At 40.3% G+C, this 72,089-nt stretch overlaps 1 pseudogene; it reads left to right on the top strand.

Annotated features, from left to right (window-relative positions):
* The first annotated feature begins 12,666 nt into the window (after positions 1–12,666).
* Positions 12,667–50,971, top strand: LOC109418588 (uncharacterized; annotated as a pseudogene).
* Positions 50,972–72,089: the final 21,118 nt, after the last annotated feature.

Raw genomic sequence — 72,089 nt, forward strand, 5'->3', positions numbered from 1 at the left:
TTTCGGATGTTGTGGTTGATAAAACGCAAATTTAATATGCACGAAACGCCCATGGACGTTACCTGGAAAACTTGGAAAAGAAAAGGAATGAAATGGCACAAAAGGACGACGAAGCATCAAATAAAAGGGCAACCAGCTATGGCGATCAAAGAGTTGGGAGTCCAAAAAGGCTAAGATCCTTGCAGAAGCCCACATAGAAGCGGCTTTGCTTGATGACCAGATGAAAAGCTTAATTAAGTAATGTAAATGGTAATATAGGGGCCCATATAGCCGAGGCGGTAAACGCACGGGTATTCAGCATGACCATGCTGAGGGTGACGGGTTCGATTCCCGGTCGGTCCAGGATCTTTTCGTAAAGGAAATTTCCTTGACTTCCTTGGGCATAGAGTATCTTCGTGCCTGCCACACGATATACACATGCAAAATGGTCATTGGCAGAGGAAGCTCTCAGTTAATAACTGTGGAAGTGCTCATAGAACACTAAGCTGAGAAGCAGGCTTTGTCCCAGTGAGGACGTTACGCCAAGAAGAGGAGAGGAGAGGAAATGGTAATATGGTGTTAGCCTTCCACGTCTATTAATGTTATTAAAAAGAATTTCAATGACAGAATATAATCTTTTATTCGTATGATCCAAAAAGTTTCTTGAGCGATTCCTTTCGAACACGATACTGGGCTTATCAAGAAGAATGAGTGAGAAAGAAGGAAAAGCTGCGCACGCTGATGGTTTGAACGCCAACATGTTTTAATCCTTCCGAAAAATTATAGTATAGGGCAAAAGCACTAGACTTCGCCACTGCTCTAGTCTTCGCCCCCTCCATACAAATTCCATTTTTTATTTATGTATGAAGTGGCGAATATTAGAGCAGAATTATAGAAGTATAGTGTTTTTACCCTACCACCGTGAAAAAAACGGGAATTTAAAATCTTGAATTGAGTGGCCATCCTGATTAAATTTGAGCGGACAGTTTTGAAACACCACTGTCACGTCGGTTCGTCGGTGATATGGGTGTACTTGGTATTAGGAAGATGATCGGAGATCAAATAAGGCAACCAGAATATCTAAGATGGCGGTCTAAAATCCAAGATGGCGACTTCAAATGCAATACGGCGATTGTTTAATGCAGTTTTTGGCTGTAAAATCATCTAATTTGGCATAATTGGTATAGGGACGATGACTGGACTCAAAAAATGGCGACCACAATATTCAAGATGGTAACTCCAAACTCCAGATGGCGACTGTTTATTGGTGTATTAGGCCCTAAACCATGGCATGTGCAATATGGGTGTATTTGGTATGAGGAAGATGTTGGGAGTCCAAAAATGGTGACCAGAATATCCAAGTTGGCGACTCCAAATTAAAAATGGCGGCTATTTAGGCCCTCAAACCTTGTAGTATGGGCACATTTGGTATGGGGAAGATGTCCAAAGTCCAGAAATGGCGACCTGAATATCTAAGATGGCGGTTGTTTAATGGAGTTTTAGGCCTTAAAACTACTCAATATGGGTATATTCGGTATGGGGAAGATGGTCGTAGTCTAAAAATGGCGACCAAAATATCCAAGATGGCGTCCCAAAATTTAAGATGGCGGCTGTTAAATGGTATTTTAGGCTAATAAGTCATTCAATATGGATATACTATTTGGTATAGGGAGGACTTTTGAACTCTGAAGTCCAAAAATAGCAACCAGAATAAACAAGATGGTCAATATCCAATATCCAAGATGGCGGCTGTTCAATGAAGTTTTAGGCTCTAAAACCATTCAATATGGGTATATCTCGTATGGGGAAGAAGTCTGGAGTAAAAAAAAAACAGCGACCACAATTTCTAAGATGGCGAACTTGAATCCAAAATGGCGGCTCAAAATTTAAGATTGTACCTTTTTTACGAGGTTAGGGCATCATCATCAAAAGCCAGATAAACGATATGACTTCTGGTGCCATGAAATGGATTCTTGTTGAACGTATGAGAGTGCGATATTCATCAACATGCCACTTTAGCTTTGTTGAAATGGGATTACGATGGCACGAGAAAGGCACCATCACCGCTAGGTGGATCAATTGGGATTTTTTTTCTCTAACACCGTTGAAACGAAGAAAAGAGTGTTGTACAGCGCAGTAACATGGTTGCTAAACAACGTGAAAATTCAGGATCTACATTTGGCATGGAGAAAACACCAAATTGATTACGTTCGATGTTATCATACCTCATATCCAGATCTAGATCCATACTCCGATCAGTCTGACGAGGAATACGTTGGGCATTGGCGTATCTAGGATTTTTTCCTAGGGGGTGCTTAGGGGGTGCCAGTTTCAGAAGCTTCCAGTTTACTTTTGTTTTTTTTTGTAAAAGGAAACACCGATATACCCTCAATTTCCTAGTATAATAATATACTGCGCGCGCGAGAAGAACTAACCCGTAAAACTGATCGCAATCGCAAATAGATGTGCGCGACTGCGTCAAATCGTGTTGGTGGCATCAACGCATTTTTGTTGCGCCAAATTACAAACTTTTTGTAAAAGACACCAATACAGATGAAATGCTGTATGAAGCTGAAATTTTAACTTTGGTAAAATTTTGATTAGTAATCAGTGTCAAAATTGCAGCTTATTACAGCATTCTGTTAGCAAGTCACACGTTTTAGGAAGTTCCAAAGCTTGACCGAATAATTCGTCAATTTCTTTGGGAATTAGATTTTTCACAAAATACCTTTTGACACATCCTTTGACAATTTCATTGATAATTATCATATGGAAACTTCTTCGGAAATCCCTTGAGAAGTTCGTTGGCTTTTTTTTAATTCCATCAACAAATCATTCGGATTTATTAGGTATTCTCTCAAGCATTTTTCAATTACCTCAGCAGTTTTTTTGGTAATTCATTCGACAATGACACTAAATAGTAACTAAATAGTAATGTCCATTGTCGAATGTTTGTAATGTTCAGTCTGTAGAGGCCGCAAGGTCGATGGCGGTGTAATTGTCTTTAAATCCCTTTACAAATCCATCGGATTTTTTTTAATGTTTCAACTGTGCTATTCAGTTTTACTTCGCCATTTTCTTCTAGATTTCTTCAGTAACAATTTAAGGAATTCCTAAAGCAGATTCTAATGTTACTTGTTTCGAAAACGTCTTTAGAATTTCATTAACAGTTCCTGAAAAATTATCCGGCAATCCGGCAAACCTCTCCGATTATTTCTCAGAGCCGTAGCGTACGGTTGGTCAGGATGGCCCCGTCAAGGGCGCCGAAAGAACCTAAAGCTTGGAGGAAACAGGAGTATGCTAATGTTTACTTGAATGTTATCAAGATTTCTTCATTAACAATATCTGAGAATGATCATATGTTTTTACGTTCTTCCGCATTCTTCAAAAAGTCAGATTTCTCTAGATTATTTTGAATATTTATATAACCTTAGAATTTAGATGCTTTTTAGTTTTTTTTATTGAGCAAAACATAATCAATAGGCTTTCGACAGTTTAGTAAAAAATCCAAAACATTGTCACTGGGGAAGGTCTTGACACAGAGAGCTGTGGTTAGGTGTGTGATCTTGAGGTTAAGCTCGAAGATTTTTTTCGCATTTAATGGAATATTTTTTAGTATTTAAAAAGTACCGTAAACCGGGGTCAAATTGATCTCCGGGTCGAAATTGATCAGACGATTTTCCGTTGGATAAAGTTTACTTCAAATAGTTTCCAAGCAAATATCGTTAACCTTTCAGTACTCGCGCCAATTTTTGTAACGCGAGCAGTCGCGCGTTGTACTTTGTACAACACCCATACATTCTGAAATATCTAAGGATCCTGATTGTTTAGAGGAGAACTGTCTTTGGCAAAGTTGTTGTAAATTTCATGGGCTACTTGATGCTGACAAAGTTGATTCGTAATACGTCCACTAGGCGGCGCTAGTGAGCAATATCATGTTATATCTTATATCTCAGGATCCTGATGTCTTAGAAAGATGGTGTCTTCGGCAAAGTTGTTTGGTAGGTAAACGGCTTACAGATTATTGGCCGTTTAATTGGAAATTCCACCACTAGGCGGCGCTAGTTATTTTCTATGTACCGTGATTTCGGGTGAAATTGATCAGTGGGGTGAAATTGATCGACGTGAGGACAATTTTTATTTGTCAAAAATAAAGCTTCGAACTTAAAATAATTTGTAGAAAATGACCATCATCTGGCTCAAGGGTTATTGAATGATGAGATTACATGTTTTACAACTAATTAGTCACATATTTCTGTATTAAATTTAATATTTTCCGAAACTGCGTGTTTGGCGAATTTCAAGGACACTTTCAAACTTTTGTTACCCTAGCTGTATCGCACATGGAATTAATATTCGAATGAATGCTTATAGCTGCCAAGTGTTCGCTAAACCCGATTTCGTCATCAAAAGTTCTATAAATATTGATATTTATGCATAAAATTGTACTTTTGCTAAAATAATGACTTGATTAGTTTGGAAATTGCATACTTTTAGGCGTTTTCTTTAGATTTATTAAACTTTTAACTTAAATAATTAAGAATTTACTAAACTTGCAGAAGTTTAACAGAGCTCGCTTCGCTTTCTGGAATGGTTAATTCAGATGGAAAATTGATTTTCAGCACTTACAAAGACATTTCACTGGCTGATCAATTTCACCCCGAAGCTAAAATTTCTGATTTTTTATTTTAAATGATATTTATTGCAATAAAATGATTTGCAGTAAAAGTTTCAACCTCGTTGAGTGATGAGACCCGTGGTCGTACTTGTTTTAAAGCATTGAATTTGACCATATCGATAACTATTCAAAAAATAGTAGTCAAAATCTGTGAAAAGTGATCAATTTCACCCGAAATCACGGTATCTCGGGATCTTGATTACTTAGAAAGATGGCGTCTTTGACAAAGTTGTTTGGTAGGTCAAGGACTTACGGATGATTCGCAGTTTAATTTGAAATTTCACCACTAGGCGGCGCTAGTGAGCAATTTCATGTTATATCTTATATCTCAGGATCCTGATGTCTTAGAAAGATGATGTCTTCGGCAAAGTTGTTTGGTAGGTAAACGGCTTACAGATTATTGGCCGTTTAATTGGAAATTCCACCACTAAGCGGCGCTAGTGAGCAAATAAACTTTATATACTATGTATCTCGGGAACCTGATAACTTAGAAAGATGGTGTCTTCGACAAAGTTGTTTGGTAGGTCAAGTACTTACGGATGATTCGCAGTTTAAGTTGAAATTTCATCACTTGGCAGCGCTAGTGACAACGTAAATATTATATATTATGTGTCTCTGGACCCTTATTACTTAGAAAGATGGTGTCTTCGGCAAAGATGTTTGGTATATCAAGGGCTTATAAATGAGTGACAGTTGCGCTAGTGAGCATGTTAATTTTTAATCTCATGTAGCTCAGGATCCCGATTAAAAAGGCACGCGACACCGTCTTCAGCCAGAGGCTGTACAGACTGAACAGAACTTAACACTAGACCATGGCACGACATACATTACATGCACCAGTGGATAGCATGGTGCGGTTACATGCTTGGTAACGCTAACCGAACGGCCACGAAGCTCAACTTTACTCAGAAAGATGGAGTCTTCGGCAAAGTTGTTTGGTAGATCAAAGACCAAATGGAGGAAAAGTTACCTCTCGTCCCGACCTTCTAAGAGATCGAAAACTTACAGATAGTTGTCCGTTTGAATCGTAATTTCACCACTAGATGACGCTACCCAGACAACCAGGCATCGCATAAGGATGCACGCTGTACATCGTATAAAGTACTATTTTTAGTCACTATCGCATATATGTACGGCTGAGGGACAATTTTCATCGCATATGATGTTATTTTTGGAACTTACTGCGATGTATCTGGTAAAATCATATAAGAGTGCAAATTAACTTTCATAATGCATGACTACATCGTAGTAGACGATATTCCGATGTTTTGTTGCGACGAACTTTGCTTATTCACAAAAGCGTGCGAGTGAACTCGCAAAGTGTCAAATGAATTCGCATAATTGCGTACTACGATGATTATACGACTTCGCTTGGTGCTTTTCTGATTATGTCAATTTAACTCGCATTGGTGTACAAACTAAATCGCATAAAAGTGAAAATAAACTCGTTCAAATGTACATATAAACTCACATAAGCTAGAATCGTTAACGTTGGCATATTGCGATGTGATACGTGATAACAATGAAAGAGGTGCTGTTGGAATGCAAAAAAGCTAAAAGAAAGTTAACCGTTATGTGGCCGGCAAACTTTTTGCTTTTTTCTACACCGTGTATTTTAAATGGGTGCTGGGTACCCGGGTACCCTGCCGGCCACATAAGGGTTAAAAGTCATCATTATGGTTACAAAACAAGTAACAAAGTCATCATTTTTGTTTTGTTGACCTTATTATTAACAATGAGTGGTGCTAGCAAGAGAGGAATAGTGGTAACGGTGCGGGAAATCATGCTACATCATTTTGATTTCCAAAGAGCCTGCCGAACACGTACAGCGCACGGAAACCAAGTGCATTCCAACAAGCACTGAGGTGAGTTAGAATGTCATGACATTTAATCAGTGTGTTTCATAAGTAGTGTTTGGTGCTGAGTGTGAAGTGCAGCTCGATAATCCAAAGGTTCTTAGTTCGATACTTAAATGACAAGATTTTTTTATTTCGAATATTTTTAAGTCGCATAAGGTGCTATATTACATCGCAATAGTGCATACCGTACATCGCATAAGATATCGCTTCAAGTCATATAGCGTCATTATTTTCCCGTCAATGCACGTATAGCGCCTCCACTTTTGCACGCATAAGGCACTTTTACTGCATCTTATGCGATGTAACTTAACCGCATAAAAGTATGTATAACATGAACATAAGCTTCATTATACGTGCAAATTGGTAGTCTGGGTAGTGAACATAAAAAATGTATATGCAATAGTTCTCAGGATCCTGGTTACTAGAAAAGAGATGGTGGTTTCGGCAAAGTTGTCAAATAGGTCAAGTGCATTTGGTTGATGGGTCGTTGAAATCAATATTTCGCCAGTAAGTGATGCTAATGAGTATGCAAATTTTATATCTTATATATCTCCGAGTCTGATTACCTGGGAAGTTGATATCTTTGGCAAGGTTGGTTGGTAGATCAAGAGCTTTCAGTTGATTGACCATTTGATTCGTGCTTCTGCCACCAGAAGACCCTAGTTGTAAATTTGCAAAAGCATGAACGTGTTATTATTCATCTAGAAAAAAAAATCAACGAACTGTAAATTTTTATACTTCCGAATGTTGTCAAAATTTGAAAATTACACAACTAGTTGATTATAATTTGTTTAAATTTGCACTTGATTGATTAATTTTACATGAAGTTAAAGCGCTTAGTAAAATATTTAATATATGACCGTCGTATTTCAATATACTCTATCTTAAGGTTGTCAATGTCACGGGATGAGTACATCCATCCTTTATCCACCAAACAACAATGTCGAAGACATCATCTTTCTAAGTAATCAGTGTCTTGAGATATATGAGGTACAAAATGAGAATGCTCACTAGTGCCACCTGGATGTGAAATTGCACGTCATATTTGTCTTCATCAGTTAGTGTTTGATAACTAAACAACTTTTCAGAAGACACCATCTTTTTAAGTAATCAGGGTACTGAGACACATGAGTAATAAAATTTGGATACCCACTATCGCCACCTAGATGTGGAGTTTCAAATCATACGGCTCTGCATCAGTTAGTGTTCGATCTACTAAACAGCTTTGCTTAAGACATCATCTTTCTAAGTAATCAGGATCTCGAGATATATGAGTTATAATATTTGAGTACTCACTTGCGCCACCTGAATGTGGAATTTCACATCATACTTGTCTTCATCAGTTAGTGTTTGATCTACTAAACAACTTTGCAGTAGACACCATCTTTCTAAGTAATCAGGGTCCTGAGATGTATGAGTTATAAAATTTCAATGCCCACTAGCGCCACCTAAATGTGGAGTTTCAAACCAAACGGCTCTCCATCAGTTAGTGTTTAACCAACCAAACAACTTTGCCGAAGACACCATCTTTCTAAGTACTCAGGATCCTGAGTTATATGGGATAGAAAAATTACATGCTCACTAGCGCCGCCTATCGGTTGAAATCTGAATTTCTCAGATCACCTCGCGAAGGCCCTTGATATCCCAAGTAACTTTGCCGAAGACACCATATTTCTAGATCATTTAGATTTTGAAATACACTAATTCACATTCAACTGTCTATCTTATCTTAAATATAGTACGTTCTTCATATTGCGATTTTCAATTTTCCGCATTATAAGGAGTTATACTGTTTTCAAAAAAGGTCTGATAATACTCCAAATAAGATTCCTGTAGAATACATTTGGGGTTGACATCGATAGAAAAGATGGTTTCAAAGTAATAGTCGATAATTCTCATGTGTTGTACAAAGTACAACAGCGCGATTAACGGAAGGTTAAGTATCGGTTCACAACTGCACGATAGTTGAGAGGAAAATGTTTAAAATATGCTAGACCTAACCGAAAAACGTCTGATCAATTTCGACCCGAATATCAATTTGACCCCGGTTTACGGTATTTTAAATGAAAAAAAAATCAACTGTTATTTCCAGTGAATGCTTGTTTGCGCTTAATCTTTTGCAAATCTAGCAGATTTTTTTAGGTCGTTTTCAAAAAAAAAACTACCATTGAGTTTTTTACTCCCAGCCCCCAAAATAAAATTTTTATATTCCAGAAATTACTTCATCAATTTTCCCGAATATTTTTTTAGAATTTTTTAATAGGTTGCCATCAGAAAATCCTACACAAAAAAAATCAGAAATTTTCTCAAAAGATTTCTTTAAAAAAATTCCTCAAGAATTCCTCTAAAAATCTCTCAGAAACTCATTCAGAGATTCTTAAAAAAATAAAGAATTCTTCTGCAGATTTTTCTTGATATTTCTCAAAGGAATTTCTAAATACCATCAGAAATTCTTTCAGGCAGTTATCTAGGAGTTTATCCAGAAATTAGCCAAAGGATTTGTCCCGATATCTTTCCAAGAATTTTATTGAATAATATTCTACGATTTCTCAGAATTACAAAGTTTTCTTTGGAACTCTTCTAGAGATTCCTGCAAAAGTATCTTTAAGGATTAGAACCTAAGAACCAATGGAAATGGAAAATCCTGTACAGATTCAGTTAGAAATCCAAAGATTTCCTTCAGAATTTTTCCCATTTTTTTTTTATTTTTTTAACGGCTTACTTTGGAAATTCAGCTAAAGTTTTCTTCTGAAAGTCATTTATAGATTTCTTTAAAAACAAGAAATCTATCACATCGCTTAGAAACTCGATCGATCGATAGAAACTCTTACTAAGGATTGCTCCACATATTTCTGCTAGAATTTCGCTAAGAAACCTTTCATGAATTTCCATATAAACTCCTCTAGAAAACCGTAAATTTGGAATTCATTTAAATTTTTTCTCCAGATTTGCCGTTAAAAAAATCGCATTTGATATTATCCAAAATATCTCTAAATGTTTCTTTTGAAAGCCTTCCATCGACTTCCTCCAGGGATTTCTTCATAAAACCTTCTAGAGATTTTTTTCTAGATCTCCAAAAAAAATACTTGAGAAACTTTTTCAGGGATTCCTTGAAAAAATCTTCCAAATACATTTCAGAAATTCTTCCAGTTGTTTTTTACATATTCTTACAGGCATTTCTTCACAAATTGCTTCAGAAATTCCTGCAAGAGCTACTCCATGAATTCAATTGGAAATTTTTGCTGAAATTTCTCCAGGATTTTCATCCTGTATTCCTCTGGATATTTTTGCTGAAACTCCTTTAGAGATTCTTGCATAATTTTTTCAAATGATTTCAGCAGGAATTCATCCAGAGAACACCTCTGTAGAGATTCCTTTAGAAATTTCTCCTGGCCGAAAATTAGTAAAATTGTTCGTTTGACGATTCCTGAAATCCCGTGAAACTCAATTAAGTACAAAATTAACAAAACTTTAAAAAAATACTGTAAGATTTCCTGTAGAAAATTATGCATAATGTATTTATATTATGAATTTGAAATATTATTTCTAATTATTGAGCTGGTCTTAGTGAGATTCTTGAAATGCAAAATGTGCAAATTTCGGAGAGTTTATGGGTGACTCCAATTGAAATTCCTACAGAAATTACACGAATGAAAAAAAAACTATAAGAAAATAAAAACAAAATCGAAGGGAATGTGTTTTTTTTTTCGAAACATCAAAATATAACTTTTGAAGAAAATTTGAACAAAAAGAAAAACTACAAATTTAAGCAAATTAACAATGTCAATTTGTCGTGGGGCGCCAACATGGACGCTTGCCAAAGGCGCCATGGGACCACGCTACGGCTCTATTATTGCTTTGGGAACTTTTTCGGTAATGCTTTGGAAGTTTCTTCGGCAAATTTCTTATAGATATCCCTCGGGAATTTCTTTGAAAACATCTTCGGCAATTCTTTCAAAATTACGGCAATTTTGAAACTCTTTCTGAAATTCCATCAGAAATTCCTTTAATGGTTTTGCCAATAATTCCTTTAAGAATTTCGCCGACAATTTCTTAGGAAATTCTTCAAGCAACTTTTTGAAAATTTATTCCAAATTTTTTTCGAGAATCCCTTCGAGAAAAAAGTATTTGATACTTGTGGAAAGTTTCATGGAAATTTCATCGGTAACCCCTTTGCAATATATTTCGGCAATTCAATTTTGCATTGGTTCAGATCGCATTTTTTTCGAAAACCTTCCATAATTTCTTCAGGAATGCCTTTAATAGTTTTTCTCAGAGATATTCCCAAATGAAAAGCTGGATAAATTTGGATCAAAATTACCTAAGAAATTTCTAAAACAGTTGCCAATGTTTTGAAAACTTTTTATGTAACCTTGATGGAATGTATCCAGCCATTTCTGTGGGAATTTTTCAGGAATTTGTTTTGTTATATCTTGTTTTTTATTCGAGAATTCTTTGCAAATAGATTCCGAAACTCCATTTTTTTTTTAATTTTTCGGCTGTTGTTTGGGAAATCATAATTCCGTTGTAAAATGTGAATTTTTGAGTTTCCAAAGGATCAGAGAATTTGCAAAGGAATGGCCGAAGAAATTCACAAAGAAATAGCCGAAAAATCCCCAAAGAATTTGTATATTCTTGTGAAAATGTGAAATGAATTCCCATGGAATCCCCAAAATAATTTTTTGAGAAACTTCCAAATTAACTGCCTAGGGATTTTACAGAGGAATTAACGAAAAAGCTTGAAATAAAATTGCCGAAGATGAGAAAGGAATTACTGTAAGATTTCCCACACAAATAACAAATGAAATGTTCAAAGAAAGTGCTGAACACCGAAGTAATTCACACAGGAATTGCTGCAAAAATTACCGATGGTGCAGCCAAAGGAATACCCTAAGAATTTTCCGAATAAAATAAAAAAACAATGCAGAAAAAATATAGACATATTGCCGAAGCAATTTTTAAGAGCAACAATTATAAATAAAATGAAATCATAAATAACTACAAAAGATATCACCATGGAATTGCCAAAAAAGTTTGCAAGGAAACTGAAAAACGAATTGTAGAAGGAAATTCAGATGAGTTGCCGTTGGAATTTCAGAACAAATTTTCAATGAAATTGCTGATTAAAAAACCAAGCTCGTCGTATACAGCGCTAGCGCGGTGAAGTTTTATTGTCAATGGTTATAGTTAATCACCCAGACCACTGCCAGAACCGAAAAACTGATACACATTTCATATAGCGTCTCAGGATAATCCTAAACTAATTAATCAGCAAAAACGTAATTTATAGTGCTTTAATTATAGAACATAAGTCCAAAACGCTAATACGTAAAATGATTAATGAAGTCATTCCATTTGTAGCTTTAGTTTTGTTCAAATGCGCCATTAATAAATGTTGGAATTATCATGTGAAGTTTTAGTTTTAGGCTAATATCAAGGAAAAATTCTAGGGGGTGCCAAATTCATTCATGGAACCCCCCCTAGCTACGCCAATGACGTTGGGCGAGAGTAGGTAGTTGATCTTGGTTTTGAAGTTTAACAGCATTGTATTAAGTCTATTCTCAACAGTACGCCGACATCGTGAGGTTATTTTCTAAAACAGTACAGGCACAGAGTCGGCAGAGAGTAATGATTAAGCTAAGTGAAGATTTTGCTGTAAATGATGCTTTAGTAGTCCATATAATTAGGAACAAGAAGTACTCTTATCAGTAACATTAACTGGAAATAGTAACGAACAGATCCTAAGAAATGGGGTGTCAACAAAGTGATAGGCGTTGGCTACACATTCACCTATCAATATTTGAAGAACATTGTATGAATACACTTACTTCATCGAATTTCATCCGAGATACGAGCGGACAAATAATTCGATCATCTTCACAAATCAAACAAATCACAGATTATCACGATTCATTACAAATTACGCCTCCAATCGGACCACCCCCATAAGCCCCATCATAATTCATCATCATCGGGATTGACACTAATCGCACCGCAAAATTTGTTCCAACTGTTCGCAGAAAAATGAAAATCCCCTGCCTCAATCCATCTCTTTCCAAGGCAGCTAGTGCTAGCTAGCAGCTCAGCCCATTACAGCGCACAAAACGGAAGCAATTTTTCTTCGATTTTCAGAGAAAATTTGTGCTAATCATGGCCGGTCCGTTCCCTTCCGCCGTCCGCCTGGGCGACATTTGCGTGATCGGAGCATCTTACTCATCGGACTCCGGTAAGGTGACACGACCAGCAGCACCCTATTGGTTTGTAAGAAATGGTCACCACCCGAGTAGTAGACGCAAAAAGGTACCTTTCTTCACCTACAGTAGAAGATGACGACGGTGACAAGCAGCACGGTGGTTCCCCTTGGGGTCTCAGTAATCGTTCCCGGTGTCCCGGTGCGGTGGTTGAAAATCCCTTCGTCATTATGGTGATTAGCGGTGACTGATTGGAAATGCGAACGTTTCCTTCGATATTGGTTTTGCCCAGCGTGTAGAAGTAGGGTGGTAGAACATCTAGTGGACTACCACTGTTACAGGGGTCATACGGTATTAGGTTCACCCTAGCGGGGATGTAGACGAACCTTTGGCAGCCGGAAGAAATGGAGGAAAAGTTATTTGAATAATTTCTTCACTTTGGTGGACGAGTCGCGGTTCGCTTTGTCGCCAGTCGTGGATTGTGTTCCGCGTGACTTGCTAATGAGGTGGCTGACCAGAGCAAGCCATACCCATAGCATAATAATGTAGAAACTCATAAATTGAGCGATTAATTACCTTCCATTCCGGTGTTGGTTCTGTGGAGCTCCAAAGTCTTAGATTGGAAAGCCAAACGCACTGATAAACCAGAGGCAGTTCACTTTAAGTCAATCTGATGGCTGGGGTCAAATCCCAGGATCCGGAGAGTCTTTTCTTTGTGTAGGTTCTCCACCTGTTAGGGCGGTGAAATTATGCATACAAAAATGAGCTAGAGAAAATTACTTTCCGTGAGTTGTTTGCCTGGCGGGCCATGTCTCATTGTAGTGGTTGAAAGTTTCGTGAATTCATATGAACTACGCTGGCTGGTAGACCTGTGCGCCGACTTTATTTTGCTCGGCGGCGGCGTGAGGGCCTTTTTTAGCCGGCGGCGGAGGCGTCATCGGCGTCACGCCGGTGGCAGCTTTCGGCGGCGGCGGCGGCGGCGTGAATCGGCGTGACCAAAATTTGACCGTAATTTCAACATTGGCGAATCGAAGAAGTTGTATTTACGCTGTAGAATTTGTAGTCCAGTCTTTGCTTTTTCATAACCATTGATGACATGAATTGTTATTATGTCAGTACACAGGATGAAGTATTTGACCAAAAAGAAACCAATGCTCAAACATCTTGTTTGACTCGATCTAATTTTCATTAGTGTCAAACAAATGTTTTTTCTCCAATTCATTTGTCAAATATTTGAGCCTGTGTACATATAACCTTAAGTTTGAATGAACTCCTTTTTATTCCTGTTCGGGTCCGTCACTTTGGCCAGTTATTAGACCTATACCCGTATCCGTATTAGTGCATGTTGCATTACTCCATTGCATATGTAGTTCAAGGATTTCTCTTAGAGAGATCCCTGGAAAAATTTATGAAGAATTCCCTAAGGAATTCCTAGAGGATTCCTCAAGAGAATTTCAACAGGAATCCCTGGAGGAATTTCAGATGGAATCCCCAATGAAATTTTAGGAGTACTCCCGGAAGGAGTTCCAGGAGGAATGCTCGTAGGGATTCCATGAGGGAGCCCTGAAAGAATTCCAAATGAAATTCCCGCAGAATTTGCACAAGGAAATCCCAAAAGAAATCCAGCACGAGTTCCAAGCAAATTCCAACAGTAATCTCCAAAGAAATGCCAACAGGAATTTCAGAAAAAATCCTCTAAAGCATTCCAGTGGGAATTTCAAAGTGAATTCGAGAAAGAATCCGCTAAGGATTTCTAGGAGGAATCAATGAAAAATATTCAAGAGGAATCTCGGAAGGAATTCCAGGAGAAATCCATGTGGGATTTCTAGGAGGAATTACCGAAAGAATTCCAAGAGGAATCCTAGAAGGAATTCTAGGAGGAATCCTCGAAGAAATTTGAAGTGAAACCCCAAAAGGAATTCAAGGAGAAAATCTCAAAAGAATTCCAGAAGAAATCTCTGGAAAAATCATGAGGAATCCTCGTTGAAGTCCAGGAGGATCCCTGAAAAAAGTTCAGGAGGAATCCACAATGGAATTTTAGGAGGAATACTCGAAGGAAATTCAGGAGAAATCGAAATTCCAGAAGAAATGACAGAAGAAATTCCCGAACGAAGTCCAGGAGGTACACCCGACGGAATTCCAGAAGAAATCCCTGCAGAAATTCCAGGAGGAACCCCCTTAAGGAATTCCGGGAGGAATCTCCGAAGGAACTCCAAGCGGAATCCTCGAACGAGTTTCAAGAGGAGGAATCCCTGAAGAAATCCCCGAAAGAACTCTGTAAGGAATTCCCGCAGCAATTCCAAGAGAAAATCACGAAAGAATACCAGCGCGTATCTCAAAGGAATTCAAGCGGGACACCAAAGAAATTCCAGCAAAAATCCTTAATATAATTCCAGTGAGAATTTCAGGGAGAATTCAAGAAATAATCCCCAAGAATTTTGAGGACGAACCAACGAAATATATACAGGAGGCTCGACAGGAGGAATCTTTGCATAAATTCCGGGGAAAAATCTAATAGGACCGAAGTAATAACAAGAGGAATTCCCGAAAGAACTTAAGAAGGAGGAATCCCCGAAGGAATTCTAGGAGAACTCACCGAAGGAATTCCAGAAGGAAATCCCGTAGACATTCTAGGAGGAATTCCATGAGGAATCTCCGGAGAAATTGGAAGGGAAAGCTCCAAAGGATTTCCAAGAGGAAACACCGAAGAAATTACAGGAGGAATCCCAGAAACAACTCTAGAAGGAATCTCCGAAGGAACTCCAGGAGAAAACCCCGGAGGAATTCAACGAGAAATCTCTGAAAAAAGTCCAGGAGGAATTTCCGAAGGAACTCTAGGAGGAATCTCTGGATGAATTCTATGAGGAATCCCCGAAGAACTCCAGAAGGAATCTCCAAAGGATTTCAAACCGAAATCTTCGATAGTGAAATTCAAAGAAACAGTAGGGTAATTTGCCAATTGTTGCACGGTTAAAAACTTGCCTATTATTGGACACTCCATGCTTTTCTTATGGGGTGTGCAACAATTGGCGAATTTTTAGCCGTGCAACAATTGGCAAATTACCCTACTTTACACGATTTTCTTTTAACTTCCAAATTAATTCCAGGAGGAATCCCGAATGAATTTTAGGAGAAATTATCCAAGGAATTTCATGAGTAAATCCAAAGGAGTTCTAAGAGGAATCATCAAAGAAATTCCAGGAGAAATCCACGACCGAGTATCAAATGAAATCTCTGAAAGAATTTCTGGTGGAATCCATAAAGTAAGTCTAAGACGAATCCTCGACGGAATTCCTGAAAAGATCTCCAAAGGAATTTCAGGAAGATTTCCTGAAGGAACTCTAGCAGAGATCCCTGAAGAAATTGTACGAGGAATCCCTGGAAGAATTCCAAGAAGGAAGGAATTCCAGGAGGAATCCCGAAAGGAAGTCCAGAAAGAATCCACGACGGAATATCAGAAGGAATCCTTGAAAAAAATTCAGGAGGAATTCTTCAAGGAAGTCTAGGATGAAACCCTGAAGGAAATCTAGGATGAATCCCCGTAGGAATTCCAAGAGGAATCCTCGAAATAATTCCAGGAGAAATTTCCGTATGATTTCTTTGAAGAATCTCCTAATAAATTACAGGAGGAATTTCATGAGGAACCTCTGAAGGAAGTCCAAGAGGAATCCCCAAAGAAATTACAGGAGAAACCGCTGCAGGAATGCCAGGGGGAATCCCCGAAAGAATTCCGGTAGCAATCTCCGAACGATTTCCAGGTGGAATTCTTGAAGGATTTTCAGCGAAATCTCCCGAGGGAATCTTTATGGGTAGAGGGATCCCTGCAGGGTTTCCAGGAGGAATCCCCGACAGATTGTCAGGAGGAGTACCCAAAAGAATTCCTGGAGGAATTTCAGAAGGAAATGCACGATGAATTTTTGTAGAAACTCCATAAGAGATCCCACAATAATATCCTGGAGATATGCCTGATTATATTCCTAAGGAAATTCTCGAAGGAACTTTAACAAGATTCCCTGAAAGAACCTGAAAGAAAACCTCTGATTTTACTCCTGGAGCATCCGTGAGTCCTCCTGGAAAAATCTCAGAAGCGATACCTTGAAGAACTCATGGATGAATTCCTTAATGAACTTCTCCAGGAAAACCCTTTTGGATATCCTGAAGAATTTAAGAATTCTTAAACTCTTATACTAATTTTTGAATGGATTTTTGTAGGAATCCCTGAACAAACTTCTAGGGGAATCCTTAGATCCTCCTCAAAAGGAACCCCTGGATCTCTCGGAAGGAACTTCTGGAGAGATTTCTGAAATTCTGAAGGAATCCCTGAAGAAATTCAGGAGGAACCTCTGAAGAAACATCTGCATGAATCCCAGTAATTCCTAGAGGAATCTATGATGGAACTCTTGGACTTATTTCTGTAAGAACTCCTGTATGAATTTCTAAAAGAACGTTAGAAAATAGCTGTATTCGAATTTAGTCAAGACTAGAAAAGCTATTTCAAAGTTAAATTCTATCGCAGTCGAATCCAAAAATCGTTAACTGCTGTGAGAGAAAACTCAATCCGTTCGACAACTATTGTTCGACAGAACAACAATGAACGAAAAATCGGCAATAATTGAGTCCCTGAGGAAGATACCAAATGTTACCAAAACGTCGAACAAGATTCAATAGCTGAATTTGAAATTTGTCAAGACTGGAAAAGCCATTACAAAATCAAATGAACTTCAGAAGGAATCCCTGCAGGAACTCCTATACTAATTTCTACGACTGTTTGTTAGAATTCCTGAAAGAACTTCTAACGGAACTCTTGATGGATCTCCAGGAGGCATCTATGAATCCTCCTGATAGAATCTCTGAAGGGACTTCTGAAGGAATACCCGAGCGAACTCCTGTTGAAATAGCTCAGGGAACCTCTGAAGGAATTCCTAATGAACTCTTAAAGAAACTCTTGAAGAGGTTACCGAAGGAACTTCTGGATCATTCCTTGTAAGGAACTTCTGTAGGAATATCTGAAGGAACTCCTGGGATTTCCTGAAGGTACCCTTGATGGAACTTTTGGAGTGATATCTGAAGAACGCAGAACGCCAGGAGGAACCCGTTGTTGGAATTCTATAGGAATTCCTGAGAGATCTGCTAGACGAATCTCTGAAGAAACTCCTGGACTATTTCCTAAAAGAACTCCTGAATGAATTCCTGAAGGAATTTCAGAAAAAAAAACCCCTGGAGAAACTCTCTAACTTATCTCTGAACGACCTCCTAAGGGAACACCTGATGAATCTTCTGGATGAATCTCGGATGTATTTCTAGGAGGCATCCTTGAATCCTCCTGAAAAAAAATCTGAAGGTACCTCTGTCGAGATCTTCCTGAGAGGTCTTCTGAAAAAAAAAATGCATGTTGAAACTCCAAGAGGCATCCCTAAATCTCTGAAGGAACTACTCTGCCGTGTGCAGCATAGTTGTCCCATGTTCTATGGGAATCCCTATTAACATGGGACAACTATGCTTCACACGGCAGTACTGGAGACATCTTTGAAGAAACTGCTGAAGAGATCTCAAAAGGAACTTGTGAAGAATTCTTTGATTGGAATTTTAGAGTAATCTTCAAAAGAAAATTAGTATTTTATCTCAACTTTATGTAAACAAAATTTTGTTTCTGCATTGATCACCGGCGTGGAAAATGAAAATCGGCGGCGTGACAAACATCGGCGTATGGCGCGCCGCCGATACCGCGGTCGGCGTCGGCGTGGGGCAAAAAGTGTCGGCGGCGGCGGCGTGGCGCGGCGGCGCACAGGTCTACTGGCTGGAAGCTTATCACATGATTTGAATCCTACTGTCGAAGCAAAACACCGTCCCAAAAAGGCGTGCAGCGCGACACGCAGTGGTAATACACGCAACAGATTTGGAAACAGCGATATGAGAATTATGTAGGTATAACCTACAGCCCCGCACACCAAAGAATGATCTTGTTTTTGTAAAAAAAGGCAACAACGTTTTCATTTTCGAACTTTTTACCTCTTTTCGCTCATATTTTATCGTTTACTAATCCTAGACAAGCAATATAGAGTGATGAACCTGGGCGTATTAGTGGAATACACCGTGTCCAATAAGTTCTCATACAAAATCTAATTGAATTCATTTCACTTCTAAAATGGGATACAAATACAGCATACACTCCCGTTCAAAAGTTTGGGGTCACCCCCTCAAAAACATGTGATTTTTTTAGGCCCATATCTCTGCCAATTTGCGTCCGATTTCAAAACCCTAGGTTGCATTCAAAAGATAAAAGGTCAAAGAAACTTTGAACATGATTTAAAAGAAACTTTTTCAAAAAATTTCGTATGTAAACTTAACCCAAAGTTGCCAAATTTTCTAAAAAATGAATATAAACTTACGGCAGTGTCGCTGGAAGTTGGGTCGACCAAATTTTAAGATGAGAGCGGTAATATGACCCATTTTCTATTAGCTTTCAACTGCTTTTTACAGAACTTAGCTAAAAAATCTAGAAAAAAAGTTATTAAGTAAATTAATCCTTGATGTCATCGACCAAAAGTTTGGGGTCACCCCTCAATATGATGTATCGGCCAAAAGTTTGGGGTCACTTTCGTAAAACATGGAAAAGTGATTTGATGATATCTTCGTCATCTATAGTTCAATTTAATTATTTTTGGCTCATTTCAAAGATAATTAACTAAATTTACATTTGATGTCTTCAACTTAACGTATTTAACGATTTTTGTATATAAAATTGTTATGTAAAGTTAGCACATTTTACCACGCTTCAAAAAATGAGGCAACTTTACGTTAAGTTTTAGTAAGTAAATTTCTACAAATATGTGTGGTTCAATGTCTTTGCAGTAAGTATCATTTATTTTGTTTCAAATAAGCCAAGAAGAATTAAAATTGAATGAAAGATGACAAAGGTATCAACAAATCACTTTTGCATGTTTTACGATAGTGACCCCAAACTTTTGGCCGATACAGCATTTTGAGGGGTGACCCCAAACTTTTGGTCGATGACATCAAAGATTAATTTACTTAATAACTTTTTTTCTAGATTTTTTAGCTAAGTTCTGTAAAAAGCAGTTGAAAGCTAATAGAAAATGGGTCATATTACCGCTCTCATCTTAAAATTTTGTCGACCCAACTTCCAGCGACACTGCCATAAGTTTATATTCATTTTTTAGAAAATTTGGCAACTTTGGGTTAAGTTTACATACGATTTTTTTTGAAAAAGTTTCTTTTAAATCATGTTCAAAGTTTCTTTGACTTATTATCTTTCGAATGAAACCTAGGGTTTTAAAATCGGACGCAAATTGGCAAAGATATGGGCCTAAAAAAATGACATGTTTTTGAGGGGGTGACCCCAAACTTTTGAACGGGAGTGTATGTTTTGGAATTAACTGTCCATTATCCTTCTCTGCTGGTCGCTCAGCTGGCACACACGTGTCATTTCATTAGTATTTCGTCTCATTTCAACGTGTAACCAATCAAAAGCAGGACAAGATGCCGCATCAACATCTATGAATTCTAATAACCCATCCGAAACATCAGGAGTTGTCAGTGACATCGATGCTGTACGTATGCTAGACAAAATAGTCGATTGGTCTGACTCTGCAGATCTATCAATAGACGATATCATTTTCTTGCGTCGGATCAGGGAGATTGCAAGGAAAAAGTCCATGGAGCTATGATGTTCGAGTACGCCGAATAGTGTCTGATCGCTATGGCAAGTGTTTTTAGGTCTTGGTTTAAGCATTAATGGATTATTTTGTTTTTTTTTTGTAAATTTTACTTGGTTGAAATCGTAAATAATATTGTTCAAAATATAATCATAAGAAATATGTAGAAACAATAATGACATTGTTTGCTTTAGACACATTAAAATAGCCACGGTCTTCAGAAAAAAAAACCTGCCAAGGGCTGAAAGTCTCTTTAATAAAGACAAATCAATTAATCAATCTTTTGAAAAATCATTTTTTTCTGATACTTAGCAATCAGCAGCCAAAGAATCCTCACAAAAGAAGCATACTTTAGAGGTTGTTCAAAATACTTGTTTGTATCTGGAAGATGTTCAAAAGGAATCCCTCCAGTAGTTCCTGGAGTAGTATCCGTAGAAATCCGTTGATGAATCACTAGAGTAAACCTAAATAGATTCCTGAAAGAAATACCAAAAAAATGCTTAAGAAAATTTAATCCCAGCAGCAGTTCCTGAACCCAAGTAACACAGTTGTCATGAAAGAGTCATGGAGGCATAGGTTTTTGTTGCACAAAAGTCAACTTTCTAGCAAGTATTTATTTGTTAGAAATAAGTTACAATGACTTCTGCGCAACAAGTTTGTCATTTTAGTAAGACTACTAAGAAAAGCGTCTGAAAGATTCACAGGAGGAATGCCTGGAAAATTCTTAAAGATAAACGTATGAATGGGTCGTTATAGAAAGTTTCCTGAAAGAATTTATGGCGGAATTCTTGTAGAAACACCAGCAAAAATACCCGCAAGTAACGAAACAGAAGTTCTTGAAGGCAGTGCTGGGAATGGTAACAGTAATAGAAATACACTAGAACTCCAGTGGCGCTGTAGTCACTTTTCCCATTTAATTAAATTAATAAATTTTATTGTAACAATTGATTGTTTTTAAGTGTTCAGCTTGAAGAGCATCTTTTGTTTTGATAAACAAAATTTATTTGACACTTCTAGTACCCCTACTGACGCTGTAAGGGCGTGGCAAACTAGATGTTAGTCACACGAACAGTCGCGACATTGGACTTCTGTGGCTATTTATTCTAATGTAACAGTAGTCTGCTTGAATTTGATGATTGGAGCGATGTCTTTTCATATACGGGAGCAATTTGTTTGGATCAATATAGTAGGCGTTCTAATAAATCGCTACAGTAGCAGCTACAGCGCGGGAGCTCTAAATGAGTTTCATTGAAATTCGTTTGTCGTACAAAACAGATTCACTCGTCGTGGACTCAATAGTTAGGGCGTTTTGAAAGTTGGGTTAGGACATGACCCAATAAAAAAGCATTCGAATTACAAAAATCGATGTCAAACTGACTTTTACATCTGACTATGTACGTACAGCAGATTTGTGAAATTATGAGTGTATTTCGTGAGTTATTTGAGGTCATTTGCGTGTGTCTAGAGGGCATTTGAATTAGTTGCAAGTAGTCAAAACAAACGAGTATGCCAGCCAACAAGCGAATACGATTCGCTGGTCGGAGCGCAGTAGCCAGCGAATTCCCACAGTACTGGAGTGTTTTATTATGACCATCGTATTCGAAGCACCGTACACCCTGAGGATCCGTTTCCGATAGTTCATCTGATTAGGATTAGACTACGCCATTTCGTTTCTACCGTTCTTTAAGCGGTCACGCCCCGGATTTCTCGTCCAATTCTGCAAACGAATACCCTCCCGTCACTCTATCAAGGCATTGCTCCTCCAGTGCTATCGTTCCCAGTAACTCGACCGCTTTCTTTCAGCGAAGACCAACACAACCGTCACCAGAGCACCATTTGTGCCGAAGCCTTAATTGTCCCCGAATACCTCGATATATGCACAAACTCCCGTTTGAACAGCAGGAGGGACCTACAGGAGCGAGCTACAGTAGCAACATATGGTTGCTAATGAATTTCAACAAACTAGGCTACAGTACCATGGGTAGCTGTGATTTGTGTAATTTGGACTCCGCAGAATGATTTTCGCGAGTTTTCCCAGCACTGCTTGAAGGGATCGCAGCAAGAATTTCTGGAGGAATCCCACCACGAATTCCTTGAGGGATTCTAATGGATAAATCCCTGGAAGAGTCCGCCTGCGATTCCTGAAGCAATCCGAGTAGGAAATCTACAGCATAAATCTGATCATAAATTTCTGGAGCAACCCCAACAAGTAAACCTGGAGGAATCTCAGAGATTTCGGAAAGAAGAAGTAAATTTGTAGGGTTATAATCACAACAAAAGCAACGTTCATTGTTTGTTCTGTTTCAGAGGAAATAATAAGAAAAGTCTTTAAGCCCATAATAGCCAATGTGGCAATCAGCAAAACCAGGCTCAGGGTAGCCAACGGGCAATCAGCAAAACCAGGCTCAGGGTAGCGGGTTCAATTCCCGGTTGGCCCCTGGAACGTTTCATAATGGAAATTTCCTTAACTTCCTTGTGTATAAAAATGCTCCATATGCAAAATAACCATTGGCAGTGCGGAATCTCAGTTGTTTATGAGCAGGCTGTGTCCCAGTTGGAAAGTTACGCCACGAAGAGAGAGAAAGAGGTATCTTCCAGCAATTAAAACGATATTGGTTCAAAACTTTGGCTAGGGTTAAGCGCTAAAACGGTATAAATGTGTTAGTTTGCAAAACAAGTTTGGCCGTTTAAAGTTACACGAAATTTGTTCATTTCGTATTTTTTAGATGACGCCAAAAGACATCAGTTGAATTAATATTGATTATAAAATGGTAATGCTGAGTAAAACCACTTATTTTTCAACTTCAAAATAGGCTGACAAAATCGGGGGTAGACAAAATCGGGCCCCACTGTATGACCAGAAGAAAAAAATCAGAGTCTCAGTATTGGTGAAGTACGAAACCGTCTTATTTTGTACAAAACAAAACGTAACTTAAACAAAAGTGTCAATTTACCTGTTTTAATGAGGTTCGTTGAGTTAAAGAAGCATAGCTGCATCTTATCTTGTTGATTCACACCATAATCACTTCTTAAACATGCTTGTACCCCTATTGTGGTAAATTTTGTTTAGGATTAATATATCTTATTATAGATATCTTGAGAACAGAAGTAAAAAATCTTTGTATATCGAAACTAAAAATTAATCACATTGATGTAAAAAATTTACGATTTTTCGAGAAAGATCCAAAAAGTGTGAATCCATCACAACTTTTTTCACCGTTTAAAAGGTACCTATGTTTTAAAGCCTTTTCAAGCATTAATATTTTGTTGATAAACGTTTAAAATTCCATTCAATTTGATTCACTTGTTTCCGAGATATGACAGTTTAAATATGAGTTCTTTAAAAAATAGTTTTTTCGAGAACGGTTCGCGAAAGATTAACCAATCGAGTTCAAATTTGTACCAATGATGCACACCTCCTGTATCTGTCAAAGGATGCAAATTCGTAGTGGAATTGAAAGGAACAGTACCGTAACCGGAGGTAACATAGATCAAAATTTTCGATCTTTCGTAAATATGCCAGTGATCAATGTTCGTTTGTATTGAAAATGAGTCTATGATTTCAAATATGTTGTCCAAATTCTTACAAGTTATGTCCTTTTTTTTTTTTTTGGATATTCGTCTATGAGAACCCGACTGCGAGGGATATTCGATCGAAGGCTTTTAAGCTGAAGAAAGAAGGAAAACTGAGAAGCGTGTTTACTAAACTACAAATTGACTATTTTCGGGCATAAATGCTTTGGCTATTGGGACAACATATTGAGAGCTTACCTGGGCGGAGAGCGGATTTCACCACAATTTCAGCCTTACACCATTGCACAGGGGCGTTACTATTGTTCATTGAATTAGCCATTATCATCAGTAGGGAAAACTGCGATTAGAAGGAAACCGAAATCGAATACTTTATCTAACCTAATTCTAATATTTGAAGTTTCATCACATTCATTACACTGTTAAGATTACAGCTGCACAAATACATAAATATTTATACAAAAGAAGTGTAACAAAACAAAAAACACCAAACATTCATCAGCAACTTCATATTCAGCAGGTCCAACAACAGCAGCAGCAGCAATAATTAACAGCAGTGATTTGATCTATGTTTTGACTTTTAGGAAGGAAAGACGGAAGTATAGGGATCGGATTGGAAGGATTCGAGGAGAGATTATGGGTGAAACAGCAGGCCCAAGTCGTCGATAGAAGTAACAGCAACGTCATGATCATCCAAGCTCCTCTTGATGTAATCAAAACATAGATCAAATCACTGCTGTTAATTATTGCTGCTGCTGCTGTTGTTGGACCTGCTGAATATGAAGTTGCTGATGAATGTTTGGTGTTTTTTGTTTTGTTACACTTCTTTTGTATAAATATTTATGTATTTGTGCAGCTGTAATCTTAACAGTGTAATGAATGTGATGAAACTTCAAATATTAGAATTAGGTTAGATAAAGTATTCGATTTCGGTTTCCTTCTAATCGCAGTTTTCCCTACTGATGATAATGGCTAATTCAATGAACAATAGTAACGCCCCTGTGCAATGGTGTAAGGCTGAAATTGTGGTGAAATCCGCTCTCCGCCCAGGTAAGCTCTCAATATGTTGTCCCAATAGCCAAAGCATTTATGCCCGAAAGTTGAGCAAACTACATGAACCAAAGCAAATTCTCTCAATTTCTGAAGTTGACATTGTGGGTATATCCGAAACATGGTTGAATGAACGCATTGATAACAGTGTTCTAATGACTGATGGTTATCACCTCGTAAGAAATTATAGAACTGCAAGTATGGGTGGGGGCATCGTTATATTTATCAAAAAAGGACTCAGTTTTCGAATAATTGATCAATCATCCAATACTACAAACTTTGAAACTGAATATTTAATGGTGGAGTTGTTGATTGATGGATCAAAAGTATTGTTGACGTCTTTTTACAATCAGCCCAGAGTTGATGCTTCCACGTTACTTCAGGAGTATGGGTCACTCTACAATCACATTTACTTTCTTGGTGACTTTAATACAAACTTGCTAAACTTAGAAGCAATGTCAATTAAACATTTCAATGAAACAATTTCGAGTTACCAATTACAGAGCCTTGGTATAGAACCAACTTTTTCTTTCTTTCATGAAGCATCTTCTCAGCTCGACCTCATTTTAACAAACAGAGCCTCCCGAGTCTTGATTTTTAATCAAGTCGATATGCCTGCCTTTTCTACTCATGATCTTTTATTTGCCTTATTAGATTTCAACAGTTCAGTCGAGTCCAATGTAGGCACTCCAAACTCCCCTGCAAACAACTTTACTTGGCAGTACGACAACGTTACCTTGTTTATCAAAATCTAATCAGTGTGAACTGACTACTTTCCAGAATAAAAATGAAAAAAGGAATCTAAGCAGGAAACTTCTCCAACAAAACAAAACTAATGAAAAGAAAAGGCAACGGCCGAAGACAGAACATTATAATAATATATAGCTTGTAACCGTTGTTACAAGCTTCAAATAGTTTTTTTAAATGCACCATGTGGTCGAACATTCAAATATTCGAACATCATCAGCAGTCAAACTCACTTAGCAGTCCGACACGGCCATATGTAACGGCCGTTGTAACATGGCGTAACACAACAAGATGGGTCATGGAGTCTCGAGTGGGCTGAAGGGTTCGAAGGATGATTGTTGGACGGCCATCGCCCACTTTTAATCAGGCGAGCGTGTAGACCAGAAGTGCTCTGTAGAGTTGAAAATTTTTAAGAAAAACTTGTGGGAGTAGTGAATCGAGCTACGTTGGAGAGACCGTTCACCGCAATTCAGGTAATTCATTAGCTCGAACCAAATTAAGGAGCAATTATCCTGATACCTTCTCGCCAGGACCTTTTGTCTTGTACTTTGTTCTGTAGTACATTCTGGTTGGCGCGTCTGAAGACCCCCATTGCACGCCGGTCAAGGTGACCTCCGTAGTCGCCAAGACCTAACTGTCAAGGACCGCAATACCTCTGGCCGAAGGCCATCTACGTCAAGGAGGACTGTTCTCGGGCTGTGGCCCTAATTTCCAAGGAGAATTCTCTTCACGGTTCGGCAATAGGGCGGCCTTGCCGTCGTCGACCGGTTTCGTCCGAAGGAAGCGCCTGATCATCCGAACCAGCTCCACATCGCTGAAGACCGCCATTCCAGCCCACCGAAAACTGCCATTGTCCCCAAATCCCCATTCATCGAGATCGGGGCCATCTTGCCGATCACTACAACGTAGGAGTGACCGTGCCGCCGGAATTGCATCCGGCAACCCATCGCGAGCGCTCGCAGTACTGCAGATCACCAGTGCCAGAAATCCAGTGAAACACCCGTGAACAACAGAACAACAGTTTGGCCAAATGAATAGTGTAATTTGAACCGCTCGTGTGATAACAGATTTTATTTGAATGATTGAGTGCCAATTATGATCCCGCGAAGCCCCTCCGGTTGCCCGGTAGCACGCCGACCCTGTCCGAGTCTCGCGCTGCTGAGTTGTTGTCGGGCAGAACATTAGTTTCAAGCTACAGTCCGGAAAAATGCAATATTGGAAGAATGTATAAGGCACTGTACTGTTTTTATTTTGTATGGGATTTTGACGTTTCTTGGCCTTGTTGTTTACAAAATTTCTGTAAGGGTGAAAGAGAAGGAGAGTATTTTGTGCAGTGCCCTATAGACAACTCGGCGACTAGATAAATGCGAGAGGCGTAACAAACACATTCGCCTGTATGCCACAAGGCAAAAACTAAAATCTGCTGCCGGATATAAATGCCTACGTATGTAAAACTAATATTACAGTCGAACCTCCATGAGTCACTGTTCCTTGACTCGATATCGACTCAAGGAGGTAAATTTTTCCATACTGAAAATGATTTCTGGGTTACTGTGATGGTCCTCTTAAAAAGCTTCCCAAAAGATTTTTGTTCCTCTACTCGATATTTCCTTGAGTCGATAGATAATGAAGGTTTTACTGTATAACATTACCTCATCTGAAAAATATAACAAAATGGCTGAAGTGTAGAATTAGCATAAGTTAAAATACACATAAATAAAAACAAAAAAAAAAAAAAACAAAATGGCAAAAGAGCGTAACGATCAAAGCAGGCTTCAGCCATGACGTTTTATGCAGAATGGGGAACCGAGGTCCACCAAGGAAGACTATGCCGATGGAAGATAAGTTTGAGGTAATTTAAAAACCGGAATGACCACTAACCCAATATTACACTACAATGCAAAATCAGACAAATTTTACGGATTTCCGTATGCGTTGACGATCCAGAGATCTTGTCCTATCCAACGCATCTCCTGCAGCGCTTCAATGCCGAGCCCGCAGTCCTTCAGTATATCGGCAAGTATGCGGGTGCTCCAGATGACATTGAGTGAGCTTCCTATCGCAAGTCCCTGTTCGTCGCTGGGGTCGGTTTGTATTCCTTTGAAGATTTTTCACTGCCTGTTTTTTAACGACCGGCTCCCAGTAGCAAACACCAACGCCCCTAACGGTTCACTATCCGGAGGGCCCCAGTAAATTTGCCGAATCAAACCCATCGTCCCTGTCGGCATACGACCAAAGTTACCACCGGGCTTGGTTACCCGATCTTCCCTAAGGTTGCTCATATCCCGGTCGGTTCGTTAGGAGGAGGAGGGATCGAAGTTGCAATTGCAAGGCAAGGAGCTGAAAAACCTTAAAGATGCCTGAGTTGCTGTGCCAGCTTTTACCGTGGTCACAAATTTTTTTAAAGCTATGCGATGCAACATAGAAACGGAATTTCTTTGGCACAGTGCATGACGAGATAGCCATATAAATAAATACAATTTTGTACATAAATCATTCGACTCCTTGCCCTGCCAAGATTTCCGTTAAATATTGTCGTAAACAATTGCTCAGCCCCGTCCTCATCTCGACGATAAATTCAATTAGCAACTATAAATCTACCAGACATGAACGCCCCCAAAATCAACAGTATCGGTATCATAACATTGTTGCATAAACTCTCTGTCTTGCACGCAGCTCACTAGCATCATCGGGCCTCCACCACTCATCATTTCTTCCGCAATCCGCAGAATTGTCTGCAGCAAGCAAGGGAACATTCTTCATCACACTCAATTGACCTTCCCTCTTTTACAAACTTTCGTTCATACGATCCGTTTGGGCATGCATCTCGACAGTAACCTATTCAACCTTCGCATTTCGATTGCGGTACTTGAGATGTTAATAACTTTATCGAATCGCTTTGGGGCAACGCACATAAATCCGCACCCTACAACTGACCCTAGTGGTTGTTGGATTGGATAGCCATCATCATCTAGAAGAAGGCCAGCCGTTCGTTGCTGATTAAAGCCAATCCAAGAGATGGACTAAGTGTGCCATCCGACATATACAGGCAGGCATCCTTGAAATCGTACTCGAAGGGAACCAATAAATGGGTGGGAAGGAATTAACTTAATAAAATGCAATTATTTTAATCGATCCGCTCTCTACCCGGAAGGTTGAACGGTCGTGATTTTTTCGCAGTCTTTGGACGGATGATTGGTTAAAACTGAAGATTATTTTTGTCCATATCAGGAGAGTGCGGATGTTGAGCTGTGGATCATCGACAGCAGTAGAAAAGGTTCTCGTCCCTTTGATCGCAAAACATCAATAATGTGGGTTCAATCTTCGCCCCAAACCCATGCAGGCGGACATACAAATAAAATTGAAAAATGCGCCCATTTTTTCCAACATGCAAACATTTAAATGCCGCGCATTACAGCGCTTAAAAGTGGTCGATATAAATTTATCAACTCTGCAACCACGAACCCCCACACATGCTTTGCAGCGGGAAGCGGACCTATAAGAGAGAAAAAAGGCGCTATCCACAAATAATGTTGTAAATCGAACGGAATAAATACCACACGATTGGCACATGGGTAAATACGTTTAATCCGATTTCGCGAGCTCCGCTGAATGCTACGACGACGTCCCTATGGCATGGTGCACCATTCCACGCATCGCAAACTCTACTTCTGGTCGGGTTGATTTGTCATGGGTGGCGGGGTCGGCGGGGGCTGCATTGCAGCAGGAGACTTATGCACCATTCTCGTGCGCGCGGTCGCCGCCGTTCGATCGCCACTTTTGGGAGGAGTCCGATACATGGTAATGGAGCAACACACGTACGAACACACGGAACTTCGCAGAACATGGCATGCGGGAATTGAGTTGTTTCTTTTGCATGACTCAGTCGCCTTCACGTGACTTGACGCCCTCAATCCCGTTTCTAATAAACGGTGTCATTTGTTAGCCATTTTTATACATGATAATGTTGAAATTGAGCTATTAAGTGGGTTTCTCTGTCAGTGCCGCTATAAGTAATAGAGATTTTGCCAGGAGACATATATTTGCCTTTTAGCTGGTGATTGATAAAGCCTGAAACCTATATAACTTATATGGATATTCTGCGTTTTACATTCATTTATTCATTTATTTAGTTAACATCAAATTCATGATAATACTGAATCAACAATTTGCCGCCATAATACTCGATTTGCAGCTGCAGCTCTCCAACGTCGGTCACGCCCAACGCTCGCCAGATCACGCTCCACCTGGTCCGTCCATCGTGCTCTCTGCGCTCCACGCCTTCTTGTACCTACCGGATGGTTAGTAAACACCAACTTTGCAGGGTTGTTGTCCGGCATTCTTGCAACATGCCCTGCCCACCGTATCCGTCTAGCCTTTCTTGATGTTGGGTCCACCGTAAAGTGCAGCGAGCTCGTGGTTCATCGTTCTCCGCCACACACCGTTCTCCTGCACGCCGCCAAAGATCGTCCTTAGTACGCGTCGCTCGAAAACTCCGAGTGCTTGAAGGTCCACCTCGAGCATCGTCCATGTCTCGTATCCGTAGAGAACCACCGGTCTTATTAACGTCTTGTACATGGTACATTTGGTGCGGAGGTGAATCTTTTTTGACCGCAGTTTCTTCTGGAGCCCATAGTAGGCACGACTTCCACTGATGATGCGCCTTCGTATTTCACGGCTCACGTTATTGTCAGCCGTTAGCAAGGAACCGAGGTAAACAAATTCTTCTATCACCTCGAAAGTATCCCCGTCTATCGTAACATCGCTGCCAAGGCTTGTCCTATCTTGCTCAGTCCCACCTACCAGCATGTACTTTGTCTTAGCCACATTCAACACCAGTCCGACCTTTGCTGTTTCACGCTTTTGGCGGGTGTACAGTTCTGCCACCGTTCCAAATGTTCTAGCAATAATATCCATGTCATCCGCAAAACAGACAAATTGGCCGGATTTCGTGAAGATCGTACCCTGGCTGTTGAGCCCGGCTCGTCGCATAACACCTTCCAGGGCGATGTTGAATAATAGACAAGAAAGTCCGTCACCTTGTCGTAGTCCCCGTCGAGATTCGAATGATCTGGATAGTTCACCCGAAATCCTTACGCTGTTCTGCACACCGTCCATCGTTGCTCTTATCAGTCTGGTAAGCTTCCCGAGAAATCTGTTCTCGTGCATGATTTTCCATAGCTCTGTGCGGTCGATACTATCGTACACAGCAAAATTTTTGAAATGCTACCAGCACGCCAAAAATCAGCAAATGAAATTGCTGAATTCCAGCAACATTTTTGCTGAATTTCAACACAACTTTGCTGATCAACTGTCAAAATTGCTGGATGGTTCAGCAGTTGAAAAATAATTGCTGATACTCAGTTATTTGTATTGCTGAATGCAATCAGCACGCCAAAAATCAGCAAAGTTTGCTGATTACCAGCAACAATATTTTGCAGTGTATGCCGCTTTGAAGTCGATGAACAGGTGGTGCGTTGGGACCTGGTATTCACGGCATTCCTAGAGGATTTGCCGTACGGTGAAGATCTGGTCCGTTGTCGACCGGCCGTCGATGAAAATGCGTTGAGCTTCTGGTAGAACTTACGTGTTTCTTGTGAACGGAACAACAGTTCCATTTCCTTGCACTCCGCTTCTTCCAAGCGGCGCTTTTTCTCCCGGAAGAGACGGGTCTGCTGCTTCCGCTTCTGTCTGTATCGCTCCACATTCTGCCGGGTTCCATGCTGCATCATTATCGCCCGCCCTGCATCCTTCTCCTCCAGAACCGCTCTGAACTCCTCTTCGAACCAATCGTTTCGTCTACTCCGTTCTACGTACCCGATAGTGTTCTCGGCTGCGTTGTTGATGGCTGCTTTGATTGTACTCCAGCAGTCTTCTAGAGGGGCCACATCGAGCACACCCTAGTCCTGCGACGCTGCCTCGAGATTCTGCGCGTAAGCGGTGGCGACATCCGGTTGCTTCAGTCGCTCTAGATCGTACCGGAGCGGCCGCCGGTACTGTACATTGTTAATAACGGAGAGTTTTGGGCGCAGTTTAAACATCACCAGGTAGTGATCAGAGTTGATATTAGCGCCACGATAGGTCCTGACTTCGATAATGTCGGAGTAGTTCCGTCCATCAATTAGAATGTGGTCGATTTGCGATTCCGTTTGTTGTGGTGATCTCCAGGTGTAACGATAAGGAAGGCTGTGCTGGAAGAAGGTGCTACGAATGGCCATGTTCTTGGAGGCGGCGAAATAGATGAGGCGTAGGCCATTTTCGTTCGTCAGCTGGTGAGCGCTGAACTTTCCAATCGTTGGTCTGAATTCCTCCTCCTGGCCTACCTGAGCGTTTAGATGCCCTATGATGATCTTGACGTCGCACTTTGGGCAGCGGTCGTACTCGCGTTCGAGCTGCGCGTAAAATGCGTCTTTGTCATCATCAGTGCTTCCGGAGTGAGGGCTGTGCACGTTTATTATGCTGATGTTGAAGAATCGGCCCATGATCAGACTCAAGCCCCTTACATGCGTTTTACATATTGGTAACAAAAAACAATAAAACTTGATTTCGTTTCCAAAGTTTTTAATTTAATATCAAACTCAGAAAACTGTTTATGATACCGTAATCTGGAGGGAAGTTGATCACTTTTCCGTTATTATTTTTAATAAAATCAGGTACAATGTATATGAGTCTAAACAAATATGTTTAAAAATGTATTAAGTGGACCTGTATCATGTTCCGTAAACAAAATTCTAACAAGAAACTGCTACATTTTGTAAAAAAATGTTTAAATTGCCCAACTTTAAACTTTAAATCCGGCATGAAGTTGATCAACCAATGACATAGCATTCTAAGATTGGAAAATTATTGAACAAATTAAATTTGATGATGCTGAATCTGAATAAGTTTTTACAACTGGTGTAATTTGTATGTAAAATTAAAAAAAAAAAGTTTAGTTATTACGCATTAAACGCATATAGGTAGGCAATTGATTAAAGAAACACCTTACTTTCGCAAAAATGTGCTGTTTTTGAATAAAGCTTACATATTAACATCAATTTTCACTCGCTATGTTCAATAAGCCTACCATTAATAGATAAAAATAAATTCATTTACGTCTAAATTTTCTCAATTGGAACAGATTTGTAGCGTAATCAGCGGATGAAGGACGTGGATCCCATAGTGATCAACTTCACCCCCCTGATCAACTATCCCACAGATTACGATAATATTAAGAACTTAATGAAAACAAGGTTTGATTTCACGAATTCAAAAATAAATTAATTTTGTTTTATTAGATTTTGTTTTTACATTATATTTGTATAATGTAGTTGGGTACTTTTTTTTACGTATCGATTACACTGCTCGACAAAATTTTACAAAATTTGGTGTTATGGGATAAGAAAAAAAAAAATAACAGGGGATTGGGACCCCAGAAGTGCCATAGTGAAAGAATTTTTGAAAAATATTGGACCGATCCTTCACAGTTCAAGATCGAAGTTTGTATGGAGAACTTGGGGTGTTCAATTGATACGCGCATAAGAACGTATGGTCATGGTGCATATATTTAGGCGTTTTCGGTATTCAGGTTTGTTTCGTTATTGTCTAACGCCTAAAAATATGCACACCCCGTTCTAACGCGCATATCAATTGAACACCCCAAGTACTCCATACAAACTTCGGCCTTAAACTGTGAAGGCCCGGTCCAATATTTTTCAAAAATTCTTTCAGTATGACACTTCTGGGGTCCCAAAGCCCTGTTATTTTTTTTCTCATCCCATAACAAAATTTAGTGTTGAACGGTGTTATTGTCTCAAAACGAACTAGCAGACCCAACGTGGCTAGCGTTCCTAAAAAAGTAGTTTTTTTTTTATACAATCAATCCTAGAATCTCCTAGAAGGAATTTTCTAGAAGCTTTTTTTGTGCATATATGAAATATTTCACTCAGTATGGTGCACTTCTTTGAAAAACGCCAGAAGGTATACTATTACATATCCAACATTGGTTTGTGTATTACTGTTGTAGGGTTCTAATTCATAGAATGAAAGAAACTTCTAGATCTTTCTACAGGATTGATGCAGCAATGCAAAAATGCAGCGATGTACCCAGAAAAGATGAAACAATGCAACGATACACCAATGCAAAAACACATCAATGCACCAATATACGACGGAACCATGGAAAGATAATACTTGTATAACCATGTGAAACAGTTCAACGAAACATTTCAAACGTGAAAGAAGAACGGACAACTCTGGGATTTAGCCGGGCCCGTGGCGTAGTGGGTCACACGTTCGCTTCATACGCGGATGGTCATGGGTTTGATTCCCAGCCCCGGCACTTGCAATTTTTCGTCAGTTGCTCTTTACCGAGAGCGACTGACACTGACCCTCTTCTGAGGCCCATGGCTCAAACGGACCCGGATACCTGGACATCGGCGAATTGCTACTCATAATGGACCCCCAATCGGACTGGAAAGGAACATCCTATCATCCTTGTGCTCATCATTCTACCATGTTGAGTAAAAAATTGAAAGCAGCAGAAAGGCAACCAGTTCGATAAAGTATAATAGAATACATCTAGGCTCTGTACAGTACTGTAGGTACAGCTTTCAATTGAAATCGCTCACGTAGCGCCCTAGTGGACAATAGAGCTGTAAATTAGGTTGAGTGATTAAGAATAAAAAAAAAAAACTCTGGGATTTCATATCTATTATTTTTATTCACAGAATCTTCTAGAAGGAAACTTTTTAAAAGATTCCACGAAAGCTATTACATCAACTAGCTGGCCCGACGTGGCTAGCCACGTTAGCTAGAAAAAAATGTATTTTAAATTCCAGTTATACTTCTTCAATGAAACTGTTTTCGAGAACATTCCAGAATCTCTCTCCAGAATGCTTCTCTCTTGAACGTTTAGTAATCTCCAGAAAGTTCTCAAAATTTAATGAATTGTGATTTTCCAGAACTTTTCAGAAGGTTCATTTGACTTTTTTTTTCTTGAACGTTGACAAACTCCCCGAACATAATCGGCATTAAAAAAAAATGTGCCAGAAAATTCCAGAAGGTTAGTTTTCTTATTCTTTCTGAAACATTCAGTAGCTTCTGGAAAGTACCTGGGAAGAATAATGTTCCAGAACATTCTAGAGATTTTTTCTGTTTTCATTTGGAATGCTCAGTAGCTTCCAGAAATTTCTCAAACATTTTATGAATTTGGTTGTTCTAGAACCTTCTTAAAGGGTATTTTCATTCTTTCTGGAACGTTCACAAACTCTCAGACACTTTTCGTAAATTTAAAAAAGTTTGCAGAAGGTCTTTGTCTTGTTTTTGTCCAGTAACTTCTCAAAAGTTTTAAGAATTTTGATTATCTAGAACATTTTCGAAGATTATTATACTTCTTTCTGAAACATTCAGTAATCTCTAGAAAGGTCTCGAAATTAAATGAATTTTGATGTTCCAGAACATTTTAGAAGACCCTTTACTTCTTTCTTGGACTTTCATTAACTTCCAGAAGGTTCTTGAAATTAAGAATGAAAAGTGTACAGAACATTCCAGATAGTTTTTCTCTTTTCTCTGATTGAAACGTTCAGTAACGCACAGAAAGTTTTCGATATTTGAAGAAGTGTGATATCCAGAATATCTCAGATGATTGTTTTTCTTTTGTAACGTTCAGTATATTCCAGGAGGTTTCTGGACATTTTATGGATTTTTTATGTTCCAGAACATTCTAGAAGGTTCTTTTTTGGTTTGCTCGTTCCCTAACGTCCATAACCTTTTCCCAATATAATAAAGTTTCATGCTCTAGAACATTCTAGAAGATTCTTTTCTAAAACTTAAAAGTGGTTATTAGAAGCCGAAGTTCTCAGTTAATAACTGAGCTCATAGACACTAAGCTGAGGAGCACGGTTTGTCCCAGTTGGGACGTTACGCCAAAAAAGGTGTTCCATAATGCTGTAGAAGGTTCTACTTCTTCTTCTTTCTGAAGCGTCCAGAAACTTCAAGGGGATTCTCGAAAATTTAAAAAGTTCCATATTTGAGAGCTTTCCAGAACGTTATTTATTTTCTGGAACTTCCAGAAAGTTCTTAGAATTTTTAGAATATTGATGTTCCAGAACATTCAAGAAGGTTTTTCTTATTATTCCTAGAAAGTCAAAAAACATCCAGAATGTTCTCGTACCTTTTAGAAATTTGATACAACTATGGTGAAACATTTCAATGAAACATTTCAGAGCGTGACGGAAGGACAGACAACTCTGGGCTTTTATATATATGATGCATATGTGAAAAATTTCACAGCATTGGGCATCTCATCGAGAAGCGCCAGAAGGTATACTTCCAAGCATCCACCTTTTGTTTGTAAATGACTGTTGCAGGGTTCTGATCCATAGAATGGAAAGAAAATTCTAGAAACTGCTGAATTGATTTAACAAAACAATGCTTTAAAATCCTACGATGCATTGATGTACGACAAATGCAGTGATGCACCAATGCAACGATGTACTAATTCAAATATGCACCAATGCAACGATGCACGAATACAGTGATGCACCAATGCAATGATGCATCAATGCAATGTTGCACCAATCCAACGATGTACATAGCAACGATGCAGTTATGCAATGATCCACCTATGCAACGATGCACCAATGCAATGAGGCACCAATGCAAGGATGCACCAAGTCAACATAGGTAAAATGCTACAGTGTAATGATTATTGTAGCTTTCATTCTGTGAAACATTTCAATGAAACATTTCAAAGCGTTACTGAAGGACAGACAACTCTGGGATTTTATATATATGATGATTCGAAATTGTTGTTTTGTAGAATACCTGAAGTAATTGAAGCTGCCTGTATTTTTCGATGATTCACGTTCCAGTATCTCTGGTTCCGAAGCTGCGGGTACCGGCATCTCAAATGCGGATGGTGCCGAATCCTCTGCCTCTCTTTCCAATGATGGCCCAAACTACGTGGCAGCAGTGTTTTGTATTATTTGAACAAAACTGTTTGGTTCTTCATTTTCTAAACCACTGTCTACCGCTGCCTCATCAAATTCAAATGCTTCTGAGCCATGCGCAATAAAATCTGCATAATTATGATCTTTGAGAGCGGGGAATGAATAGAGAGGAAATGGTCCTGCTTGCCTTGTTGGATTTTCATTCAAAACACCGGATTACAATATGCGCGAGGTGACGGAAGGAATTGCATCCCGCTTCCGCTTTAGTTTTCCTCGACAAAATGCGCCTGTAAATCCAATTTTCAATACTCAATACAGCTCAATATCAATCTTTGCAAACATTACTTACGCTGCACACTTTAGAATTTGGTTTAATCGCGTCATCATCTGAATCACAGCCACCACCATCTGCCTTACAGAACTCGATCCATTTTTGCTTCGGATCTTTCGGGAACCGATAATACTGCACCTCCGGATTTGAACGACCTGTTTTGTTGCACTTTTGAACCAAACCAACGATTAATGTTTTCAGCCGAACAGAACTCAGATTAGATCACGTCAGAATTAAACGAAAACGAGTTGACGATACATTCCCTCCTAAATGCAGCTTTTAAAATTTGTAGAATTAGATTATAAGGTAGTGAATTCCATATAGCAACGCCTCTGACGAAGAATGAATTTCCGTACATTTCGATGACGTGGCATGGAAAATTTCTGTCAATGAGCACCCCATAAAGGTCTCAATTTGCTGAATAAATAGTCAGATTTTCGAGAATTGAGTAGTTTTAAAATCATCAGCAAACAACATCTCACTTTTGCAAAATTTTCAAACGGGCATCCAATTACCTTTGCCTGTAGATGCGAAACATGTTGGACATAGTTAGGTTGAACACAAATTGTATGTATGTTATTTGCGCTTTAATAACACCGTTCAGCACTAAATTTTGTTATGGGATGAGAAAAAAAATAACAGGGGTTTGGGACCCTAGAAGTGTCATTGTGAAAGATTTTTTGAAAAATATTGGACCGGGCCTTCACAGTTCAAAATCGAAGTTTGTATGGAGAACTTGGGGTGTTCAGTTGATATGTGCATCAGAAAGCGCTGTGCATATTTGTAGGCGTTAGGCAATAACGAAACTAACCCAAATACCGAAAACGCCTTAAATAATGCACGGCACGTTCTTATGCACCTATCAATTGAGCACCTCAAGTTCTCCATACAAACTTCGGTTTTAAACTGTGAAGGCCTGGTTCATCATTTTTCAAAAATTCTTTCACTCTGGCACTTCTAGGGTCCCAAACCCCTGTTATTTTTTTTTTCGTCCCATAACACCACATTTTGTAAAATTTTGTCGAGCAGTGTAATTTATACGTATAATTGCACTTACCTGCCTTGCGTCAAAGAACCTGCTATGATAAAAGGTGCTACGAATTTGTCTCCGTTCAAAAAGTGATGATTGTTGCGCAAATTTCTAATGCAGTCTTTGGCGCCACAAATCATCAAATGGCAGCACTGGGATCAATCTAATCTGTTCGGTGAGAGAAGAATAAAATAGATAGTCTAGATTATTATAGCAGTGATGGTATTTCACTTATTGGACTCAATTCATGAAAAGGTATTTCTGATTCCTTGTATTTTCAACAGAAACCTCCTATGAGTTATTCGGTGGACGATGTATTCAACAAAAGTTGCAATCCGTCTGGCCATGGCATGATTCAGCGACAGAATGTCTAGCTGGCTGACTGACCGGTTTGACGGTGACACAACTGGAGATGGCAAAGCTGGTTCGATCAATGGGATATGTGTTGATTGAGCGGTACGACGAGTGGTACGATATCCAGCGACAGAACGTCTAGCTGGCTGACAGGTTTGACGGTGACACAACTGGAGATGACAGAGCTGGTTCGATCCAAAATCCGCTGGTTGAGAGGTTTGACGAAAGATGCGATGAAAGGAGTGCGGCTGGACGAACTTCGGCGGCGGAGTTGGCGAGAGCGGGTTTGAATTTAGAGCTCCATTCGCCTCGGAGCTTCTACGACCGTCTTGAACTCGTCGATGACATTTTGGATTTCCGCATTCGTGGTAAGACTTTGCTCCACAAAAGGTAGCATTAGTGCCTCAAGCCGTTGCTGTGTCATGGTCGATCGCAGTTTGGTTTTCACTAACGCCATCTTTGAAAATACTCGCTCGGGAGAACAGGATGTCACCGGATAAACACAGAAGTACTGTGTTGTTTTAAGAAAATTGCAGTTGTTGTTTGATTGGTCGTGTTGATCCAATCGATCCAGTCATAGGTACCCCAGTTAACTTCTGCATTTTTCCTCGCCTTCAGCAACAGAACTTTGACCATTTTGATATCTAATGCAATATACTTACTACATCATGCACCACCATGACATTCCGGGCACCATTTCTGAATTCACTGAATCATCTAGGTATCCACTGCACGATACTGATCTCATGCACCATCTTGAGATTCCTTGCACCATTTTAGGATATTGAATATATCAAATAAGCATTCCCAGCACCATCTTGCGGTAGGTAATTGCCTTTCTCGTACACCAACGTGTACTGAAAGGCTATAGGTTCACTCAAAAAACGAATTTTCGATAGAAGGCTGGTGATATGCCTACAGCCAGTTCTAACGGTGCTGGTCCGGATCAATAAAATGGTCATAACTCTGGAACGCCTCAACCGATCTGGACCATTTTCATCAGCAAATAATGCGGTAGAATTCCAATTCGATTCCAGCTATTATCCGAAAAATCGGCCTATGGCAAGTGCATTGAAAGAGAGGGACCTTTTTTGCACACACACGTACATAAATTATATACACAAGCATACATCATCTCAATTCGTTGAGCTGAATTGATTGGTATATGAATTGATTGGTAGGTACCGTCAGTGGGGGTGTCATTGGGCCAAAATTGCATAGTCCTTCCCTTTGCAAGTCGTTACAACAATATTTTAGCTGTAAATCAGTGTTGAATTCGGTACACATGTTCATTTTTATATTATTTAGGATTGTTCAAAGTATAAATGCTTAGACTTTAATTTTGGCAATAATACAGCTTAATTGAAATTAAGCCGAACGCTAAAATTCGAACAAAATAGTTCAATGTGAAAAAATATCGCTTGCAAATCAAAATCATTGAATATATCGATACAAGCGCACAATTGATCAGTTTCTAGTCACCTAAAAATAACATCACAGACAAACAAACGTGGAAGTTTGACCACATTCATTATAAATGATCAATGGCCCAATACAATACATCCGCTATCCCTTAAATATAACTCCAACTAACATTCTCAAAAGACGAAAGAATTATTTCTTTATCATTTACTTAGAAACTGATATGCGTGCATTTTTAATTTTGCATGAATCTCACATTTATTCTCAAAATATTACACCGTATTATGCATAAAATAATGTGAATACTCTCAGTTGTTTAATTCACATTTGTAAGGTTTTCGTGCTGATTGCATTGATTTTATATGGCCCAAAGTCGCCCCCAAAATGAATTATTTATGCTGCAGCCCCAATAAATAAGATTTTCATGCAAAATACCATACAAGAGCAAGAAAACTCATATTATTTTTCAAAACAACAGCTTATTACACCGAGTAAACAGAAAATCAGTACACGTTCGGTGTTCAGCTGTCTTCTACAGGACATTTTAAAACAACGATATTGTACAGTACACCCAGCCATAAAATTCACATCACGTTTTCTTAATGAAAAATTAACTAAATGTGACCTTTCCTACATCGGATGGTAAACGCAAGCTATAATTACCATATACTATGCACATAGGCGAAACTACTGGGGGTGCCGGGGTGCCAGGCACCCCCTAGAATTTGAATGCTGCTGTGAGATATGGGGCGATGAATGATGAATGGATGAACTAATGAATATTTGTTTGTAGTGCACCCCCTGACAAAAATCCGGAGTTTCGCCCATGACTAGGGGCTGTCCATAAACCACGTGGTCATTTTTTTGGGACTTCTGAACGCACACCACCCCCCCCCCCCCCCCCCCCCCGTGGTCATTTGTACATACAAAAAATTTTATTCGTCCATACAAAATGCTCATAGGCCGAACCCCCGCCCCCCTCATGACCACGTGGTTTATGGACAGCCCCCTATGCACTTTTTGATAATCACTTTGGAAAATATTAGCATTTTGAGCGGAACATCTTTCTTGATTTTTGACCCAAAGTTACCACCCCATGCCCAATGTCACCCCGACTGACGGTACTTATTTTCGTCCTACTTAAAACAAAGGATTGAAGCACTGGTTGTTTTACTTATTTTTTTTTTGTATTTTAATGGATTTGGGAACGTGAGATTGCTAATGGCACTACTTGAAGAATTCAGAGAAAGTTCACAAACTACGTAGACTCTTAAGAGGGAGAGGGGGTTATGGCCAAAGTCTACACTCCATACAAATTTTTGAAATTTTGTATGGCCAAAACTCTACGGGGGCGGAGTTTGTCTGAGATATATACATTATAGACAGCGCCTTATGGTGAAGACTTGAAACCGTGGATCAAAAATGTACAAAATATGTTTGTTGTATGTTGCAGGAAACCTTTGACGAATTGTTCGTTTTGAAGACAACTCTTGAGAAAAATGATGTGCTCCCGATGAGGTTGCGAGATCTACAGCTCTAGTTCCGTACTTTCTATACAAGACCGCCTTTCATCGCCGTTGATTGCAACTTTCTGGAAGTTCTTAAGAAATTGTAAACAGATGTAAAACTTATACCTGAGAGGATTTCAAGGTGCGATATCAAGTGGAAAAAGCAGTATTTGGCACACTTTTCTGCAAACATATCACTGCGGTGGCCAATCCAACACCATGAAGCTACAGAACTAACTCTACACCCAACATCTCATTTCACTCCATTCAGATTATCCCGTTACGGGGAAACTTTTCCCGGCAGAGCTTATAACAATATGTTATCCCGAAAATTTTTATTGCTTCGTTGAGTTGGCCACATTACACTGTTCAAAGTGCCATTTTAGCACCTGATATAAACCAAACCCAGGCCACCACCAGCAACCGACCGCACACGCACCACGCCGCACAACCGGAACCAGAACCAGACACCTTCCCACCAAAAGAAACTTCTGTCCCATATCGCATTGCACTTCCAACACGTTTCTTTTTTTCTGCTGCTGCTTCAGAGGGAAAAGTTCTTCTGGAGCTTTGTTCTCCCTGTTGGAGCCTGCGGCAATGTGGTCTTTCTCGGCATCGTCGTCGTCATCATAACTAGGAAAGATGAATACGAATGAGGTTGCAGTAGTAACAGTCTAGTCCTGTTGGTAGCTGGTGGATAGGTATCTAATGCATGTTTCAAAAACCGGAATACGGAAAGAAGCATAAACTTTCCTTCGCAATTCCTCAAAGGTGCAGAGCGAGCGCCCCGGCAATGGCAGCTAAAAAGGCAAAAGAGGGGAAAAGTTTTTGGCTGACTGGAGTGCAGTTGGACGTAAACCAGTGATACTTACCAAGAGGTCAGAGTTTCTCAACTGACTTTCGATAGTTGGACTATTGAGTCAATATTCTCAGGATTTGCGCAACATTCGAACAAAGGCCGTCGGTTAGTTTAAGAATAATACTTAAAATCCTTCGCAAGTTTTATCAAATTAGGATGCGGGGCCATTTTTAGGGCGGGGCATGAAATTTAGGACACGTTCATATTGGCCGCCCTTCCACTACTAGTTAGCCAATGTCTGATTGGTCTACCAGGAGCACAGAACAAGCAAACTCCAGATCATTATTGTTTTTTTAACATTACTTGGCGTAACTCCGACAAACCTCAGGCCGATGTAGATTATGATGTTATGCGTTGATGTATATTGACAGGCAGATAGACCATATTTAGACAGGGGGTAGCAGGGACAGGAATCCAAGAGTTGCATGAACCCTCTTAACCTTCTGCGAGTTGGAGAGTATGTCTAGGATATGGTAGAGTTTGGCAGCGGGCTCTGTTGAACTTCTATGAAAATCCGCCGGAATGCCAACCGGCACATCAGAATCGATGCCGGTAACATCCTGATTAGGGCATTATGGCTAAGGCTTACGACGACAGACAACGGAATATGGATTGGAAGGCGACGATGAGCTGAAGGCGCTCAGAACACGGATATGGAGCGATTCTAAACTCTTTGCGCGCCACAAACGCTGCTATGAGACAGCACAATCAACATCCGCATCGCACTGTGCATGCAAACAATCCCTGTCTCAGAATGAGAGTAAGTAGAAACAGCTAGGAAGACTTTGACAGAAACCATGGAACGAGCTTCTATTGTAATCTAGAAGAAACCGAAGAGCCACCGGAATACTCGTTCGATGAAAAAAGGCAGGAGAACCTGGAGAAATGGAGGACCCAAAAATGCATAGAAAACAAGCAAGAGCGCATCAGTAAACAGAAGCATGTTAGAAAGGACAGTGAAGGGCGCACCGTGGAAAGTCAGCGAGGGAAGAGGAAAAGGCAAAAGCAGATCAAGGAAAAGAAATGGAACCGAACAAGACAGATAAACATCGACCCAGTGTTGCCACAGGTACAGATTATTCTGTAAAAGTACAGATTTTTTTCAACTTTTTGGTACAGATTCTGTACGGTACAGATTACAGATTTTCAGCAAAAGGTACAGAATGGTACAGATTTTTTGAAATTGAGAAAAAAATCAATAAAATTCAAATTTATAACATTTTTATACTAATATTTTTGTTTTTAAAGTTCAGAAATTGGTAACAGTATACTCAAATTAAGTGTTTTTCATAGTTTAGCCAGAACTTAATGCTATTTTTTGTGTATTTTAAGCGATTCTAAATAAAATGTGGTACAAATTTAGTACAGATTTTGGTTACAGATTTTTCAAATGTCTGGTACAGATAAAAAAGATTTTGGACCCTCCGGTACAGATAAAAATGTGGCAACACTGCATCGACCCCCAGAGAGAGGAGCAAGGGCTACGCCCTCATCGTCGAAACGAGCGACAAACAATGAACGTACGTGTCACATTTGGCATGTACCACAAATAAAAAAATAAGTAAGCATTAGGAGTTAGGTTTTTTACTATTAAAAACTTTGCCTCAACGCGCCGTCGGAAAAACGCCTGAGGAAGTCTCTCCCGTTTACCGAAAACCTTCCAACGAAAAAAAAAAACGAGCGAAACGAGTTGATAGCTCGGGAGAGGTTGGTTTTTATCTTGGATTGCCGAGCCGATAATGGGGCTCTTGGTGTCTGGCGTTCATAGAAGGCAGTCGAGTCGCGCGAAAACATGTTTAGCCGAGTAGTGCAGATAATGGATTTGGCCCGGAATGCAACCCGCGCGTGTTTGTCCCCAAATAGAAATGCAAGTGTAAAGGCCGTACAAATCTGGTCATCAATGGTGATAGTACACTCCAAAAAAGTTATGCATAAAACCTATCCCAAAATTGTAATATGTGATTCCGCGTGTGAGGTGTGCGTGGTAAATCTAAATCCCGCCGAAGAGACCCCCCCCCCTTGTGAGTCAGTGTGAACAAGGCGTCCAGCAATCGACGGCCACGGGCCATGGTAAATCAGGATTTGTAGGTTAGGCAGCCCCTGGGATGAGATAAAGGTAAGTCTACATGCCCTGTTACTAGCCTTGCCAAAACGTTAACTTATATACGCTAGTGGTACTCCCGAGGATCCGGAGCAAAAGAAGTTAGGAATGACCGTGGTGGAATACGGCGCACGCAGAAAGACAAGGTTATCTTCTAGTAGTTGAAGAAAAATTGGATGCATAAGGCATCGTACACAAATTACGTAACGCTATAAGGGGAGGGAGGAGTCAAGCTTAGCGTTACGATCCATACAAACAAATTTCGCTTATCATACGAAAATCGTTACATGGGGGGAGGGAGGTGCTCCAAAATTACCAATTTTTACGTTACGTAGTTAGTGCTTAAGCTTGGACTATCGGGAAATAGTTGCCAAGTCTTTAGGAAGCGAGGCTTACGCCAGAGTACTCTCACAGGAGGCAGTTGTTGAGTGCAAGGTTCTGGATGAGATCACGACGGAAGAGGAGTTGTGGTTTGCTTGCACTGATAGAACTGTATAACCTGAGCGCAGATATGCAAATTCGGATAAGGGAGGTGTCCCGTCTTCAACCGGACAAGTTGTGAAGTAATTTGATTTCGACACCTGAAACCCATGGCCTACCCCGATGTGCAGAGTGTGCGTTCAATGGCATAAACGCATCGCTGCCATCACCTAACGCAACGCGTCGCTCAGACGCAAAGACGAGAGAAACCGGAACAACAAAACCGCATAGGGAGAACAAGGGTGAGCACGGGAGGTTTTTCTTCTAGTTTGTAAGTGGACCGCGACGGGTGAATACGTGTAGCGAGAAATTTAGTAATAATAAGTTCAGTTTTGTTAAAATACAATTCGGTCCTGTTATTATTTCCGGAATCGAAGGCCCTGAAGGAAGTTACAGTCCGCTTTACCCCGTATTAATCCACCTCTGAAAAAGTGTCCGCGTTGAAAATTGGTGGAGTGCCAACAGGAGGTCTTCGGAGGTATGGTAGGTGCGATAAAGGCTGGGTAGTGGATATGTGCGCAATACAGATCCCATTGTGATCCACTAGCCTCTGCCCAGCAACTCCTATCCCTAACTCCTCGTGGTACCGGCTGGAAACTACGATCAACCTTAGGGAAAATCGGGTAACCAACCCCGGTGGGAACTTTGGTCGTAGGCTAACAGGGAAGGGGGTTTGCTTTTGCAAACCTAAGCGTCTGTTCTAAAGGAGGAGCGGCTCACAACAGCGTCTGATCCACATTTTAGGGGCGGCTGGTCAACGTTCGAGTGCCAGGGAATGACTCTAAGCTCAGCTGTGCACTATCCAAGTAACAGAATTAATTTTATAATCCTATTCTTTGCTTGGAACCAAATTACCCTGTATAACTACGTCAAAACAATCATAAACCCGCTATAAGACGAAAGAGGCCCATCCTAATGTAGTATTGGAGAACTGTTTTTAAGATTCTCTTAAAACCTGTTATACTTCACAAGTTGTCCTCTAGGCGATTTGGTATCTTCCTGTAGAGCTCTTCGAGTGTACCATAAAACAATAATACAATTGACTGCTGCTGGCAACTTCTGTTGCTGCTGCAGCTTTTATGTTGCAGCAAAAGTAAATTGACTCGGGAAAAAACTTCATGAAAATCAATGGCACAACATTATAATTGGGATTAGTTTCTAACACAAAATTGTAATATTTCCGTAGTGTAACAATATGGTCAACTACCAAACGAAATTTAACGTGTATATGTTGCAAGATACTTCCGAAAATTGCAACGCGCTTCGATAAAAATGCAATAAGAGAATCTTCCAAATTATAATTTCAAGTCACGAGAGCATTATTCATGAGATTTCTCAACATGGCTTCCGATGAAATCCAAGAAACCGTAGGAATTTGGCAATGCGCCGCTTCAGGGTCGGGTTTCGGGACGGATGCAATAGTGAATCGAAGACAATCGGAATCTGATGTTGTTGTTTTTTATTTACCAAACTGTTCTCACTCGAGAACAGTTACTCTTGCACAAGAAAGAATTAAAATTGAAAATAACTACATAAGCCTCTTTAAACTGGCATTAAGGTCAATAGTTCTTATCGTGTCTGTGGTTTTATGCAATGATTTGCAAATATTCTTGGAGACAGTTTCAAAACCCCAGATTGATGAAGAATAGTTGTACTCAGTAGAAACAATGATAAGATTAATTAGAATATGCTGTGATAAAACTATCATAAAAACAAAAAAAAAAACAAATATAATCAAGATTGTTGCTTGGGTATGGTCCTCCGGAAAGTAGGGGGTTGGTGTCAGGCCCTACGAGCCAGCCGTAAAAAAAACATTGTAACGGAAAATCAGCAACAGAATAATACGAACCGAGACCAACGGCAACGACCCCAGCGAACAAAAAGGACTTGCGACTGGAAACTCGGTACGTGGAACTGCCGATCTCTCAACTTCATTGGGAGCACCCGCATACTCGCCGATCTACTGAAGGACCACGGGTTCGGCATCGTAGCGCTGCAGGTGTTGGACAGGATCCATGGTGCGAACGTTTAGAGGTAATCATACCATTTACCAGAGCTGCGGCAACACACGCGAGCTGGGAACAGCTTTTATCGTGATGGGTGATATGCAGAGGCGCGTGATCGGTTGGTGGCCGATCGACGAAAGAATGTGCAGGTTGAGGATCAAGGGCCGATTCTTCAACTTCAGCATAATAAACGTGCACAGCCTTCACTCCGGAAGCACTGATGATGACAAAGACGCATTTGACGCGCAGCTCGAACGCGAGTACGACCGCTGCCCAAACCACGACGTCAAGATCATCATAGGAGATTTGAACGCTCAGGTAGGCCAGGAGGAGGAATTCAGACCGACGATTGGTAAGTTCAGCGCCCACCAGCAAACGAACGAAAACGGCCTACGACTCATTGATTTCGCCGCCTCCAAAAATATGGCCATACGTAGCACCTTTTTCCAACACAGCCTCCCTTATCGTTACACCTGGAGATCACCACAGCAGACAGAATCTCAAATCGACCACGTTCTGATTGACGGACGGCACTTCTCCGACATTATCGACGTCAGGACCTATCGTGGCGCCAACATCGACTCCGACCAGTATCTGGTGATGGTCAAACTGCGCCCAAAACTCTCCGTCATCAGCAATGTACGGTACCGGCGACCGCCACGGTACAACCTAGAGCGACTGAAGCAACCGGATGTCGCCTCAGCATACGCGCAGAATCTCGAAGCCGCGTTGCCAGACGAGGGCGAGCTCGATGAGGCCCCTCTAGAGGACTGCTGGAGTACAGTGAAAGCAGCCATCAACGACGCAGCCGAGAGCACCATCGGGTACGTGGAACGGAATCGACGGAACGAATGGTTCGACGAAGAGTGCAGAACGGTTTTGAAGGAGAAGAACGCAGCGAGGGCGGTAATGCTGCAGCAAGGGACTCGTCATAACGTGGAACGTTACAAACAGAAGCGGAAACAGCAGACCCGCCTCTTTCGGGAGAAAAAGCGCCGCCTGGAAGAAGCGGAGTGTGAAGAAATGGAACTGCTGTGCCGTTCCCAAGAAACACGGAAGTTCTATCAGAAGCTCAACGCATCCCGCAACGGCTTCGTGCCGCGAGCCGAAATATGCAGGGATAATAAAGACGGAGGCCTCTTGACGGACGGACGTGAAGTGATCGAAAGGTGGAAGCAGCACTTCGATCAGCACCTGAACGGCGTGAAGAACGTAGGCACGGGAGCCCACGGCAACGGAAGGAACGACGACGCCAGTGCAGCGGAGGACGGAAATGAACCAACTCCCACGCTGAGGGAAGTTAAGGATGCCATTCACCAGCTCAAAACCAACAAAGCAGCTGGTAAGGATGGTATCGCAGCTGAACTCATCAAGATGGGCCCAGAAAAGTTGGCCACCTGTCTGCATCGGCTGATAGTCAGGATCTGGGAAACCGAACAGCTACCGGAGGAGTGGAAGGAAGGGGTAATCTGCCCCATTCACAAGAAAGGCGACCATTTGGAATGTGAGAACTTCAGGGCGATCACTATTTTGAATGCTGCCTACAAAGTGCTATCCCAGATCATCTTCCGTCGTCTGTCACCTAAAACAAATGAGTTGGTGGGAAGTTATCAAGCCGGCTTCATCGACAACGGACCAGATCTTTACCGTACGGCAAATCCTCCAGAAATGCCGTGAATACCAGGTCCCAACGCACCACCTGTTCATCGACTTCAAAGCGGCATACGATAGTATCGACCGCGCAGAGCTATGGAGAATCATGGACGAAAACGGCTTTCCTGGGAAGCTGACTAGACTGATTAAAGCAACGATGGACAGTGTGCAAAACTGCGTAAGGGTTTCGGGTGAACTATCCAGTTCATTCGTTTCTCGCCGGGGACTGCGACAAGGTGACGGCCTCTCATGTCTACTCTTCAACATCGCGCTGGAAGGTGTGATGCGACGAGCCGGGCTCAACAGCCGGGGAACGATTTTCACAAAATCCGGTCAATTTGTGTGCTTCGCGGACGACATGGACATTATCGCTAGAACATTTGGAACGGTGGCAGAACTGTACACCCGCCTAAAACGCGAAGCAGCAAAGGTCGGACTGGTGGTGAATGCCTCAAAAACAAAGTACATGCTGGTAGGCGGAACCGAAAACGACCGGATCCGTCTGGGTAGTAATGTTACGATAGACGGGGATACTTTCGAGGTGGTGGAGGAATTCGTCTACCTCGGATCCTTACTGACGGCTGACAACAACGTGAGCCGAGAAATTCGGAGGCGCATCATCAGCGGAAGTCGGGCCTACTACGGGCTCCAGAAGAAACTGCGGTCGAAAAAGATTCACCCACGCACCAAATGCACCATGTACAAAACGCTAATAAGACCGGTGATCCTCTACGGGCACGAGACATGGACCATGCTCGAGGAGGACCTACAAGCACTAGGAGTTTTCGAGCGACGCGTGCTAAGAACGATCTTCGGCGGTGTGCAGGAGAACGGTGTGTGGCGGTGAAGGATGAACCACGAGCTCGCTGCACTTTACGGCGAACCCAGCATCCAGAAGGTGGCCAAAGCCGGAAGGATACGTTGGGCAGGGCATGTTGCAAGAATGCCGGACAACAACCCTGCAAAGCTGGTGTTTGCAACAGATCCGGTTGGCACAAGAAGGCGTGGAGCGCAGAGAGCACGATGGGCGGACCAGGTGGAGCGTGACTTGGCGAGCATTGGGCGCGACCGAGGATGGAGAGCGGCAGCCACAAACCGAGTATTGTGGCGTACTATTGTTGATTATGTCTTATCTTAATGATGTTGAACAAATAAATGAAATGTATGTATGGTCGGTTGCACTCGAAGAGTCACTCACCGAAGTGCAAAACAGATGCAGAGATGCTTCAGGTGCATGGAGTTAGGTCACCTGGTGAAACGTGGTGAACTGCAAGGGCATTGATAGGTCCGCTAAGTGTTGGAAATGCGGCGGAAGATTCAGAATCTGGCGTATGGAAAGACAGACTGGTGAAGTGCAAGAATAGACAGTTCGCATTCCGAAAAGGGAAGTCGACAGTGGTAGTGGTCCAGACAGTCATTGTGAGAACGGTGGGTGGTGTTCAACGCTGCAAAAGCCGTGCTGAAGACCGAGATAAAAGAAAGCAAAAAGGCATGTTTCGAGGGTCTCTGTCAGAGGGCCAATTCGAATCCGTGAGGTGACGCCTACAGGATCGTGATAGCCAAGACGAGAGGTGTAATGGCTCCTACAGAGGACCCAGTCAACCAGTGATCGTAAAAGATGTTGCATAAGATATTGAAGTGGAGGCAATACACTAAAATATATACGTCCCATAGAAAAATAGAAAATTTCCATAAGAAAATGGAAAAGAGCATAAATAATTCAAAAGTTTCCATAAATATGTCAATGTAAGGGCCTTCATCATTGATGGAGAGATGGCCTTGAAAAATGCCGCTAGGTCGGTGTTTGGCGGGCATGCACTTCTAGTGAATTGTTACTTCCACGTGGTTCAGAACATCAAGGAGGATATCCTGAAGGATGTGGGTCGAATCCAGGCAGCTTCCTCTGCGATGCACTTCGAAAAAGCATGCGAACTATTTCTTGAGAAGTACAAAGGATTCCCCCATTTTATTCACTTCTTCCGTAAATACGCAAGCAATGCGTTCTTCCGGAATTGGTACGAGAGTGCCTTGCCTGGCTATCCAGCCACCAACAACTCGTTCTAAGCCCTGAACAGTCATTTAGATCGAATCAGGGAATCCTTTGGGACATTTAAGACTAGAATCAAGAACATTGTGGGAAACTACAGCAAGCAAAACCAGCGCGTCCACGAAACAAGAACAATTACACTTGAGGATGAACGGAAAGCCTTTACCTTCATAAAGGCGGGCAGGAGAGCTCGTACCGTCGAGGATGTTTCGGAAAAGCAAACGTACGTGCATGTACCGGCTTGATGCAGTACTGAAGTGACCGGAAGAGAAATAGAAATACGCCATGTCGAAATCTGCAGCAATACCTTACGGACATGGACATCATTCATCGTGTAGCTGTGACGGGGGAGCATTGGAACATGTTGAATTGTTCGTGCTGATGGGTTTTTAAACATAATTCGTGATCCCACGTTGTAGTTGCTGCCGTCAGCCAAGGAAGACATCAGTTGAGCCCGGAAGCGAACACTTCATCACTTACGCAAAAGCACCCACCGGGACTCCCGAAGAAGATGAGTAAAGCACTCATCATCGATTGATTTTTTTTTTCACTTTGATTGCTTTATGTTTGATTTTCCTGCAAATGCTGGAACTTTCTTTCTGAAATCAGTTGTTCTTAGTTTTGTTTTCTTCAATCAAAAACTGGTTGTGTGATCAAATGTAAGATAGGAAAAAACATGTAATCCCATGTTTGAGAAAATAGGTACAGCTAAACTATGCTGGTAATAACATTCTTCGTTAAAGCGAATTTACTTTTCTATTAATTAAACTGAGAAAATCCTTAAAGGCACTTAAATTACAAGCAGACTATGTCTCACGTTAAGTTACGCAACGTCATGTTACACCAAATGGATAAGAAGAAGATTTTTTTCTTTGTGTGAAATGAGGTAAGGCATATCGCTTTTTCCAATGTAGAAACAGCTTTCATTTGATCACATGACCATTCATACACTTATTCAAGTCAAGTTCTCCCGCTTTGTGGGTGTCCAAATTACCTAACATAACCCTAAACGTCACCGTGTGATCATAGGAGACCGAGATGCGTTTCCTCGTTTCATGCGCAGCATAAGATCGATTTTAATCAATTAAACTCAGTAGCTCGCCTTCATTGTAACCCTAGTGTAATACATATGGTCCACTGCACGAATTTATGCTGGCCTGCTTACTCTCACAGAAAATTTGACGTTTGAGAGGTGCCGACACCGCTCAAACGTCAAATTTCGTGTACGAGTAAGCAGGCCAGAATAAATTCGTGCAGTAATCCATACACGGAGAAACAAAAGTACCCGAAAGTGAGTTCAATCCACCCAACTTCGAGGTTGCGTGCGGGAAGCCATTTTTGAGTTGATGTTGAGGTAGGGAGTTTGCATTTAGGCGTATTCGGCCAAAGTACCTAAAGTCGAAGTTTTTTTACTCAGCCGTCAGTTAAATTTACTCAACTTTCGGTACTATGTAACTTACTCAATTTTGGCTTCCCGCATCGAACTCTCAAAGTTGGGTTGTTTTGCTATTCACTCTTTGACAACAACAAAGAGAGCGAATGAAAGAGGATGCAAAAAAAAACTCAAAAGGCTATCACCCATATCGTCTAGGAGCTACAGAGGAGCTGGCGTGTGGACACAGAGAATGGCTAGTTCATATGCAGTACAATAGGTGCTCCAGGAGTTCGGAGTCGGCTTCGTAGGTCATACCGGTGCCCTGCGGTCGAAATCGATTCTAACAACAATTAAGTGGCCGCGGAGAGAACATCCTGCTAGCGTTGCTGTCGTGGCGTCGCACATTGGAGTAAATCACATCAAAACCTGATCATAAGTGGAAAAACTCAAAATGAAGTAATTGGGTTTTCCGTTGTGTTTTTGCTAAGTGTAGTTATCGTGTAATCGTTTGACAGCTAAGCAATGTCTAAATGTTTTGTTTACGCTTATCAGAAGAGGTTAAGTGAAGCTGAAGTTTAGCCGTTTTCTTTGATATAACTCACAGCGCGTGCTAGTTTTGACCGTACAAAGTGAATGAAATTGATAGTTAATCAATTCAACGATGCAGTTTGTTAAAGAAGGTTAATGTTGTTATTCTGTTAATTTGAAACCCAAACAAATTGACGTTGAATTTACATTCAATATATGAAAATATTGAAAAAAATATTTGATGGAACCCTTTACCGTACATTCAAAATGAAATAAGTTGATTTTCCGGCTGTTTCCGGAAAATCTGCGTTTAGTGTATGATAAAACTATTGTTCCTCTTTCAAATGCAAAAAGAAAACCTTCCGGATGTTTCCGATTTTAAAAGTTGCAACACTTTGAAAAAATCGTGATAAATATATTATTATATGATATTATTTGCCTTAAAACACTATTTGGCCCTCTGAACGTATTTTTGCTGAAAACTAGAATTCAACAGCTTTCAAGAAAAAAAAAGAAGTTTGAACTCGGTCAACTGGTTCAAAAGTTGTGATTTTTTGAAAAAAATTAGTTTCGAAAAATTTTGACTTTTACAATCATAAAATTGGTCACGCTAATGACGAAATAAAAAAATACGAAAACTATGAAATACGTTTCATTACTAATTTGGGTTGCATTTGGGTTGCGAAAATGCGTCAAAATAATTTTGATCAGTTTCAATGTACTAGGTGCTCCACTGTGCGTCGGGCTGTTGTGTTAGATCAGAGCCCGCAGTTGGAAACAGTAAGAGGCAGGTGGAGGTCCCATGACGGCACGTCCTTCTGTGTGCTGGCTGATAGGGCCTTACTTACGTTGCAAATCAAATCGCTGTGCACGCGGTAGCCTTCCTTTGTAACAATGCCTCGTGGTTCCGGAGAGATGTAGAGTTTGGCGATCATGGGGATGTTGTTTAGTGGGTCGAGAAAAGAGTAGTCCTGGTCTATATTGGTGTTGTAGAAGATAACCTTAGCCTCACACAACCCGGACTTCCCTGTTCAGGTTATACAGATTATCCCCTCATGGCTTAGAAAAGAAAGACCAGGCAGGGCTAAAAGCAACCTTAGAGAAGTTCGGATGGCTGATCTTCATCCGATTGGCAGAGAGGGGCTCAAGAGCAACTGAAGCAATAGGATGTTACCTAAGCATACACGGAGAATCTCGGGGCAGCTTTTGCCGGTCTAGGGCTTCACCCATGAGATGAGGCCTCTTTTGAGGACAGTAAAAGCAGCCCCAAAAGACGTATGTAGCACGAGTGTTGTTACTGTAGTATGAAATCTAGCAGAAATTAAAGACAGCATGGCAGTAAGCTTTCTGAAGAAAAGCTCTGAACTGAACCGTAACTCTAACTGAAGCCAGCTGCACTACGTTTTGAAAACTTGCGAACCACTGCCTATGCCATGCGAAAAAAATCAAACGGAAATCGTATCATGAGGATAAAACTTTCTGTCCAGAACAGTAGTGTTACAGCATACCCGGAGGCACATTAGAAGAAACGCTCTCCTCAACTGTGTGTATGTGGAACACAACTGCAGGGCACGAGAGTGGGAGCCGTTGCCCAGCTTCCTTCTAAGGGAGCTTCGTTGTTGGAAGTTGGCCGAACTGCTGCATTGCATATTCCGGGATTCGCCGGGAGTTGCTCGCAGACGGGCGGTGAAAGGAGCGAGCGGCAGGATGTTGAGAGGCGCATAAGAGATATCCCGGTAACGAAGGAGAAAAACTTTTACCAAAGTGCTTGTTGAGGTTATTTATTATAATTATATATGGATTTTTGTCAACTTCTCCAGGACTAGGAGTTTTGCATATGGCCCGGCTTAGGAGAGGTTTCTGCGGGAGCATTAACGTCGGTGGTCGGATGATGTATCACCTAGTGTTGCATCCTCTGTCTCGAAGACCTATTCGTTATTTATATTAGCTGAAAATAACTCTCCCCATGGTCCGTGCCATGCATGCTCGCTTCAATAGAGATTGATACTGGAACTTTGTAAACATTGTTCAATTGCATGATATAAGCTTCCTGGAAATTGCTCCCTTTTCTTATAAGCCCATAAATAGTCACTTATCCACTTAACCGTATAAAACTCCCAGCCCTGTGACTTATGACTTCACCTAAATCGTGCCACTATCAATAAGCCAACTTTTACCAGCTATTGAAAATTTCCTATTGACATGCCACCGAAAATTGCAAGGTGATAAATTTGAATCACAAAAGCGCACCCGATCGACGTCGGTAGTTCGGTTCTACTTGCAGTCACAGATGGGGAAAGTTGTAAAGCCGCACCCAAAAGTGGATTCCCTGTCATACCCACCATTGCATTGTGAGTCATATACCTTCTCCAGAGGACGACAAGAGCTCCCGAAAGTATGTGCAACTCTCGCTTCTGCTTCTGTCCCTATGCGAAGTATGCAGTGCACACATGCTGTACTAGCAGCAGAGTAAGGTAACGTTCACGGGAAGAATGGAATTCCTTCGAGGGGTTTTCCCATGTTACACCTACTCGTGTGGTGGAAAATGTAAACCAACGATGCTGCCTTTGTGCCGGGACGAACTGTATATGCCAATGTTGCCTTCGTCAGTTATACCTTGAAGAGCTAAGGGGATCATGATCTTAGAGTGCTCCCCATCTTCCAAAGCTGGTTGAAAAGAAGTAGCAACACTGCCACTGAATAAGAGGACACAGAGAGAGAGAGGTGCTGCAGCTTTTCCACCGGCACAAGTGGAAATGGGATGCCATCAGGCTTCAAAGGATGAACGCAGTCGGAGATGGTGAACTTTTGATATGAAAATTGAAAATGACGTGTCTGACATGTGTGACTGGGAAATGTTTATACGTACTTTGACGGGCGAAGAAAGGAATGGCTCTTCTAAATTGACATATTTTCTTGAAAGGTGCTGAATTGCGACAAGCTGTGTGAAGTGAGTTTTTTTTTTCTTTCTTCGTGATGGAATAAACTAGAGTTCAGCAAGATATCCGAATAAATTATATTGTTCTTTCCATGCAAACTAATAAATTTAAATACGTTTCAATCGCTCAACCATCAAGAACTCGCTTTTTATAAAACAATTAAGTTTTCCATTAGGTATACCGTATCAGTGTAGGTGAAATGAATGTTTTGCGCTTTGAAGCACATATGCGGACACATATGCAGACAACTTTGATGAGAAATTTAAAACAGAAGAGATAAAGCGTTTAAACTGTTTTGGCCAAATTTGGAGCATTTGCCCATAGTTTTCATAGGGTGGCGCTAGAACAAATCGTTTTATTGCTTTATCTTTTTTGTTTCAAAATTTCTCGTCAAAGAAGTCAAAGAACCACTTTTAGAGCTTCCAAAAACGCACATTTTCGTATGCTGAGAATGTTGCTACGTCATTTCGTTCAAAAGATATTGATGATTTTCTAGAAAAAATAGGCACTTTTCAAGAATTATTTACTTAAGTTACAAAAATAACACCCCTCTAATTTTTTGATATGTTTTATAACAACATTTCTTCTATTGAATGCGGGAAAAAGATATTTTTTATGTTTGCCCCAACCCATCATATCACCTTTTCAAAAAACTATGATTTTTTAAGAAAAACACCTGTAACTATTGAACCAAAAGACCATCGCAGCGCACAAAACGACGCGTCTTCAAATGCTCTCCAAGTGTTTCTCGGGCGACTTTGATGAAAAATCAAAACTGAAAAAGTTAATGTCAGAAAACCTATTTTTCTTGAACCACCCTATGCCTTTTCAGAAAAATATCTCTAGATCGGTCAATTTTAAAGCTACATAAAAACAGTCTTCAGCAAACTTGCTCAAAATTGATAAATCTACAACTTTTCCGAAGAATGTATATAGTTATTCTTGCAAATAAAAAAGTTTGGTTTCCAATTTCTTTGAAAATATGGACCACCCTAATTGTCATGTACATTGAGAAGAAGGCCTTATTTTTAGGAACAACTTTGTAGAAGACCATATCTGTCTAAAAAATCATTTGAAGGCGCTGAATGCATCTTTCCTCGTACTGTGCAATGGTCCACGAACCAGATTTACGAGGAAAGAGGCATTCAACGCCTTCAAATGAGTTTTTAGGCAAATATGATCTTCTAAAAAGTTGTTCCTAATAATAAGGCCCTCTTTAAAATGTACATGAAAATTAGGGTGGTCCATATTTTCAAAGAAATTGCTAACCAAACTTTTTTATTTGCAGGAATAACTGTATACATTCTTCTGGAAAGTTGTAGATCTATCAATTTTGAGCAACTTTGCTGAAGACACTTTTTATGTAGCTTTAAAATTGACCGATCTAGAGGTATTTTTCTGAATAAGCTTAGGGTGATTCAGAAAAACCCGGTTTTCTGGCGTTAACTTTTTCAGTTTCGATTTTTCATCAAAGTCGCCCGAGATACACTTGTAGAGTATTTGAAGACGCGTCGTTTCGTGCGCTGAGATGGTCGTTATCTCTTTTGGTTCAAAAGTTACAAGCGTTTTCCTTTAAAAATCATAGTTTTTTTTAAAAAGGTGCTATGCCGGGTTGGGGCAGACATAAAAAATATCTTTTGTCCGCATTCAAAAAAAGAAATGCTGTTATAAAACATATCAAAAAATTAGAGGGGTGTTATTTTTGTAACTCAAGTGAAAAATACTTGAAAAGTGCCTTTTTTTCCTAAAAATCATCAATATGTTTTGAACGGAATGACGTAGCAACATTCTCAGCGCACGAAAATGTGCGTTTAAAACAGTCTGTACAGCCGAAAACTGAAGACGTTGTCCGTGTCTTAAAAAAAAAAATGTGCGTTTTTAGAAGCTCTAAAAGTGATTCTTAGGCGACTTTGACGAGAAATTTGAAACAAAAAAGATAAAGCAATAAAACGATTTGTTCTAGCGTCACCCTATGAAAACTATGGGAAAATGCTTCAAATTTAGTCAAAACAGTTTAAACGCTTTATCTTTTTTGTTTCAAATTTCTCATCAAAGTTGTCTAAGAACCATTTTTAGAGCTTTAGAAAACGCACATTTTCGTGTGCTGAGAATGTTGCTACGTCATTCCGTTCAAAAGATATTGATAGTTTTCTAGAAAAAATAGGCACTTTTCAAGTATTTTTCACTTGAGTTACAAAAATAACACCCCTCTAATTTTTTGATATGTTTTATAACAACATTTCTTCTTTTGAATGCGGGCATAAGATATTTTTTAGGGAATCACGCTACTTGGGCGGTGGCTTCTATATTCATCTGTTTTCCACTATAACTCAGTCAATTTTGAACCAATTGACACAACTTTTGGAATGTGGTGAGATAGGTATAGTATCTACCCGTGTACAACATTTCAAGTCAATTTGTTCAAAATTGACTGAGTTATAGTGGAAAACAGACGAATATAGAAGCCACCGCCCAAGTGGCGCGATACCCTATGTTTGCCCCAACCCAGCATAGCACCTTTTTAAAAAACTATGATTTTTTAAAGAAAAATGCATGTAATTTTTGAACCAAAAGAGATCTCAGCGCACGAAACGACGCGTCTTCAAATGATCTACAAGTATTTCTTGGGCGACTTTGATGAAAAATCGAAACTGAAAAAGTTAACGCCAGTAAACCGGTTTTTCTTGAAGCTTATTCAGAAAAATACCTCTAGGTCGGTCAATTTTAAAGCTACATAAAAAGTGTCTTCAGCAAAGTTGCTCAAAATTGATGGATCTACAACTATTCCGAAGACTGTATATACTCAAGTAACAGAACTAGCTGAATAACAGTTTCTTAAGTTTGCTTAAGAGTAGTTTGTTCCACTGTTGTACAGCAAAAATGTTTGTTGGGTAGTTATTCTTGCAAATAAAAAAGTTTGGATCCCAATTTCTTTGAAAATATGGACCACCCTAATTTTCATGTATATTGAAAAGAGGGCCTTATTTTTAGGAACAACTTTGTAGAATACCATATGATTCTATAAAATCATTTGAAGGCGCTGAATGCATCTTTTCTCGTAAATCTGGTTCGTGGACCATTGTGCATTGTGCGTTGTTTACTTTTTACTGAATATCTAAGCAGAGTCGTGTAGATTCCTGTGAAAAGTGCTGTCATGTTAAAATCCAAGCTGATTACTCATGATTTCCAAATTTCAGGGCCCTCTGTACTGCTGCTTCCTTGCTGCTCAAGATATTTCTTCAGAATATCCACTTAATGTTTTTCCTTTGAATAATTTCCAGAATGCTTCCACAAGTTTCTTGTGAAATTCTTTTAGGAATACCTTCAGAGATATCTCAGGCAATCCCTTCAGGTATTTCCCCAAAGAAGATTTTAGAATTTCCTCCAGAGATTACTTCAAAATATACTTCAAAATATACTACAAGTATGTTAGCCTAGAAATGCTTCCAGACTTTTAATTGGGATTCCTCTAGAAAGTCAAATATTCCTTCAGTGATTTTTGTGCTGCAAAATCTCTGGAGCTTTGACGGAATCTAAGGAGATATTTCTGACGGAATCGTAAAGAACTTTCAAAAAGAGCCTTTATATGAATTTCTGCAGGAATCTCTGATGAAATTTCTCAAGAAATTTCTGAAGAAACTCCTGGAAGAATTCCTGCAGAAAACATTGAAGGGGAATTCTATGAAAAAAAAAAATCTATGCACACACTTTCGAAAAAAATCCTTAAAACACAGAAAAAATCCCTCAAGATATTTCTGAAAAAATGCTTGAATTAATTACAGAAGAAATCGATGGAGAGATCTTAAAAGCACCCAGATTGATCTCCAGTGTAATACTTGTAAAAATCCCTGAAGATATTTTAGGGAATTCCTGAAGTAATATCAGGATTTATGGAGAAATTCCTGGAGGACTACCAGGGGAAACTTGATAGGAAATGCTGCTCTTGGAACTTCAAGAGAATTTATTAAGAAACTTTGGAATAACTCCTGCAGAAATCCTGTAATAGACAGGAGGATTTTCATTAAAAAAAAAAACGGAGGAATCCAAACAATCTTTAGAAAAACCTCCGATGAGATTGCTTCAGAGATTCCAAGGAATATGTCTGAAGAAGTTTCTGAATCCGTGGAAAATCTAATAGACTCCTTGGAGGAAATGCTGGAGGAATGTCTGGGGACATCGTCGGAGGAATATTTCTGGATCTCCTGAAACGATCTCTGTACGAATTTCTGCAGGAGTCTTTGAGGAAGTTCAGATAGAATCAGTGAAAGTATTTATAAAAGAGTTCCTGTAAGAGTTCTTGCTGGATTTTTAGTAGGAATCCCTAAAATAATTCCTGGAGACATTTCTGCAGATACCTCTAATGGAATTCCTGTAGAAATTCCAGAGGAAATTCGTGGAGGAGTTCGTATAGAAATACCTTCACAATCATTGAAAGAACTTCTGAATGCGGAGATGAACCAGCCTAGAGCTGAAAATATCAATAATAAAGAAATGTGAAACTTGTGGATCTCTGGAGTACATTACGAAGGAATCCCTGGAGAAACTTTTTTCAGTAGGATTTTCCAAAGCATATTATAGGAAAATGAAGTTTCAAAAGGAATTCTTGGAAAACATAGCATTCTCTGAAAGAAGGAAATGGAAGAATAGTGTAAATGATTTCCTGGAGTAATTTCTGAAGATATTCATAGTGCAATTTGGGAAGGAATTCGTAGAAGATTTCCTGAAAAAAATCTGTGGACAAAATTTTAAAGGTATTCCTGGAAAAATTTCTAAAAGTGATTCCGGACCTTTTTTTAAGAATTTATAAAAGACTATCTTAAAAAAAATCGGTTGAAAAAAAATTCTCAAGAATCTCAGGAAAGTGTGGAATTGTTTTTTTAATTTGGAAAAATTCGATGATTTTACATTTTTAAACAAAAGAGCACCTTTTTCTGAGCCACTATGATTTTTGTCAGATTTTTTGAACTTTATTTTGATACCTAAAATAAATTTCAGAGAGATTGAGTCAGTGTGTGTAGTGACGGCTCAGCAGCTGGAGGCCAGATTTGCGCGCGCGTTGCCTTCGGTACCCCGATTTAGTTTTTTTTTTTCATTTGCTTTTTGCGCTTTTTGATCTGATTGATGGCAGAGGAAGAAGACCCGGCTTCAGTCAGTGTGTGTAGTGACGGCTCGGCAACTGGAGGCCGGATTCGCGCGCGCGTTGCCTTCGGTGCTGCGATTTTTTTTTTCGTTTCGCATTTTTGGTTCGATTGATGGCAGGCGATTATCCGGTGAGTTTGTTCCTTGTTATTCTCTTTCTGTGGATTCTACATCAATTATTATATTAATACAATTTTATACCATATATTTATAATATCCTCTTTTCAAATATTTTTTCATTGACTTTGTATAGTTCGTCAACATGAGTGTCGACTTGGATTTTTGTTCCATTTTGTCACTGTTCGAGATGGCATTTTACAAACTATCTCTTCTTTTTATTGCATTTCATTTCTTTTGTGCAATCTCTTAACGACATATTATTTTTCTATTTATATTTGTTGCAAGTATTTTTATGAATAAATAATGAGCGATCACCTTACGTGGGTGGTCAATTGTTTGCTTTCCGCGTGAAGCGAGCAATAGCGCATCAGATTGCATGTTTTGACACGTCTTTTGTTGTAAATCTTGAGTGTCCACCTGACGCGGGTGGCTGATTGTTTACTTTCCGCGCGGAGTGAGCAATAGCGCTTAAGTTTGTATGTGTTGTTGCGTCTTTAATAGTAAATATTAAACGATCACCTGACGCGGGTGGTCGATTGTTTGCTTTCCGCGTGATGCGAACAATAGCACTTTGTTGCTTCATTTGTAGTAAATATTGAGCAATCACCTGACAAGGGTGGTTGGTTGTTTGCTTTCCGCGTGAAGCGAACAACATCACTGCAGTTTGCACGGCATACTGCAACTCCAAAAGGTCATATTATTTATCGAAGTGAATCCTGACCCAACGATACCTGCCCTACTAACAATCACTCCTTCCTGCAGCCTTTGGTGGAGACGTGCGGTAAACGCCAACTTTCACATAACAAAGGTTGCTATTAACATTCCTTCACTCTTCCAACCTGACTGCAAGGACGTGGCCGGCGCCGTTATTGTACTGTTAAAGAGAGCCTCTGAAGCGTGCACAGTGAGAATGTTGACCACTCCCAGTCAATTATTCAGTTGATTCATTGTGCAACTGTCATTGGTTCGAGTCAATCACGGAGTAGCAACCATAGATATGTGCAGTCAGTCTAAGCTAAGCTAAGCTAAGCTAAAATAAATTTCAGAGAGATTATTTCAAAACACCTTTTGACAGCTGGGCAACTGTTTGACAGCTCCGCCCAGTACAAATTCCGGCGAGGGGTGATTCATCAAATCGCTCCCATACAAACATCTAATTGATTTTAAATAGGTTCCCGGGCACCAAAATTCATGAAAATTTGGATTTCGGCTCAGTTTGACATGCAGATTCAGAATATGGAATTATTTCAACAGCGTTAAATAAGCCAATTAGTGTAGCATTATGTTTTTTTCTCGCTGTTGGGAAGATCAAGTCTCTGCGTCCAATAAGCTGAACTTTCGTAGTATTAGCATCAAGTTTGAATACACATTAATAAAGAGCAGCCCCGTCTAGAGAGAGGGGGGGGGGGGTGTGGTTCACTTGTAGCCACACGGTAGGTTCCGTTAATATTGAGCTTCCCCAGTGTTGGTAGCCCGAACTCGGTTGGGTCGGTAGTAATCCGCGGTACACGTGCGGCGGGAATGGCCGGCCGTCGCCTGGGAGACGCCGTAAAACTATTCGCGGGAAGCTTTTGAGGTGTTGTATCCAGAGTAGCTGAGAGCCCCCTCCTCCGTCTTTAGTAAGGGGGGAAAGGTGGTGGTCGCGTATTAAACTTGTAGGTACACTATATAGGTTTCGGAACCTGTCGAGCGCTGCACCTCCGTGCGATCGAGAGCGCTGAAACCGACTGCCCGAAACTCATTCGACTAATCACCTCTTCGGCACGCTCTTTTCATTCGGGCTTCATCGTCCCCTTACATCCTTTGCTCGTAACATCGCAGCCGACTTCACGGCTGGCAAGGTTGATTAGCACCGCCCACGCTTTGCTACTGGTGCTACTGCTCGGTGCATTCAAAATGTACGTTGACGTAGAAGAACTTTGATTCCTCTTTCCCGAGCCATACATAAACCACGAGAATGTAACCGTTTAGGACAAAGAAGTTCATTCAGTGATCTCTCTAGGACTTTCTTCAGGGATCAACTAAATCGGTCCAGGAGGACTCAGGGATGTCTCCGGGTGTTTCATCATGGATTCCTGCTGAAGTTCCCTCAGCCGTTTCGACAAGAGTTCCTTCAGATCTTTTTCCAATAGATTCCTCCAGGGGGATTCAGGGATGCCCCCTGGAGATCCATCAGAGAATTCCTTCGGAAGTCTCTCAGGAATTCATACAGGAGGTCCTTAAAAAATAGTCAATGAGTTCCTTCAGGGATTCCTTCTGTAGTTCCATCAGGAGTCTACAAGAGTTCTTACAGAGATTAGTCCAGGAGTTCCTTCAGAGATTTTGCTCCAGAAATTCGAGCAGATGTTTCTTAAGGGATTCCTCCTGAATTTCTTCCGGAACTCCTCCAGAACTATCTTCAGAGATCTCTCCAGGATATCCTTCAGAGAATCTTACAGAAGCATCCAAGGATATCTCCAAGAGAATTCAGGGATTCCCTCAAAAGTTTTTCCAGAGATTTCTACAGAAGTTCATTCAAGGATTAATCCAGAAGTTCTTTCTAAGATTCCTCCAAGAGTTCCTTAAGAAGTTCCCTAATTTCCCAAAATCTTAAGATTCCCCAAGAAGTTTCTTTAGGGATTCTTCCAGGTGTTCTTCCAGGGATCACACCTGGAGTTCTTTCGGAGAATTTTCCTAGGAGGACCCACGGATTCCTCTAGGAGTTACACACTAAGTTTTTTTCGCCGAATCTCGGCAAACTAGATTTGCCGAGAACTCGGCAACCACAAGCTATCAATATTTTGCCGAGATTCTCAGCAAATACATTTGCTGAAATTCGGCAAAATTATTTCTAGTTTGAATGGGATTGCCGGATCTCGGCATATTGTTTTGTTTCTGTTTCAGAATTAGAGAAATATTTTAAGTAACATAATGATGATTTTATGGCCTCATGGAAACACAGTAGAAAAGCCATTTTCGTGTATATTTTCTCCATAGAATTGTAATGAAAAATCATCAATTTGTTGCCGGATGTGCTCCTCTTCCTCCAAGGCACGCAAACGCATTGAACTAAGCATTGAACAGAACAGCTCCCCAGGTGCGAACAGCTCCTCGAAGGTCACTACAACATAGGTATAACTGTAATTCTGTAATAGGTTTTAAATGAAAGCAACAACAAGAATTACTTACACCTATAAGTATATATATTTCCACGTTGGCAAGAGCATCTTCACCACCGCGTCACACTGAGTTGTTTTTTTTTTTTGCAGAGACAGGTTGCGACAGAAGTGACAGTTGTAATGCTTATATTTCGGTAATCTCGTTTACCGATTTCAGTAAAATCTGTGTTTACCGATGGAATCAGCCAAAAATGCTGTCAGTTTAACTAGGGTAGGTAATCAAAAGTTGAACCAAATTGCAGCTCTCCGAAGTAGCGCAAATTTTGAGTGATTTTATCTCCCACATGGAAATAATTTACTACGGCAAAATTTTATGTACATGAAAGCCACGGGTATAAGCTTTCTGTTAAGTGGTAAAAAGTTTGTATTTGCACCGAATTTCATTGAAAAATTCGATTATTCGTCAACAATGATTTTAATCTTAATTTGAACCATCGTAATCATAAATTGAACCAATTTTAATCTTAATTTGAACTACTGGCGGAAGCAGCTCGAACATCTCCCACAACAGCCAATTTCGTGCTGAACAATAGAAAAACACATGGATCTGCTAATTCCCATAACTATTTTTCATTAGGCAGTGGAATTTCAACTAAGAATTTTTTAAACTCTTCAGGAACTTGGAAACTAACTTTGGAATTTTTCATCCCCCAAGAGTAAACAAAACAACCACTAGCGCAATCTGTTGGCCAACACTGGAAGCTCGCCCCGTTTACTAGTTCAAATTTAGATTACAAATGGTTCAACTTAAGATAACATTCTCCAAGTAAGAATTACTTAAATTTGATAATTTTATGACAAATAATGCGGAATATTATTCGGTTGGTCGATTCTACGATAAATAAGCTTTCATTTGACGTATTCACATATTGCGTGTGATACAATACATGAGCTGTACGAGTGCACCGAAAATGTGCTTTCTCTGGGGGTAAATGGGTGAAATCACAGCGATTTTTCAATTGCCTGTTTTCCATGACAAAAACGCTTTTTTCAATGCTTTTAAAGACCATGTTATCAGGTTATATTATGGAAAGCTGTTTAACATCTTTTTCGGAACAATACATATTTGCCTAAAAAGTACGTCGTTTTAATGAATTTCGAAATGGTTCAAATTAAGATTACAATTTGACTAGTTTAAAGTTTGATTTCTTACCCTAGTTTTAAAGCAGTTTGCTGATATATTGGTAAAACTTTTTGAACGATCGCAGTAAAAACGTGTTGTTTGCTGATAGGGTATTGGTTCCCTTATTAAGCATGTGGCTCCCATTTTCATCCTACGAAAAACAAAGGATTGAAGCGCTGTTTGTTTTGTTTCTTATTTTTGTATTTTTTGTTAGAAGTGAGCACCCATGAAAACAAAAAGAACGGAATCAATCGGTGCCGTAATCGCCTGTTTTCGAATAGGATGAATATGGGAGCGTGAGATTACTGATGGCACACATACCCTATATTAGCAAAATCTTGAGTTGAGTTTTCTGCCGAGCTCAAGAATCAGTTTCAAGTGTGTACATCAGAAATTTCTTCAGAAGGGAATTCTACAGGAGTCGCTTCAGGGATAATTCTAGGACTTCCTCTAAGAATTTCTTTGAAACTTTAATCAGGCATATCTCCAGGAGTTCCATTCTCTCGATTGATTGATTGATTTGTCTTTATTTAAGAGACTTTCAGTTCTTGGCTGGTTCGTCTCTCCCATTCTTTCGGGAATTTCTTCGTAGATTCCTTCTAGCATTTCTAGTGGAATTCTATCGAAAATTTCGCATGGAATTCGTTCAGAAAATCCTCCAGGAACTCCTTCATAGATCCTTCCTGGATATCCTTCGATGGAGTTCTTTCAGGGATTCCTGTTTCAATTCTTTAAGAATCTCTTCATGGATTTTCTTCGAGCATTCTTCCTGGAACTCTTTCGGGTACTACTCTTAGATTTTCTTCGGGGATTCCTCATGCAATTCCTTTGGAGATTCCCCCAGGACTTCCTTCGGGCGTACCTCCTGGAATTCATTCGGAATTTTTCCAGGAATTCCTCTAAATCTCCAATCAAGGATTTCTTCAGATGTTTTGCAGGGATATCTCTAAAAGAGATTCTTGATATATCAGGGATTCCTGCAGAAGTTGTTGCAGGATTTCTAGGATATATTCGCATCTGACAGTGGGCGCTATTTACTAGGGCCAAGGATATCTGGTCTGCCACATTTCAAATGCAATGATATAGGCTTGTGGGGGGCTTACCGTGAATATTCGCATCCAACAGTTTATTTGAAACCGTTTTAAAATAGCACCAGATTAAGTTTATCACCTTGTCACATCACCCAAACCAAATCTAACACCAAATCGATTCGACATCAACGTTTTGACTTTCCAATTGCTGCATCTTGCAATGGCGGTTCAATTTTCCGTACTAATGATTTCCAATCAAAAATAAATCACCAACATCGATGAACTTTTTCGCAGTGGGGCTTGTGTGCACTCCGGGAATCAAAATGATGAATGGGATGCAATTATTCAACTCCTTCGACATGCCGCGAAAATCGAACGAATGTTCTTTTTTTTTATTGGTCTCGACTGCCCCTTTAACCCTTATGTGGCCGACAGGGTACCCGGGTACCTAGCGCCCATTTAAAAAGCACGGTGTAGAAAAAAGCAAAAAGTTTGTCGGACACATAACGGTTAAGAACTGAAGCTCCCCTCATATTCGACGGCTGACTCTCGGAAAGTTCAAACTAATCGAAAGGGTGCGCACCGGGCGAAACAAAAGCATCAGACGATTGGAGAAATAAAATGAAATATTACAACTTTCAAGACATTTTGCAAAACGGCAAAAGAAAAGTTTTTCGTCTTTTCTTCATCCAATTGCATAGTTGATCGAGCAGGGCAGCCGAGCCAGCAGTGAGAGTGCGAAACTTTTGCTCCAAATGATTGACTCAGTTTTTGCGAAATAGCAAACAGCAGCAGTCAGCCAAGCCAGCAGCAGTATAGTGGCAATCGTTCTTAGCGCTGCCACTTCCAGTCGACACGAGTTCTGAGAAGTTCGCTGAAATGGACCGAAAGAGTTTTCAAAGTTATTGAAAGACTTCGGAATTGATGTTTTCGAGGGCAAATCGAGCGTAGCGTTGCAAGTCTGGGGTAGAAGATTCTTGACTTGCATGAGGGGCTTCACAGTCGATTGTTTACGAATGACACGGATGAAGACGTTAGGCTTGTATGGAAGAGCTGAGTGCAAGCTTAAACATATTTTGGCCATACAGCTGAACTGGTTGGTATACGCACGGGTATTACCATTAAGGAAAGTTAAGGAAGTCTGGGTTCGATTCCAGGTCGGCCCAGGATCTATTAGTCTACAGTAAATAACTATGGAAATATTCATAGAACATGGGATGGCACAAATTTTCTTAATGAAGGAGAATGTGCCTCTGGAGCCGACCTACTGATACCTGATACCTGAAGCTGAGAGGCCGGCTGTGTCCCAGATAGAATGCTTCTCTAAGAAGATGAAGAAGTTTTTAACGGATATGCCAACTATGATGACAAATGCATCTCTGATAGTTAGTTGAGAGAGACAGAAGTGTAGTGAGGAATGCGTTGTTGACAAGCACACATGCTCGAGGCATGATACGCATGACCAGCTTATCTTGTGTGTTAAATTTTGTTCAAATTCTTAAAAGTTATGTTGACAGTTGAGTTTGTTGGTAGTTCACATATATTTTCCTATACCCAGCACGTTCCTCTACCCATAAATCGTGCTTAATTTCTTGATGCATGCCGCCAACCTGTCAGGACAACGAAGCTCCCAATCCCTAACAAAGCCTTTTAATTTAACGTCCACTTTAACAGGATGACACAATGATAAACGAGGAATTACGGTTGTTTCTCGCTTTTGTCTTATTTGGCTTCCCTCGTCGGCCCACAACGAGACATCCACGTTGATTGCATTTTTATGCCCAGGAACCACAAAATTTCGTTCACACCGAAGCCCATAAATAAGCAACAAATCGAACACGTTTGCCGATAAGTTCAAATTATCGAACCACAACCGCAACCGCCCGGTGTTTGTGTGACACGAAGAAATCCATCCAGGCGCGGAGATGGGCCCACAAATTTCGGTCAATTAACGTGGCTGACAAATCGGACCCCGGCTGAAGCCATGTCAGAAGGCGTGTCCCTACTCCAACACCGGGAGATCCTGAGTGCCTCCTCCAAGAGTCAAGGGCCAATTAATTGGTCGCATTTTTCGGAACACGTACCGATGATGGCTAATTACAGGCAAACCCGAGGAGAGTGCGGCTCACGTGGAGTGGTTTTCGGCAAATATTTACAACGTGACTGCGGTAAAGCGGAATACGGGCAATTCGCGTGAACCGAAATGGCACTTCTACGTTGGCGGAAAGCAATTCCCTCGCGGGTAGGGTTTAATTTATGCGAGAAGTTAATCTGGTGCGCAGCTAAAAGGCTTTTCGCGAGTTTAACCGGCGAAGGCATGAGATACCTGGCGTGTATGCAAAGGAGGAGAGAGTACTTTGTGGCGCGAAGACGTTAGTTTGAAAGTGTGTCTCGCTTATGAAAATTTAATTTTCCAGCATGAGCGAGATAAATATTTAAATGTGCGGCAATAATTTCGGAACCACTCGAAGCATCTGAAGACGGTGGTGGTGAAATCGTGCATTATACGGTGTAATCTTTGCCAAGTGGTGGGAGTAGTTAGCGAAACAAATGGCCAATTTGGATCTAAATGCGTTTGGTTGGGTTAAATTGCATCATCGTGATATTTTACATATTTACTACAGAAATTAGTTCTTCCATGACACCTACATGCATTGTCATTTTGATGAACATAATCTCTTGATCTCGAGAGCTGTACACTCGCCTAAAACGCGAAGCGGCAAAGATCGGGCTGGTGTTAAAAGCGTCAAAAACAAAGTTGATGCTGACAACAATGCGAATCGTTGCAAGGGGTTTCCCGTGGTTTTATAGGACCCCAGGAGTCTCAGGGGCATTTCAAGGGGCCTTTTCAGAAGAATTCAGGGCGTTTCAAGAGCTTCAGAGGCCTAGAGGAACCCTTGAAAAAATCTCTGACGGAATTCCTGGAAGAACTTCAAGAGAACTCCCTTGGGGTTAGGCCGGGGCCCGTGGCGTAGTGGCTACACGTTTGCTTCATAAGCAGATGGTCATGGGTTCGATCCCAGCCCCGGCACTTTCGTCAGTTGCTCTTTCCCCCTGAGAGCAGCTGACATTGACCCTCTTCTGAGCCCATGGCACAAATGAACCCGTATACTTGGACATCGGCGAACGGCAACCCATAATGGACCCCCAATCGGACTGGAAACAGGAACAACCAACAGCCACACATCAAAATCCTCGAGCTCTCATCATTCTACCATGAATAGGGTAGAAAGTTAAAGCAGCGCAACGGTCACCAGTTCGATGTAGTACAATTAGAAATAGAATACATTTAGGCGCTGTACAAAGTGTATGTACAGCTTCCAATTGGAATCGCTCACGCAGTGCCCTAGTGGACAATAGAGCTGTAAATTAGGTTAAGTGATTGAAGAATAAAAAAAAAACTCCCTTGGGAAATCCCATGAGGAAATCCGGGAGGTATCCTAGCAGAATCTTTCGTATGAGCCTCAGCAGGTATTCCTAGATGAATTCCAAGAGGAACTGTTGAAGACATCTTATGAAAAATCAGCTTGAAATTCCTCGTGAAAAAAAATTCTGCTGGGATCAATCCATTGGCGTAGCTAGGGGGGTTCCAGAGGTGCCTGGCAGTGATTTCTCTAGGCTTCCTATTTGGATTCCTCCCGATATTTCTTCAATAAGCTTTCCTTTGGATTCTCCAGATAGTCCTGATGGGGTTGTATATACTAGAAATTTATGCAGAGATTAATCCAGCAATTTCTCCTAGAATATTTTTTGGAAATTCTTACTATGATACTTCTTGGAGTTCTTCTAGGGATTCCTATAAGAAAAATCTATTGGGAATCCTTCAGGAATTCCAAGTGAAATTATTCAAGACAATCTGCCGGGGTTCTTTTTAGAAGTTCCTCCGGTGATTCTTCCAGGAATTCCATCAGAGATTCTTTCAGAAATTTTTCATAGAATTCCCCCCGGAGATTCTCTTGGACTTCTTCCGGAAGTTGTGTTTAAGATTCCTCAAGCAACTCCTGCTGCGATTCTTCCAGCAATTTCTCTTAGAACTCCTCCAAAAGTTCTTACTGTGGTACCTTCAGGAATTCTACTAGGGCAGTTCTTCTGAAAAATTTCCCTGGGGTTCAAATAAAAAACCCTTCGGTGATTCTTCCAGAAATTTCTTCAAGCATATATCCAGGATTTCCCCCTGAGGCTCTTCCAGAAATTCCACAGGGGATTTCTCCAAGAACTTCCAGCTAGAATTCTTCAAGCAATTCCCATTAGGACTCCTTCAGATATACTTCTAGGGATTTCTTCTGACATACTTACTTGCTGCAATACTTACGGGAAATTTTCCTAACATTCTTCCAAAAATTCCTCCTGCGATTCCATCAGGGATTCCTCCAGTATATTTCTACCGATTCTTTCAAGGAGATCTGTTGGTATTCCTTCAGGCATTTGTTAGAGGAACTTCTCTTAGGATACCCCCGGCATTCCTGATTCTAGGATTTCTCTAAAAATAACTTCTATGATACCTCCTGGGATTCTAGGAATTCCTACAGATATTCAAGCTGGGATTCCTCAAGCAATTCCTGCGGTTCTTCCAGCTATTCTTCCTTCAGAAATTCTAACCTTGGTACTTCAGAAACAGTGCTACGGATTCTTCCAAAGCTTTCTCCTTTTTTTACTAGGATCTTTCCATAGGCAATCTTCCTGGAGTTCTTGCAGAAATTCCTTTGGTTGTTTTACCACGGATTTCTCCAAAGACTCATCCAGGAATTCCTTCAGAGCTTTCATCCAAGGATTCCCCCTGAAATTTCTCATGGAATTCCTGCAGAAAATCTTTTTGGCCTTCCTCCAAGAATACCTCATACCTCAACTTCTCCTGCGGTTCCTCCAGAAATTTTTACTATGATACGTCCAGAAATTCTTCTAGTGATTCCTTTACGAATTTATCCTAGCATTGTGGCTGAAATTTTTCCGGGAAATTTTCCTGAGATTCCTTCAGGCCCTTCTCTATAGATTCTTCCAGAATATCTCTACCGGTTCTTGCAGGGACTTCTCTAGATATTCTTTGGATTCCCCCAGGCATTTCTGATGGATTTCTATTCCTGCTGTGGTTCTTCCAGAAATTCCTCCTAGGAATTTCTGAAAAAAAAGTAAAATTCCCAAAAGTTCTAACCGTAGAATCCCCGTGACAAGGTTTTTTTTTTTCTAATAAGGCGGGTACAAATTTAATTTTAACTTTTTGTCTCCCCCCTTCAAAATTTGTTGGCAGGATTTTGCATTTTGAGGGGGCAGATAAAAAAATATTTTTCAAAACATCGGGTCTAGCTAAAAATTCTTTAACAAATCCGATGAGTTTTTTTTTTAATATTTTTCAGATTAAATGCCTTATTATTTTTATCCCCCCCCCTCGACCAGCCCAAGAGTGGTGGGACAAAAAGTGAAATAAATATTTGTAACGGCCAAATTCCCGAAGGAAATGTCTATGAAATTTGCCGAATGAATTTCCAAAGGAATTACTGAAGAAGTTCCCAAAGTAATAATCGAAGTTTCCAAAGTTTCCCAAGGAATTGCTGATGAAATTTCCAAATAAATTTTTAATGCATGTAACATCGGAGTTGCCGAAGGTATTCCAAAATCATGTGCTGCAGGAATTCCATACATAGTTACTGAAGAAATCTAGAAGAAATTGTCTAAAGAATTTTCAATAGAATTTTAGAAGCGATTTATAAAAGAATTTCCGAATGAGTTTTTGAAGGAATTGGCGAAGGAATATCGAATAGCATACTAAGATAATGAAACTCCAAAAAATCGACGAAAATGCAAAAAATAGTAGAATGACTGTAAAATGAAAAAAATGCGAGGAAGTTCCCAGAGTCATTGGCGAATGAATTACAAAAGGCTTCACTAAAGTAATCCTCAAAAGAATTTACTGAAGAGTAATTAGAGAGTTTTAAAAAGTTAATATCAATAGAATTACTGACATTAACAAAACAATGCTTAACCTTCCGTAACTCGCGCGGTTGACTACCTGCGTCAGCACTACGCTAATGCTGAGTACAAAAAAGCGATATTTTTTCAACGTGTTGTACAAAATACAACAGCGCAATCGCTCGAGGGTTAAAAGACCACTAAAAAATTTCGAAGGATTTGTCAACGAAATAAAAAAAGCCAAATAAACTCCTAGTGCCTATGGAATTGCCGATGAAATTTTTAAAGAATGCGTGAAAGGTGTTCAGTGTCGGGAAAGATTTTTTTTGCCGAAAACAC

Source organism: Aedes albopictus, chromosome 3 (genome assembly GCF_035046485.1).
Source record: "Aedes albopictus strain Foshan chromosome 3, AalbF5, whole genome shotgun sequence".
In the NCBI taxonomy this organism is placed as follows: Eukaryota; Metazoa; Arthropoda; class Insecta; order Diptera; family Culicidae; genus Aedes; species Aedes albopictus.